The sequence below is a fragment of the Coffea eugenioides genome, chromosome 5 (genome assembly GCF_003713205.1).
Source record: "Coffea eugenioides isolate CCC68of chromosome 5, Ceug_1.0, whole genome shotgun sequence".
NCBI classification, from domain to species: domain Eukaryota; kingdom Viridiplantae; phylum Streptophyta; class Magnoliopsida; order Gentianales; family Rubiaceae; genus Coffea; species Coffea eugenioides.
In genome coordinates this window covers 51,372,359-51,441,830 of record NC_040039.1, presented here as the reverse complement: position 1 = coordinate 51,441,830, position 69,472 = coordinate 51,372,359, and the positions used below count along the sequence as shown (strand labels likewise).

Below are 69,472 nucleotides of genomic sequence, written 5' to 3'. Positions count from 1 at the left end.
GAGAAGAAAAAAAATGTTGAATGAGAGAAACAAGAAAAGGAATTTTTATATAAGCCTTCAATAAAGATTTTAATATGAATATTTTTTTTGTAGAAAATATATTAATATTCCCTCTCTTCATTATGTAGAAAGCTAATTAAATACTATAAAAAAGTGTTGGGTGTGTTTGGATCCTTGTTTTTGGGGCTGTTTTTGAAAAACTGTTTTTCACATTACAAATGCTACAGTAAATGTGTATTTCTAAAACAACTCCAAAAACACCATATCCAAACATTATATCAAAAACAACAACATATGTATATTTCAATTATGTATATTATATATATATTATATTAATATAAATTGAAATATACAAATTGAAAATTATATATATTATATAAATATTTATATACATTAATATTATACATAATATATTATAATATACATAATATAATATACATAATATGTAATATTGTATACATAAATGTGTAAATATTTATACATAATATATTATGTACATTATATTATAATATATACATTATTAATGTATAATATTATTATGTACATTATTGTGTATAATAATGTCTAATAATGTTAGGTATAATATATAATATACATAATATGTAATAATGTAATAATGTATATTATGTATAATATATTATATTATATATATACAATATTATGTATATTATACAAATTGAAAATTATATATTATATATTTATATATTATATATTATATGAATATTTATATAATGAAATATACAATAAATATTACAAATTGAAATATTATATAAACACCATATTTATAATATTATAATATTTATAATTAATATTAATGTATATTATATATATTAAATATTTATATATTTATTTTTACATATTATAAATATTTTATTTTACTTAAAAAATATTTTTACATATTTCTAATATATTTATATGAATATTATATATTATATAAATTATATATAATATAATATATATTTTACATGTATATAAATGTACATTTATACATAATATATATATTAATGTATATTTATAATATACATTAATATTATGTATTATACATAATATAATACATTTATATTAATATACATAATATTAATTTTCCATTTATACATAATATTAATACATTTGTACATTTATATTAATTATATTAATACATTTATACATAATATTAATATATATTAATAAAACTATAATTTATACATTTATATAATATTCATTTGTAATTTATACATTTATAATAATATACACTTATGCATTTATAAATATATTTATATTTTGTATTATATATAATATAATACATTTATATATTTTTTAGCGAATATATAAATATATTTATTTATAAATATTTATAAATGTATTATAAATTCATAAATGTATGTAAAAATAAAATTATAAAAATACCCAAAAATATGTTTGAAAAATACCTCTAAAAATAATCCAAAAAAATCTACAGTAAAAGTTTTTCATATAGTTTTTGAAAAACAACCTAAAAAATAACTAATCCAAACGGACTTGTATTTCAAAAACGAAATGCTACAGTGCTGTTTTTGAAAAATAACCCCAAAAATAGCTAATCCAAACGGAGCCGTTGATTTAATGTATAAAAGCCAAGGACATAAATGTTTAATAAGTGTATAGAGTGTGAATTTAGTATGTATGAGTATGAATATAACCCCTCCCATTCTATAGTCTTATCTCTAAACTCTTAAACAAGATTAGAGAAAATAATTAATTACGTACTTTTTCATGTAGGTTTGAGCTACCTTTTTTACTTTACTTCTAAATGCAAAATAAGTCATTCTAAATTAATGATGAAGATGAAATATTGTAACACTAGAGAAAGTGAAATATTACTCATCTCAAACCAATATAAATGTTTTATAGCTATGTTAAATGTATATTGTGACAGCCCCACTTTCCCCTAAGGTGAACCAAAGAGGTTAGCGGACTGCCTGCCCAACTCTCGCCAGGACTACGGATCAGATTAGAGCTATCCGCTTCAATCCGGAACTTATAACGCGCGCAAATAAGGCAAAAGGGCAAAATAACCCAAAATAAAAGAAAATGAAACCCGGAGTCGGCCATGAATAGTAACCGACTCGTCCGAACCCAACCAAACATCGAATTACATATACCCCATAACATTTAGCCTTTACAAACCAAAATGACATTTAAAAGTGATACAAAAGTCACTACATATATGGTTTGCCAAAACAAAAGTGAAAACGGCCCTAATGATACATTTAGGGTCCCATTTTATATACAATACAAAAGAGTCATTCATCTAGTTCATTTGGCAACCATTTATCAAAATTCATTCCAAAAGAGTCATATTCCTGTAAGGAAAACAAAAGGAACGGGGTGAGCTAATTGCCCAGTGAGAATACAACTCAAGCAACCAAGTTCATGGATACATCAAGCTTAACAGTCCAATTTACCAAAATAAATAAAGCCACACATTAATAATGAGGATAAAAGGATACGGGTGGCTCTCAAGAGCCCTTTTCCTCGTTTGAATTCTTGATCGGTCTCATTGACTCTCCGTCAATGTTTGAAAAGTAACCAACTGTAGACCCCTCTTCTCTCCCATTCCTTCCACCAAACATCCCCCTACCGGGCCCGCACTCCAAACACTTGCACTGTGGTATTACTCGAGTATACCGGAATCAAGAGTCTCTCATACTACAAGATTCCTTATAACTTTACCCAAGGCTCATTAATTGTCACGACCAAACCCTTGTCGGCTCGATTCAATCAACTACCAATGGGGTTGAGCTCAATGATAACATTTGTAGTCGTTGGATACTTGTCCAATCGATATCAAGTCATGTATTTCATTTCATATATCAGTTCATATAACTTTCCAATAACTTTCCAATAACTTTTCAATAACATGTGAAACAATAAGTGAGAGTGATAAAGTACACTCTCACATCAATCCATTAACATACAACATCTCAAGTTCAAATATCAAAGCCATATAATAGCACACAAGTGAGTAGTACACTCACCAATCAATTAAGTGCTATTTCATGCACTTCCGTCAGGAGAATGTCGTGAGCTATCGTCACGCCCTAGAACATGTAAACAAATACCATAAGACTCATAACGAGTCATAAAGTCAAACCAATTATCGCCCAATAGGGTTTCATGCATGGAAATTCAAGGGTTAAATACTTAACCTTTACTCAAGTCGAGAATATAGTTTTCTAAATCTCGAGTAAAAATTCGGGCAGCATGCCCTTTGTGTTTACCAAATTTTCCAGCCATAAGGCTTCATTATTTTTCTTCAATCACAACCCAACAACACACATATAAGCATTTCATGTCAAGAGTCGTTCCATAGCTCACAATATCATAAAACAAGAAACCATACCGAGCCATAAACAACACCAATTCACAACCCCAATAGGGTTTTATAAACATATACAAGCATGAAAGCAAACCAGAAATTAAGAAAGGCTTTAATGTTGGCCTTGATAAGAAAACCGGTTTTGACGTCATAATGCGGTAATGGCACAACTCTCACTACAATTATCGGTTAGGGGTGTAAGACCCACCGTTTCGAATCTATGAAACAGGGCTACAACAATGTAGAAGGCCTCTCAGTCCAAATCCTAGCACAACTAGGTCAAAAGTGCCAAATACCAAACCAGAATTACCAAAACAGATTTGCAAAACGCAGAAAACTGTAATCGGTATATCTCAGTCCATACAAGTCCAAATGCCGAAATTCCAAAGGCATATGTTAGCTAAGACATTCAGCTACATTTCCGCAGAAGACACCAACTTCAAAATCCAAACCAATTCCAGTCAAAATAGGCAATTACTATCGCAGTTCGGACATTCTGTGCACCAAAAACAGCAACAGTAAAAACGGCATAACTCACTCTACACTTGTCCAATTTCCCTGAAATTTTGCAGGCACACTAAACTCATCAATACCTACAACTTTCATGTTTTGAGCAAAGTCCAATTCAGCCTCTAGCTATGACCTAAAATTTCGGACAGAATAGGGGTTCATGAACCCTAACTTCTCACATTTCATTCCAAATCCAAAATTGATTGCATTTAACAACAGTTCATACCTACTAGAGTCAAAGCCCCTTATTACCAACCATCATACTAGTCCACAACATCAAAATCATATGAAACCAGAAAATTCCTCATAAAATGGAAAACTTCACTAAATCAAGCCAAACCAAGAAATAAATCATATAATCCATCACTTTAGCCACTTCTAAGCCAAACATAAGCATCATTAGATGTAGTAGGGTGTTCAAGCATCACTTACCAAGCAATCAAGAGAGATAGGGAGTGTGGACACCTTAGCTCTTCAAATCAACTTCAATAATACACTCAAGAGCACCAAAGGAAGGAATTTCATGGAGTAGATTCTAGTTTAAGGACTTGAGTTGGGTGATTTGAGCTTGTTGGAAGCTTAAACTTGGAAGAGTTTTTCTTTCTTCTTTGATAAGAGGTTCGGCCAACACAAGGGAAGAAAATGGTGAATTTTGTGAATTTTTGGAGATATTTAACCAATTTTGGTCAAAGGTCAAAATAGTGAATAGTAACTCTTAAAGTCAAACCAATGGAAAATTGACACTTGGCACTCTAATTCCTATCCTTTCTTTTCTCTCTCACATCAATCAAATCTCACTCTCTACTTATCTCGTAACATCCGATAAATTTTCCACAGTATCCGAAACATAACCGTATTGGCCGAATTTTCCCGAACTTTTCGCACTCGTGGGTCCCACGTCCAATATATATTCTTAATTTTCTAAAAACTATCCAATACGAGAAAACTCATCTTAAAACTATAATTACTCATAAAATTCACCAGAAAAATATTCCTAAGCCAGAAAATGCAGAAAACATGCAATTAAGGGGAAATAAACCCTAGGAAAAATATTAGGGTTTTACGGGTTCTCACATATATAGGGAAAATGGTCAATTTAGTCCCTAAACTTTTTTTTACGTCAATTTAGTCCCTATATATTATTTGTAGCCAATTTAATCCTTAAACTTATATTTCGATTCCAATCAAGGAACTCAGCGGCGGCGCCGCTACATAATTTTCATTATGCTCCTAATCGAGAAACCCAAAAGGGGTATTTTAGGAACTTCAATGCAGGGCCGTAACCAGTCAATGCTGGGACCGTTGAAAGAGGAGTAATTTTTTTTTCCAATCCAAATTCACACTAATTATTGCCGGATATTCCTTGTTTTGCCGGATATTCCTATCGGCTGAGCCTGATTTCGGAGTCATTGGAAAGCCAATCGGTGAAGCTTTACTTTTCTGATTCACAAAGCATCCCACTGATGGATGGCTCAAGATAGCTGGTAGTTGCACCCAACCTCCATAAACAATGCCCCTGCTTCTTATCCTCTTTTTAAATCCTTCAGGAAGCGTCTCTTCGACAGATGTGGTCCTAAATGGTGGCTTCCCTCCCCGATCAGCAATCAATTAGTAGTCCAAATCTTCAAGAAAACCACCCGATTCTTCATTTCACATCCCTTCACCTTTATCTTCCTCATCTCTCTTGTTTTCGCCTTCTGTTTCAACGTCGAGAAGGGGGCCCACTACCTCATCTCTTCCGTCGACGGCGACCCTTCTCTCAAGTCCCTCATCTCCCGTCTCAACCTATTTGGCAACCAACAATACCACCACCACCTCCACCCTTACAATATCCGCTGCCGCCGTCGTCACGCCTTTCTTCATCTCTCTAGTATCGAAACCTTTGACGAAAACTTCTTCTTGGGTGATTTCGATTAAGCCCGTTCCCTCTTCAACCCCACCACTAAATTCCAACCCAATGGGACCTTTGTGATTCTCTCCAATTTCAACCCTAGTCTGGGGTTTTTCGCCCGACCCTATTGTGGACAATGACGCCTCTTTCACAGTACGGTCTAGTGTGGTTGCCTTTATAACCCCTTCAGAGCCATTAGAAATCCCTCAAGAAAGCACCTCGTTACATCCTGATGCTAATGATTCCACCAAGGATTCAAATGCTGTTGTTGATTTACACTTCTTGCTAAGGGGTCTTGAATTAGGCTAACGTGACAGCATGGCATTGATGTACTTTGTTTGGATTTTATCAGCTGCATATGGGTACGTGATCTTGACATTCTTGGTTACTTACATCTGGGTTGGAATTGTATTTTATCAGGTTTCCAATGATTTGTTAGGGAAATCCAAGAACTTTTTCAAGGCTATTTGGGATGGATAAAATTTGGGGATAAGAAGGCTGTCTGAATTTGTTTTAATAAGGTGCCTGTAAGGGATGCATTGGCTCAACTGATGGGGATATATTTTTTTGGACAAATGGATGATCAGTATGAGTTTTTCAAGTTTTTTATGAGGATGAAATTGATGCATTTCTCTGACGTCGTACCGTGGGTTTTGGGGCATAAGAGAAAAAGAAAACTTGTGGTCTATGACGTTTTTACAATAGATATGTGGGTTGCCATTCTTGACTCAAGGAAGAGCGGGAGGGAGGTGGTGCCCAGTAGTGAAGTCCCTAAAATGCCCTTTTTAGGTTTCTCGATTAAGAGCATAATGAAAATCATGTGGCGCCGCCGCCGCTGAGTTCCTTGATTGGAACCGAAATATAAGTTTAAGGATTAAATTGGCTACAAATAATATATAAGGACTAAATTGACGTAAAAAAAAAGTTTAGGGACTAAATTGGCCATTTTTCCATGTATATATTTTGAAGCTATCTTAGAAACTAAAATAATTAATGGTACATTTACCAAACATAAGAGTCTATTTATATTTTGTAAATATTTTTTTTGTGTAAGTGAGAGGTTTCAATCTTACAAGAATCTTTTAATAACTAAAGATATAATAATAATTTCCTTGATCTTACATATTAATATATTATTATCAGGCCGTTTAGATTGTTATTTTATAGAGTTTTTATTGAAAAATGTATTATAATGATTTGCTGTACGTAAAATAAAAAAAATGATTGAAAAATATGTTCGTGAAAAACGTAAAATTTTGCTAAAGAGAAATTGCAATCCAAACAAGGCCTTAGTTATTAAAATTTACTACTTGTTATTTTTAGGCTTAAAGTACAGGGAAAATTGTTCACAATTTTGTTTACATTTTGTCAAATAAGTTTTTTTGTCATTCACATCTAAAGTGTTCTTACAAAATCAAGTTAGCTAAATTTTGATTCCAACCATAATTTTCGATCACCTCTCTGCTCGAGTCCACTATACGATACAAAAATGTTTTTTTAGGTGTAAATAGGCCAAATTTTGATTTTTTTAGTGGCAAAAAGAAACATGAGTTGAGTTATTTGTTTAACTAGATGAACAAAAAAGAATGTGGGTTGGGTAATTTATTTAACTGCAAATGGAATCTGACTTTTGTTGTACTCAAAATAGTGTCTGTAGCAGGTTATACGATGGATTCAAGTTAAAAAGTGATTGAAAATCTAAATTAGACTGCACCTGATAAATTTGAAGTTTAAAAACTAAAATTTGAAATATGAATTTATTAAGTTAAATACTACTAATCTGATACATTTAAATTTGTATCATATTAAGTGATAAGTAAATAGCTTATTATTTATTTTTAAGAGCAAGATTTACCTAAAAAATTTAGTGCCATTTAATTAATTCAGATACTGCATTTTTAGTTGTCAAATGTGTCTAAACGTAACATATTAAGAATTGAATCCATTAAATTTAAGTGTTGAATTGAATTATCAAATAGAATTAAGTGCTAAATTAAATTATCAAATAGAGTTATATACGGAATTGGAGGGACTATTGCCGACTTATTATTATTTAGTGGGTTAAATGCAAAAAACCCCCACAAATTATATACCCAATTGCAGTTTACCCCATAAACTATAATAATAGGCATTTTGCCCCCTTGAATGACATGTTTGGACAAATCTACCCCTTTTTATTTTAAGCATTGTTATTTTTCTTTTTTCCCTATCATTTCTTTTTAAATTCTTCATTTTTTTCTTTAAACATTGTTTAAATAAGTAGACTAGATTAGTCAAAATTTGTTTATTTCTTAATTTCGTATGTCAATATTTTATTAAAAAAAATCTATGGAATACAAGATTTTTTTTCCAAATGTTGAAGTCAATGTCATTTAAGAAATTGAACTTTTCAAATATATAATAACAAAATAGAGAAATCGATTAATCAATTATTAGTAGTCTCAATAACAAAAAAAATGAACTACTATCGTTGTTTATTCTTATTTTTTATTTCACTACAAATAACAATTGCTAACTTTTCTTTTTTATTTGATATATAATATGTTACTTTTATTATAAGTAGTTGAATAATTGTGAACTCGTAATTAGTTTATAGGTACTTAAATTGTTGAATTACTAGATTAATACACTTTACAATATAGGCTACATATATTTTGTAATAACAAAGAGTTTATGACAAATTATTAAGAATGAATTTAACAAATAAACAAATTAAAAGTAGTTTAAAAAATATTAAAATTTTTTATGTAAGTCTTTTCACATCGGAGAGAGACGTTGGCTAGTTCCACGAGAGAAGGAGAAAAAAAGAAAATAAAAGGAAAAAATGAAAAAAGCTAATAGAGGAAAAAAAAGGATTTAAGATAGTAGGGGTAGTGTTGTCAAAACATATTATTTAAGGGAGCAAAATGCCTATTATTATAATTTAGGAGGTAAACTGCAACTAGGTATATAGTTTGTGGGGGGTTTTTTGCATTTAACCCTTATTTAATAAAAGTGAGGGACAAAAAAACATATAGTAAAACCTCGACTAAAGGCTTACGCATTCGTAGCCGCATCTATTAGTTTGCTACTCAACCCTCCTCGTCCATCGAAAAAACTAACTAGCACAAGTCAACAAATAGTAATAAAAGCTGGAAATTCACCGCCGCTGCCGGTTTCCAGTCAACTCTGAGGCCCCAAAATTTGTCTTCCCATTATTTCTTGTCAAGAAAGAAAAACCCGACCAAACGGCTCACTATATATACGCATGTTCCGATGAATTCCTTCTGCTAAGCTGAATTTCAGGTATAATATTCGAGAATTTGGAGACTAAAGATTAGTTCTTTTTGCTAATTTAAACTTGTTGTAAGGGGGGGAGACAGTAAGAATGCATTTGTACAATGCTTGGTTGCCGCCGGCGGTGGCGGAGGAGACGAAGAAGGAGAAAGAATCATTCCACAAAGTGTTGAAGTCCGTGAAGGAATCGTATAAAGTGGATGATCCTGAATCTGTTTACGCCACTCTTAAATGGGTCTCCGTTATTGACCTGTGAGTTTTCATTTCTTACTTCTACTACTTTTATCCGTGTAGCTGTAAGAATTCGACATTTTGAAATTGTTCCGTGAATTGTTACTGAAATTGAGACCCTTTTGCTGCTTATGAAATAGGGTTCTATGATTGCTTTAGTTATAAAAGGAATTTTGCGAGTGCTTTGGTATGTCAGAGGTCTCTTCTACATTTATGGGGTCCTTTTTATCTTTTTTTTTTTCTGATTAATTTGTCAAATTTCATATTTTTTTAGTCTTTTCTATGAATATGAAAAGTTAGAATGTAAGTTAGTATGTCCTTGAAGGGTACAATTTGATGTGAGTTAATTACAAGTTGATTTCTAGCATTTATTGGGGCTTCTTTTCATGTCTGGTACTGGTATGGCATGCTTACCGTAAAGGAACCTACAATTTGGAATGAATGGAGTGAAGAAGTGAGAAATGAATTGTTGGCAATGGGATAAGTAGTAAGTGTACTTGGCGCTGAAGTGAAGCTATTTTTTTCATTTCCTTGTGCAGGTTTATAAAGGCAAAAAGTGAACTTTTAATGGAAGATGTGACAGCTGTTGTGAAAACTGGGTTGGAACTGTTCCAAATATCAGAGAACAAACTTCACGTGCAGGTAGTGCTTTTGACGTAGACTGCATAATCCTTATTCTTTTGCTTGTTGATATATTTCCAGTAACGGTGCTGGTTTGACTTATTTTTACTAGGTTAGATGGGGAAATCTCTTGGTAAAAATATTGAACAAATATCGAAAGAAGTTGTCCTTGAAAGTTCAGTGGCGCCCTCTGTATGATACCCTGATCCATACGCATTTCAAGAGGTCAGTTTCTTTACATATGGACCTACACTTTTTCTTCCCTTCTGCAGTCCACGCAGTAATGTAATTAATTTGTCATTTGGCAAAATAAGAGACAAAAGATGCATGGCAAGGTGCTAAGTGTTTTGTGCTGATTACTAAACGTGGTTTATCTTGAAATGGATATGAGTGTAGGAAATTACCAGTGAATAGCATTACTAGATAAGGTAGTGCTCTAAGGGTTGGGAGACATGCAATTAGAATAGCTTGTGAATGTTCAATGCAGATGAATAACAAATGAACGTTTGGGTGGAGAAAAGATAAGAAAAAATGATGTAAACAGAGTACCCAATAAACAAGGTAACTTCTGGTATAACCAATAAATTAACTCAGACTCAAGCTGAATAAAATTTGGTTTTGTGTAGTCAATCCAAATTATTGAAAGATTCTTTGAGTCAAGTCGTATGGAATTATGGGACATACATTTCCTTGGCTAATTTTCAAATTTTTTGTGCAACTCTGGACCTTCAATTGCTACTGTCATTTTCATGTGATTTTAGTTTGTTAATTACTATAAGCATTTGTTGAACTTCTAAAGCATCACATTGACAAGTAAATCTGGTCATGGCTGCAGGAACACTGGCCCAGAAGGGTGGAGAGTGAGACAACGACATTTTTCGACAGTTACTTCTCTTGTTCGATCCTCTAGGAGATTCTTCCCTCCAGGCTCTGCCTTTGAGATATGGTCTGAATTTAGGTGATATTCTTGGCTCTTTTCTCTTTGCACATTACCATCAAGTGTTTAAAATTGTGGATGAAAAAGAGCAAGTGTTTCAGACTTAATTTTCTACTTGAAACATCTAGTGTGGAAATCAAAAATTTTTTTAACAAACTTGTATGCTGCTGCTATGATGCCATCCCTATTATTGGTTTCAATTGATGCATCTTGTAAATTCTCAGTGCTAAGATCACAAACTTCTTGTTAAGTGGTGTTTTATGTGATGTCCTCTTTCAATTTTGTGTTCTTTTTGCTACTTTTTAGAGCTTGCTTTATGCTTACCTTTCCACAGTATACAGCTCTTGTTTTAATGTGGTTTCACTGTTATGTTCAACCTGTCAATTGATGTTATAAATTTGCTGGTACTGTCAAACATGCTTTTAATCATCTACCTATTGTATGATACCCATTTACAGATCTTTATTGGAAAACCCATGGCATAACTCTTCTTTTGAAGGTTCTGGGTTTGTTCGGCTGTTCCTTCCAACAAACTTGGACAATCAGGACTTCTTTTCACAGTAAGGAAAACTAGTAATTGTTGGAAGACTCTTCTGTAACGGTTATTCTAATTGTATGGTAAACTGAATTTATTTCATCTCTTATTGCAGAGAATGGATGAATTTATGTTTAGACCACTGGGATTGTGTACCAAATAGTCAGTTCTGGAACAGCCAATGGGCATCCGTTACAGCTCGCGTAATAAAGAATTATAAGTTTATTGACTGGGAGAAGTTTTTACCTACTCTTTTCAATAGATACTTGAATATGTTTGAGGTGAGTATACCTTTGCCTGATTTGCTTATTTAGACTAATAGCTCACATGTGGAATCAAAGTAAACCTCATCTGTGGTAATTCATGCTTTGTGAAAGACTTGCTTCTTTTCCTCTCCAAAGGGATCTATCAATTTTTAGTTTAAAGTTAGAGAATAAGTCTTTACCTGCTTGATTTTATTTCCTCATGAATCGTGGATCTCTAATAAAGTTGGCTCAGGATAAATTTTTGTCATTGCTGGACTATTTATGCTTGCTATCTCTGCCTCGAAAGCTACAGGCTTCTTCGAAGTGAATGATAGTGTCAAATCAAATAAGTAAGGGTTCAGCTGTAACCGTGAATGTAAATATAAAGCATGAAACTTATGAAGTCATTGATGTTTTAGCATCAAAATGCTATTTTACCATCCAAGAGATTAATTTTTGGGGATACATGATAAAAAGGAAGTTGAGATGGTCAGATTGGGATATGGTTTTGATATGTGCTTAAGCACTGGTTTTAGTGAGTGAAAGGGATTTTTTGGAGTTTACTTGAGAATTATGTGGAGCTTAATCCACAGAAGAAGGCAGGTTGATTACACTTAAGGTAGATCTTAAAATATGGGATTATCTGATTGAGATAAAGCAGTTATTGATTCCAGCACTATGTGGAAACTGTGGAAAGATTGGTGGAACATTGGGTGGTCAGGGGGCTTCTACGACTTGGCTATGTAATGCATTAATCAAGAAGCAAATCTTGTGTGGAATGATTGATTTATCTCAAAAAAGTCTTATTTGATTTATTTAGGATAGGGTTTTGCACTCCACACCAATCATGGTTTTGTGTTTTCTATTTGTTTTATCTTTCTTGTTTCCATGGATGATGTTTGATGGTCACACTCAAGGGAGATGCACACACTCTACGTGTTTGTGCAATTGTGGAATAAGTAACTTAGAAAAATGAAATAAAAAAAAATAACTGAATTGAAAGGAAGAGACTTAAAGTTGTAGAAAGATATAGGCATTAGATAGTTACTAGCCTGAGGATATTAATGGAGATTAGAAAAGTTGTTACGCCCAGAGGGTGCTCAATCTTTAACATTGTAATGATGGCTAGTGTAGCTTTAAAATGCTTCACCGCAGGAAATGTGGCTCTGGATTTGAGTTTTGTGTCAGCCATTTCTGCAAAAAAGTTGAAAGTCATCGTACTGGTTTAAACTTTTTGCAGTTACCAAAAGTAAATAAATAAATACTTGGTACATCTTATAATCTATGAGCAATAACAGGTTCCTGTAGCTAATGGGAGTGGCTCAAATCCGTTTTCTGTGGATGTTTCAAGAAATACCAGATTCTTGTTTTCAAATAGAACAGTTACTCCATCAAAGGCTATTGCTAAATCAATTGTAAGTTGATATTTTGAAGCATGAGAAGTTAAGAATGTGTTATGTAGTTCCATGAAATATTTACTTATTATCTCACTTCTGATGCAGGTTTATCTATTGAAACCTGGTGGTGCAGCACAAAAATACTTTGAGAAATTGGTCAACCTCTTGGAACAGTTTGTTTTCTGAAATTTTGTTGTTTTACATCCAACAAAAATTGATTTTGCTGGATAAGATATTGTCATTTACCCATTTTTTAAATACAGATATTATCATCCTTCTAATGGCGGTCGTTGGACTTATTCACTGGAGCGCTTTTTGGCTTACTTGGTTCACATATTTCACAAACGTTTGCTACATGAGCAAATGTCAGATAATCTATCCTTGTGAGTTTAGTTTACATTTATCAGTGATATGTGGATTGCTTTCTTGATTGGGAATTGTTGATCTTCAGGAGCAGCAGGGATGATGGCAAGAAAAGTGAACTCTTCCTCCAGCAGTCTGACCGACTTTCTTTTATAAATGCATTGCTGAAGCTGATTGATCGTGGTCAATATAGCAAGAATGAGAATCTATCTGATACAGTTGCTGCAGCAACCTCTGTTTTGTCATACCTGGAACCTTCACTTGTTCTACCATTTTTAGCATCTCGCTTCCACATGGCTTTGGAGACTGTTAGTATACTACAAAAACTACTTTTTAGCTGGATTTGAAATGGAAAAATTATTGTTCTTTCAATTCCCTAAAAAGCTTTCCATCTTGCCAAACTTTTTTAATTCCATCAATTTTGATTTTTGTATCAGATGACAGCTACACACCAGTTGAAGAGTGCTGTGACATCTGTGGCTTATGCAGGGCGATCGCTGTTTCTCACTACCCTGTCATGTTCACCTTTCAAACAAGATGATTTTGGTGGCACCGATTCTTTCAGTGATCTTCTGATGATTGCTTTGTCCAATGCCTTACTTGGTTTAGATGCCAATGATCCACCAAAAACCTTGGCAACCATGCAACTGATTGGTTCTTTGTTCTCCAATGTAAATGTTGATATTTATAATACCTGTGGAAAAATGTATGCATTCTTTAAATGTTACTCAGCTGTCTTTCACTTGCAGATGGCTTTGCTGGAAGATAGTACAAATGAATTATCACCCTTACCAGAATTTCAGTTTTCCGAGTGGCTTGATGAGTTCTTGATTCGTCTTTTTTCTTTGCTTCGGCACTTGGAACCAAGCGGTGTTCTGTAAGTAGGAATTTCGATGTCTCATCCTTCTATCTGTCTGCAGTCTCTAACGAAAATTACCGCTGCTCTTGTTCTTTATACTGGTTTTTACTAGCTGCATTGGTGCAGGAATGAAGGAGTTCATTCATCAACAACTTCAGGAACAATTCTTGTTGAGGATGGTCCTTACTACTTCTGCATGTTAGAAATTGTCCTAGGGAGGCTTTCAAGAGCACTTTATAAACAGGTGCTTGTTGTTCTGTAGTTGAATAATTGTTTCAAATTCTGAATATCTATTTCTTGAAGATATTGTGATTTTAATCATCTTCAACAGGCTTTAAACAAAATTTCCAAGTTTGTTAAATCAAATATTCTTCCTGGGGCAATTGCTGAAGTAGGACTACTATGTTGTGCCTGTGTCAATTCAAATCCAGAAGAGGCAGTTCTTCATATCGTTGAGCCAATTCTACTGTCTGTTATATCTTCCTTGAGAGAGACACCTGTTACGGGTTATGGAGGGAGAAGAACTTCTGAAGCCATTGGACGAAGCAAGGTTTGTTCAACTGTAATTGGATCTTTTATTGGCTTTAAAATTGTCTTGAGTTCTCCTCCTGATAATTAGCAGTGTTTCTTCCAGGAAAAAGCCTCACTTTCTCCAGCTCTTGAAACAAATATTGAGTATCAATTGAAAGTATTATCAGTTGCGATCAGCTATGGAGGTCCTGCACTTCTTCGCTACAAGGATGAGTTTAAGGAAGTGATTTTTTCTGCATTTGATTCAACATCTTGGAAGGTGGTCATCCTGCTAGACTTTTCATGATTTTTAAGTGATATCAATTCAATCTATACAAATGTTTGTTCTCTCTGTTAAGCAAAAACAGGATACTTAACGTATTTAATAGCAGTGTGACCTGATGCTCTCTCTGGTCCTATTCGATTTGGCAATTATTTTCAAATGTTTTAACAAAGAGACATAAAGCATATATTCTGCTTCTCGGTGTAAAAATCATAATTTCCATTTAACTGAAGATATAGAGTATCTTATGGTCAACTTTAACTTTATATTTTGAACTTAAGATACATGGGCCTTAACAACCTAGTAGGTTAATGTTGTTATCAAAACTAACATAATATTAGCATGTTGCTATATGCTTGCATTTTTAGGACCTTGAATAGTTTAAAATATTTCCAAGTCTTCAAGTTTTGGAGGTTATTTTGTAATGCAATCAAATCCATCATGTTTCCTTTTTCTTCATGGAGACTTTATATCTTGACAGGTAAATGGTGCTGGTGATCATGTTCTCAGATCTCTTCTTGGAAGCTTGATTCATTACTATCCTATTGACCAATACAAGTCTGTACACTTCGTGTTCCTATTTTACCACAATGAAACTATTTAGATTACACACATATGATATACGTGCACCATTCTAGATGCACAATTATAGATATGAATGAACTTCCTTGTTCTCAGGTGTCTTTTGCGTCATTCTGCTGCTGCATCATTAGAGGAATGGATTAGCACAAAAGATTTTTCAAATGCTGTACCACCTGTCGGTCCAAAGTGGCATATCCCTTGTGATGATGAAGTTGAATTTGCGAATGAACTCTTGAAGTTGCACTTTGACTGTGCTTTAGATGACCTTCAGAAGATATGCCAATCTAAGATCCACTGTGATCCAGGTGCTACTTGGATATTTCAACTCAAATGCTTTTAAACTTTAATTGCAATTCCTACCCTTTTTCAGAACATATAGAAGGTTGATGCTTAAGAATAACTACCAAAATATAGTGCACTATGTTCGTTGGAATATTTGAGACGCTTAAGTTTTTGTTAAGCACACATGAAATTTTTTTTTGGTTACTCTAATCACATCAGAAAGTTAAAGAAATACTAGAACGCTGATCAGTGATCCTGTTAAAATTCAGTCTATGCCATCTTGTCCTGTTGCAATGCATTGCCTGACTAGTGTATACACATCGATGGACAGGAAATGAGAAAGAGCATTTGAAAGTGACTCTTTTGCGTATTGATTCATCATTACAAGGCATTTTGTCATGCTTGCCCGATTTCAGACCGTCTGTTGGGAATGGGATGGTAGAAGATTCTGGTCTTTTTTCTTTCTTAATTGCTGGAGCAACAGGTTCACTTGTTGGCAGCACAGAATTGCGAGAAAAGGCTGCTGAGATTATCCATGCTGCTTGCAAGTGAGTATCTACATGTGTCTTTATTTATCTATCTTATCATCTATCTATCTTTCCACCCATCTTTTACCTATTGACTTTCAGCAAACCATAGGTTTACATTTTTTGCATTCTGTTGTACTTCTTGCAGATACCTGTTGGAGGAAAAATCTGATGATAGCATTCTCTTGCTGCTTGTCATTCGTATAATGGATGCTTTAGGAAATTATGGTAATCAATGGAGAGGAAGTTACTTACATATGGTAATAGATGAAAAGTTATCAGAATAAGCGTATATTCTATGTTTTTCATTTTTTGATCCAATTAACAGGAAGTTCTGAATATGAGGAGTGGTCGAGTCACCGGCAGGCTTGGAAACTGGAATCTGCTGCCATAATAGAACCTCCGATCAATTTCATTGTGTCATCTCATTCTAAAGGAAAAAGAAGGTCTACTCTCTTTTCTCCTTGAATTTCCACTGTAGTGCATGCAATGGTGCTGTTAACTTTTCCTTGTTACATCTTTAATTAATTACAGGCCTAGATGGGCTCTTATCGACAAAGCATATATGCACAGCACTTGGAGATCATCGCAGTCATCATACCATCTGTTTCGGACGAGTGGCAACATATCTCCATCTGATCATGTGCTTATCTTGCTGGATGATCTTCTTAATCTGTGTTTACACAGCTATGAAACAGTCCGGACGTAAGTTCAGAGCCAGGAGATTGAAGTGCTTAAAAAATAAATATACTCTGATACCATAAAATTTGTCACATAAGCAGATATTTGTTATACAAGTTGTTAAGTTGTACTTTCTTGCCATGGTTCTCTAGGGGTTCCTGTATTTTTAGTGTAAGTTGCAAATTTGAAAGCAATTGAGTTATAATTTGTTTCCAATTTTAAGACAGGCTTCCATGCTTTTTGTGAGGTGGTTGTGCATTTGATGTATCATGAGTTTTATACATGCTGTGGGGTTTTCTGGTCTTAATCTGGAAGTGAGGGAAGTTTTAAGATTGATTTTAGTTCGATGTTCATGATTCTGCTAACTATGTTATTCCATATGATCTTTGAAATGCTTCAGCCCTTTTATCCTATCAAAAGGAATTAATCTGCTGTGATCTTTTAATCTACTGTTGCATAAGTCATGCCTAATGGATGGTGATGACTGAATAAATAATGCATTAAGAAAAGAGATCATTGCAAAAGTGAAATGACACTTTTCTTTATTATATTGCCTTCTGTAACTTAGCATTTGCATTCTCTCTCTCTCTCTCTTCCTCCCTCTGCTGTAGGATTTTTTTTTTTAAATTTCTGATTAATTTTTCTCTGGCATTTTCAGACTTGCTGGGAAATCTCTTCTGAAAATGCTGAAAAGATGGCCTTCTACAATCTCGAGCTGTGTGTATGCTCTGAGTGAAAATTTAAAGGCTCCGAGTTCACCAGAATATGCTGTCTTGGGCTCTTGTGCAGTCCTTTCAACCCAAACTGTTCTCAAGCGTTTGACATCGGTAATTATTAACATGAAAAACTTTTAAGTTTCTGAAGTGATTTTTACTGAGAACTGTCATATTCTTTTTTGTATCCAGGATGCAAAGGCCCTCTGTTGTTTTCTTCGTGGAATTCTTTCAAGGTTACATTATTTTATTATGTTAATTTCTATCAAGATTTTTATTTGGCTCCTCTGTAAAGTATTTTTAACACACTTCTTTGTTGGTAATAGCTCTCGTCATGAATCACTAAAATCTCAGAAAGCAATTACTGAGGTGAGATATTCTATCAAATACTTGGAAGTCAAATTATCATTGAAACTTTTTATACTTGATTCTACACTTTATATTTTCTTGACAACCAATTCATTGATGACATCTACAGCTCTTTGTCAAGTACAATATCTATTTTGAAGGTATACCTAGAAGCATTTTAAGGGCATCAGGGATTCATTCGGATGCAACTGATTTCTCAGATTTGGTTTCTGAGATTGGTTCCATGAGTTTTGAAAGTACAAATTTGCATTGGAGGTAAGTATCTACTGTCATGGTCAGAGTCCTTGGTTCTTCAGACGTCTGTCTTGATTTTTGCCCTGTGGTATTATGTGACCTGTTGGTTTTGTACTTAGAATCCTTATTAGCTTTGTTTGTACCCATGTTTCAGGTATAATCTGATGGCTAACAGAGTGCTGCTACTTTTGTCTATGGCATCTGCAAATGATCCACATTCATCTACAAATATTCTTAAGGAAACTTCTGGTATTAGTTTATCCTTTTCTCTGATCAATTGCACTTGCATATTCTGTTACTAAAAGTTTGTGTGATTGTCCATATAGTTTTACTATTTGAGACTAAATCTTTTCAGGTCATTTCTTAAAGAATTTGAAGAGTCAACTTCCACAGACGAGAATTCTAGCTATCTCTGCCTTAAATACTCTGTTAAAAGAATCACCTTACAAAGTCTCTGCTGGAAACCCTGTTTTCATTCGGGATGTACAGGGAACCACCAAATCTTCGCTTGAAGGAGCTTTGAGTATTATATTTCAAGAAGAGGGGTTCTTCAATGAGACTCTGAGTAGTCTTTCTCATGTGCATATAATTGCTGATGCAGATAGTGCATCCTCCCGAGGACATCAAGGAAACTCTTCCTTCCAGAGCTTGGCAGACAAATCAATCACACACTTCTATTTTGACTTCTCTGCTTCATGGCCTCGTACTCCTAACTGGATATCTTTGCTAGGAAGTGATACTTTTTATTCAAATTTTGCTAGAATCTTCAAACGTCTAACCCAAGAATGTGGCATGCCTGTTTTGCTGGCACTTAGAGATGCATTGATAGAGTTCGTTAATTCCCAGGAGAGGTCTAAGCAATGTGTTGCAGCTGAGGCATTTGCTGGAGTCTTGCATTCTGATGTCGCTGGTGTTTCAGAAGCATGGGACAGCTGGATGATGACCCAATTACAAAATGTTATTTATTCCCAATCGGTGGAATCTGTTCCAGAGTGGGCTGCTTGTATTCGTTATGCAGTTACTGGTAAGGGAAAATATGGTACTAGGGTACCTCTTCTGAGACAAAGAGTCATGGATTGTCTAATGACTCCATTGAGCCAGACAGTTACTTCTTCAGTAGTTGCCAAGCGCTACACTTTTCTTTCAGCTGCATTTATAGAAATATCCCCACAAAGGATGCTAAGAGGTGAAACAGAGCTTCATTTTACGCTATTGAAGGAGTTGGTGTGTAATATGAGTCATTCATCAGCTCAAGTAAGGATACTACTTTTAACTAATAACTTGTTTGATCACAACCCCTTCCCTCGTGTCAATTGTGTCTTATTGTTTTGCTGCATCATGTGCCACCTCATAGAGCTTTCTTGAAATGTATCTAGAATGTGAGCCACAAATAATTTATGCTATTCTGTCGAGCACATGGTTTTTTGGTTTGCCTGTTCCTGGAGCATCTCGTGTCCCCCTTTCCCCCACCACCATCCCTCCCCCCCCTCTCCCCCCCCCAAAAAAAAAAAAAGAAACACAATCTTTTTCTCCTGATGTGTATAGTTTCTTCAATCTCTCCTCTTAAGGAATTATGTCTTGCGCACTTATCCCCTTTTTAGTTAACAGTTGTACCCTCGGCCGCTTTGGAAATCACAAAACCTGTCCGAGCATTTATCGATATTAAAGAACCCATCCACAATTGGATGTTTTGTAAAATTTGTTGGATGTGGCAATAATTGACTGTAATGAAATACACAAGTCTAATTGTTTCACATAAATGTCTCCTGACAGGTGAGAGAATCAATTGGAGTTACCCTATGTGTGTTATGCTCAAATATTCGGCTTCATGAATCCTGTTCTCCTAGTAACTCTCTTGAAGGGGTAAGGGGTGATGTATATGGAAATTTTGAAGGTGGAAGTTGGGATGAATATATTGTGCAACGAGCTTCAGAACTTGCAGTGAATATCCACAACATTAGTGCTTGTGACATATTGGAAACCTCCTTGGACAAAACCTTAGACAATGGAATATCAAAAGACCATTCTAGAGATGATGTTAATTGGATGGAAACGGTAGTCACTTGTGAAAATACCACATGATTAAATTTCTTCACACTTTGATTTTGATTATTCACTCTCTCTTCTGTTTTGGACAGGTATTCCATTTCGTCATCTCTTCTCTGAAGTCTGGAAGATCTTCAGTTTTGCTGGATGTTATTGCGGGCCTACTGTACCCCATCATCTCCTTGCAGGTGTGATAAATTTTCTGCTCTCTCCATTGATATATTTGCGGTTCTTTTTCTCCCATATTCTGGAATGATTTTTTATTAGCCATTATATGTAGCCACCCTTTTAAAAGATAGTGACACTAATGAAAGCAGTAAAAGCTTTAATGAGTGCTCATGTATGGCATGGCAGAGAAATGAGCAGAGAGAGTGGTAGGTTAGCATGATTTCAAAAAGAAAAAAAAAATCAAATATCAGTCAGCTTGTATCATAAACACAATTTTCAACCATCTTTTTATTTCACATACATCACATCATTAAGAGTGCTATAGTGTTTTTCCAAATAATCTCCTATCCAAACACACCCCGTCTTTTTCATAGAATGCCACTGATTTCATGAAACATATTGGATAAGATGTCAACTTTCACATCCTATTATACTGTCTGGTGTCCTATCTAATGGAAAGAGAATGATCTATGTACACACAGCATAGTAAGGTAAACGATTTCAATCATATGAAGTGAGATGTTAATCAGTTCACTTTATGTTTGTGTATCATAGTCAGAATGTTGATATTTTTGTTGAATTTTGGTTTACATCCATATACTTATATGCTTAAGAAAAATTATTGTTGCTTAACTTGTCTCTTTGAGTTGGACACAAGTTTATTGGAATAGTTGCTCTTTGAGTTATTTGAATATAACTAGGGCTTTAATTGGTGACTGAATGGCTAATCAGCTGTCTGGGATCAATGATGCAACATCTGTAAAATAAGCTGGAAATCGTATTTGTCTGATAAATCAAGCAAAGATCTTGTAACAGTTTGATGTGGGGGGCAGACACAAAAAATAGAAAAGAGATCGTTTAACTTTGCCAGAGAAATTCAACTATCTGAAATAATGGTGTTGGTGCTCGGGGTGCTGGTTGCTTTTTATAATGTTGTGTTGCTCCTTTTATGAAGGAAACATCAAATAAAGATTTGTCAACTCTAGCCAAAGCAGCTTTTGAATTGCTAAAATGGAGGGTTTTCCATGGAACAAGAACCCAGAAAGCCATCTCTCTTATTCTTTCTTTAGGAAGTGACTCCAACTGGCGAACTAGATCTGCAACTTTGACGTTTTTGAGGACTTTTATGTACAGGTATGGTTTGCTTTTTCGAGTCATTGTGTTGTTAGAATGCAGCTTTTACTGTGTATAGTTGTCTTTGTACTTGATGAACATATCTAATGAATAGATGCAACCAAATCAAGTGAAGTGAATGGCCTGGATGTCCATCAGGAACCCATACTCAATATACTGAACTTAAGCTTGGTTTGGCTCAACTGAGTTCTCTAAAGAGCTACCTTATTTGTATTAAGGACATTACCACCCCTAGTGATATTACTCTATCATTTACAGAGTTAAACATGTTAAGCAAGTAAATATGATTTCTTTTTATTCTATACATTCTTAAAACAATGGCTGCTTGGACTGGCTTGCCTGCACAATTAACTATCTTGTAGCTGGACTTGGCTCAAACTACTATTTGAGCTGTTTGAGATCAAACTTCACAGATGGCACAATTGAGACTGAGCTACTTGCAGCTTAGATTATTTGGGGCCCTAGTCAGGTGCCATGCTATGTGAGAACATTCCTTCTAGGAAAAGCTAAATGTCCACAATTTAATTATAAGAACATTTCTATCCTTGCTTCAAATTATCCATTTGAAAAGCTATGTTATGGTAAACCTCATTTTTGCGATAAACTTTGGTATCTTATCCTGATTTTTGAGTCATCTTTGCTGCTGAGATTTAATCATATGCTCACGTTGTACTAATAGTTTGTGTGCTCTAACAGGCACACTTTCATCCTCTCAAATGTGGATGAGAGGCAAATATGGCATACTGTTGAAAAGCTACTTGCAGACAATCAAATTGAGGTGAATATCAGCTTGCTTAGCATATATTATGAATGTCCATAAAAATTTGGGAATTACTTAACATGTTTCTGCATTTTGTTCCTTTTTCAGCTTTTTTTCCCTTTGTCGTGTGAATTGAAAGTCATAGGATCTATGTAATGACAAAGTTGCCTTAAAAAAATGTAATGACAAAGTCAAATTGTAGGAAATTTTATCTTTTAGGCCTTTCTTCTTTTTGAAACTCAAACTGCATGATATCTCCAGAGAATGTCAAACTGTGAGGTTGGATGAGTGTCTTGGGAAATAAAAAGTAATCAGAATGGTTAACCGCATAAGTTTTAAACACCATTCTTTTGGTGCTCTGTTTTGGAATGAAAAAACTTAGTGGTTTAACATCCCTAGGAACATAACCCAAAAAAAAAAAACTGAAATTCTATTCCTGAGCATTTTTAGTTCTGATTCCTGATTTTCTGCTTGAAGAAGATTGCTTGTACTGTTTTTGTTTCCAAATGGTGGAGAATTGCACTGAATCCTAGATACCCAACTAAAACTAGGCATTATCGTGTGTTGCTCAGTTCTGGAATTTACAATAAATGATTCAGGTAAGGGAGCATGCAGCTGCAGTATTAGCTGGCCTCATGAAGGGTGGAGATGCTGATCTAGCTGAAGACTTCCGTAACAGAGCTTTTAGGGAAGCAAACATCATCCTGAAGAAAAGAAGGCAAAGGTTAAATATTTGGTTGATTTTCTACTTAACCTGTTGATTAAAGCCAAATTTCAAATTATATGCTTAGATGCTATCCACAATTCGGTTTGGCTTCATAATGCACAGAATATACATGATATATGCATTAACTGTATTAGTTGGTACATGCCTTGATATTTAGTCTCATGTACATGGCTCTCTTGTTTGAGCTTTTGTTTATGGCTAAATGAAATTGATGCAATCCATATTCTTTTTTGTCATATAGCCACTGTGAAAGCCGGTTCCTTGTGCATGTCTTATTAGTTTTATCTGATTACAACTTGTTAAAAATGGCTTATTTACTATTCCATTGAAGTTTCAACTTTTGTTTTTGTAATTTCAGAAATTTGAGATCCGGGCTTTCTGTAGCGTCAATTCATGGTCCTGTACTTGCTTTAGCAGCTTGCGTATTATCCATTCCGTACGATATGCCCAGGTTTGTGCCAGACTCCATTATGTTTATAGGCATTGGCATCAGTGGACATGGCATTTGCTGGGATAGTGTAATGTGCAAAAGTTAATCATGAGTCTTGGTTAATTTATATCAATAATCATGTGAGCTTTTTAGTATGGTCACCATTTACGCCATTTACTGTTAGAAGGGCAAGAAATATATTCATTCTAGAAAGTGTAAAGGCCAATCTAGAAGGTTTAAAGACCTAGTAACGCAGAGGATTTTTTATCATGTGGCTGAAGTATAATTGCCTTGTTGGGTGAAAGTGTGGCATGAACTGATGTGACGTTTCTTTCCTGAACTTTAACTGTAGCAATTACGTATTGAGCATTTAAACTAGTTTCATTTTGTTGATTTCCATCTTTTCATGTTACTTGTCCTACTCTCATCAGTTTTTCTTAGTAAAGAACTTAATGTTTTTAAGCACATGGTATCTATATATCTGTATATATTATCTTGTTGTAGAAGTGACTGTTGAGCTCATGAAAGGTATTATTGCATTAAACTGAAAATCGTCTGACAAGGTATGGTCTTCTAATGATATTTCACACCTTTTCATCAGTGTGTGCTGAAGACATTTGAGAAAAGCATGGATTTAAATAAATTCCACCCTCGACTGTTAGTATAACTGGAAAATTTTATTTATATGCTACATAAGGGCATTATATCTAGCAAAGAATGTCAACTTCGAACTGAAGCTGCGCAAAAGAGAGAGGAGACAAAAATTATTTCTGAGTCCAGTTGCAGCATTTGAAAAAGAGTATTCTCAAGGGCTGAAGTCTCAATTTCAGCATATTTAGTTTTAGGCACCCTAAGCAGCACGTTTTATATTATCAGTGATCCACTCAGTGACAAGTACAATATATTGTTTCAGCTGGCTGCCTGAGCATGTTACATTACTTGCTCATTTTGTTTCGGAGCCATCACCTGTTAAATCCACGGTCACAAAAGCAGTTGCAGAATTCCGACGGACGCATGCTGACACCTGGAATATCCAAAAAGATGCTTTTAGTGAAGACCAGCTGGAGGTATATTCATCTCAGTAATATTTGCTCGTACAAATTTGCTCTTTTTAGTACCTTAATAATTTTTTTGCACGTATCAACTCTAATGCTTTGTTTGTATATGCAGGTTCTTGCAGATACATCCTCCTCATCATCATATTTCGCTTAATATAATTCTTCCTGCCAGAGAGATAGCGGAGACATGTACAGGGAAAATTATTGGAACATAGGGCAGTGTTCTCTACTGCCTCGACAAATTTATTATGAATTTATTTACATATCTTTGTCAGTTCGAGAACATTATTATTTTTACATGAATAAGATGTTCTTGCCCGTTGGTGGTCATTCTGTGCTCTTCCTTAGACCATTGGACTCATTAGTTCTTCAGATGGTAAATCCCACAAAACGCAGTCTGAATTGAAAAGGGTGGCCCCATCTCTCATTTCTTTTCCACCCTTCCAGTCTTGACCATTTTCATCTTCGAGTTTCTCATCCAGCTGGCATTGTCGGTCTCCTGTTGCACTGCTTCCAGGGCACATGCTCTGGTTCCATGCAGATCCATTTCCTTCATTGACAAGGGATGAAAGGCCATAATGAAACCCGGAATCTGGGGCAGCAAATGCATTGCAGCTTCCAGCAAAATTTGCGGGTCCTGCTACAACAGGGTCCCAAGGCTTGTTTGTAGGTGAAGTTTCAGGGTCCTTTATGGCTCTTGATATTCCGTACTTAATCTTCTCAATGGTTTCGTCCCTATCCTCATGCTTAACTTGTGTAGCTGCTGTGTTAACTGGTGTTAAACCTATTTGCTGCATTTGGTAGCTGCCAATACGTTTCTTGGTGAGGAGGTGGAGCATCTCATCCTTGAAACACCCTAAGGCTGCTTCTGCCAAGTGGGGAACTTGCGGTGGAGCCAGAGTGGTGGCAATCTCAGTAATGAGGTGAGAGAAAGGCTTGTGAGTGACGGGATCGATACCCATGCCTGATAGCTTCTTTTTGAGCTTGGTATTCCAATGGTTTTTGACATCGTTATCGGTGCGACCAGGCAGCTGAGCTGCAATCACAGACCATCTGTTGTACCAAAATGATAAAAGCTAATCTTTTAGAGAAAAATCGTACTTCAAAACAAAGTAGAAATTCTAGGTTGTTTTGTTACATAATTATAGATATATGAAATGAGATACCTATTCCCCAGAACTGAATGCAGAGTGACGATGGTCTGCTCTTCTGCATCCGAGAATTGGCCGTGCTTAAGGTCAGGACGGAGGTAGTTGGTCCACCGTAATCTGCAGCTCTTTCCACATCTCTGTAAACCTGACAAAGAGTGGCAATGCGTTACCGCCATGAAAGTCACACACTGCCCGCATTACTCTCATTTAAACTTGTAGTAATATTCTACTCTTTGTAGCTGATATAGCATTAAAGGATTCAGCACAAACCAGCATGTTTGGGTATAAGACGCCAGTTGCGGGTGCCATGTTGAGCAATGTAGGAAGAGAGCTTGTGGTCTTCCTCCGGGGTCCACTGACCCCTTTTGACGTTGTCTTTCTCGCAGCATGGAATTCGTCCCATCTCAGAAAGCTCCACTCTGTTAGTTACCAGTCGTAGCAGACCGGAGAAAAAGCTTCCGGGGCAGTTGCTGTAGTGCAAGTGAGAGAGATGGGGAGATGGATTGGAAGGATAGGCTAGTTGTTGCAACAATTTTCTTCAACCTAACCTTAAATAACAAATCCGAAAACGTGAAAAAACAAAAGGGGTAGTCTTGCTCGTTGGAGTTTATTAATCTGGGATGTATTTTACTGGTATAGCACGGAGTGTAAATAAATAGAACATGGTTTTATAGCATAGGAATGAAAGGGATGACATCAAATGCGCATGATTTCATTAAAGAATTCAACGCTGCTGAGCGTGTGAGACATTGGCCGGTAGCTCACCCTCAAGACGCCCGGTCAACTCCCTCCCTCTCTCTCTCTCTCTCTCTCGTTCTGCTGAGGTTTGACTCCTGGAGTTGGGTGGGCTTTCTGATATGGTCATGCAAAATCACTAGAATCTGGACTTTGGCTTGGATTTAAGGTTCTCAGCACGAGTGGGTTTGTCTTCTTCTTTCACAATTTTCGCAAAACAATCTTCGTTTTGAAGGAGTTAAACAAATCATAATTCGTTGGCATTGCAAAGCTTTCCTGATGCCAAGACTGGCTGGTGGGTGTTTATTCTCCTCTTCATTCATGGTGGTGCTATTGCATTGCATGTTCGTTGGTTCCGTACAAGTAGGTACGACTAAACTAAACTGCGTTGGCTCGCTTACCACCAAAACAAGCCACTAGCAAACTCTTCTCTCTTCTTCGAACTTGCCCTCTTTGAACAGTTTCTGGGCATCATAGTAATTCTTTTGTCACGCAGCTGAACCATCAAACTACAGGCGAATGAGCAAAATAATAGGAATGAAAAGAATTTTATATGCTGGAGAGGAAATAATTTTATAACTCAAACATCACAAGTCTCTCAATAACAAAAGTTGGACAAGAGATTATTTGCCCAAATATATTTGCTCACATCACCATTACAATTTCCAATACCAAACACAACTTTGAGACAAATTCTAATCTAGTTACCAAATAACAAATCAACTTCTAAAACTATTAAAATTCTAATTAGCTTGGTTTAATTTTTTTTTTTTTTTGGGTCAACAATATTACTACCTGAACCTTGCACTTATGAGGGCTTTGACAGAGCCAATAAATGCAAACACTATCACCACAAGGCACATAATACTATAGGTTCGCAGAATAACAGCTTTGGGTGTCCATGATTCTATATTTTTTTGCATTATGTACATCTCAACCGGGAAATACACGACAATGGGCCAAAAGTTAATGGCTCCAGCCACTCCCACAACTTCGTTAAAGTAAGGGAAGATCATTGCAATTGCTGTAATGCATATGACGTATGTAGTACGGAAACAGATCCTGAGGACATTCAGTCGCAGTGCTGGCATTGCAGGGAGTTTGAAGCTATAGTTATCATGCACAATTCCACTCCCGGGAAATTGCCTGGCTAATCTTCTTTCAACAGTACCGAATAGTGTCTGACTGAATATCTGAAGAAGCAAAAGCTCTTGAGAAGTTGTAGTATAAGAATTTATGATGATGATTAGGAGCAAAGAGACAAACAAACAAAAAAGGGGAAGGCACATCTCGTTTGCAGCAACTTGCTGAATGTTTTTTTATTAAGAAGTTTCATGAGTTAATTTTATCATGTATTGAGGTCACATGCATGCTAGGGAAAAAGCGAATGAAGCATGTGAAGCAACTGTTAATATGAGTTGATATTCAACGTGAAGTGACTCCAAACATATACCAGTTGTACAAGAAATCCTAGAGTGGCAAACAGAATTGTTAACAGAGAGTGGTGCTGGTACCTGATATCCTCCAACGAGATGAAGAACAATGCAAGCATTAGCGAAATCTATGAGCCAATACGGCTCATAGAAACCAAATCCTGTCAAAAGATTTCCTGGAGTGGAATTCCCAAAAGCTGCATACCCAAACCCTCCACAGCAAAGGTAAAAAAAGGTTGTAATGCAGACGGCACTAATAGATGCCTTCTTCATTGTGGCCTTCTCTGATGGAGGTGATTTTAAAGTGTCCTGAAAGAAGTTTCATATATGTACCCGTATTACCATAATAATTCTTTCAAGCAAATTAGCTCCACATGGTAGTTAGGTGTCTGCACCTGTATCTCCAGAAAATAAAGAGAGAAGGGAAAGGCAAAAGCAATGTCCCCAAGTGCTTGAGAAACCAACCATATTTTTTCAGCAGCAGTAGAAGTAGGAACGCCTCCTATGCTGCCTTTTACTTCTCCATTCTCTGCAATTCTAAGTTAAGAAAGTCAATTTTCTTTGGGGGCTTCATCTCCTGTAGCCGTTCGGTTAAGATGCTAGAAAGAAACTTTATAATTTATTATTTCCTCGTTTCCTCACACAATAATATTATGGCGATGAAAGAAGTAGGACATTCAGGATGTACCTATTATTTTGGCTAAGCCAAGTCCAGAACCAATCAAAGAGTATGTGAAGGACATGATGGCTGCAACAGCAGAAAGCCACTTCATATTCCGGAATTCAGGTATCTGTGATACTAAAATTTGGATCACCCCAAATAAAAGCATGTAAGTAGAAGTCTTGTAATCACAGGAAGCTTCATGTCCTTGGTTATGGTAACAGTTTGATTTCAGAATTGCCCTGCATCAATTGAAAGAATGCTCATACGACAGTCATCGGTCTTTACAAAACTAAAGGCTCTTGTCTGGGCATGACCGAAGAACAATTTAGAGATCATCCAAATTCTCCTGTACTGCATTGCTTAGGTGCTTTATGGTTTAGCGTAACAAATTGTCCTATTGATCATGATAGGCCAGGAGAATTGTCAAGTAAAACTCATGGTGTGTGACGATTCTAATTTTAAAGACACTGAAAATCTGCTGTGCATTCTCTATTAAAGTGGTTCTAACAAATCAAAAAAAAAAAAAAAAGTGAGAATCATCAAGCCAGATGGATTTTCTATTTAAAGGAATTATTGATGGATGTGATGAAATACCTGATGCTTATAGCAGCTGTTATTGTATAGACAATTCCAACCTTGATGAAATTTATAACAACTACTACTCCACAAATCCTTCCATTCATTTTCCCTGAGATACAAGTGGAGCATGCACTTTTATTACTACTAACTTCACTTTATTTTCAAGTTAAAAAAAAAAAAAAAACAACAAGAGTCAGTTCGTCATGAGACTATGTCGAACCTCATCATGCAAGAAGTCGAAGAATCCTGTTTAATGCAGGAAAGAACGAAACCAATCGCAGAAGAATCCAAAATTTACTATAATCATAAAAACGTGAAAATTGGCAAAACATTAGAAGTACACAACAGACGGTAGTGTTTTTGGGCTCCATGACAACCCAGTGGACTTCTTACCTAAAATCCTTTGAACAGCGTCAAGGAAGGAGGCATTTGTGTTTGGACCAAACTCAGGATCAGGAGAATTATAGCAATTTCGGAGAAGAGATGCCGAAATGAAGGTGACCGATGCAAAACAGAGCATCGTCAGAGGACCTGCGATCCACCCTAGTCTTGACATGCTCCATGCTAGTGACAGTACCCCTGACCCTATTACTCCTGTTATTATATGCGCCAAAGCAGTCCATACATTTCCTGAATTGTTGGAGTTGTTAACACACATTTGTCAGCTGGGCATAGGAATAGCCCGGATGAACAAAATTCGGGGATTTTTAAAATAAAAAAAAAACATATAGTACATATTTATCTTTCAGGAAAATTATATCAAGATGAAGATGAGAATGACCTTGACTTGGGCAAAGTAAATCAATAAAGAAGGGCGACAATAGGATTTCCCACTAAAAAGATTCCTTTTTTTTTTTTTTGGGTTCCACAAGTATATCATGCCAATTATATGTGGATGAAAGGTAAAGTGCTTAAAAGCAGGATGGGCCTGAAAACCACTGCATCGTGATCTAAAGATGGAAATGCTATGGATGGTCCAGATTTTGGTGATGGCAAAAATTGTCACTAGCAAAATAAATGAAAAGGAAGGATGCCACTGTTTTGTTGTCCCAGAAGATCCTTATTACCTGATCATCATTAAAAATAAGGCTTGGATTACATGAAAAGGGAAGAGAAGAGAAAAGACGGAGATCAGAAAGAGATGGGGTTACCGTTTTTCATTGCGGGAACGAGAGAGGTCCCTTTCGATTCAGTACAGGATGCTGCTGATGCCGAAGAGAAGTTTGAGTCTAAGAGGGAAGCTTTTACGTCACCATCTTCTCCTCCTCCTCCCATAATTCTGTAACTGAGGCCTGTAAATGCAAAGATTCTACCGAATATCAGATCCTCAATGAATATATTTCTCCTTATTGTTGGACAATTAACAAGGTGCTGCTTAATTCTACTACCATCATACTACCAAATCCTCTGTATCTGCGATGCTCCATTATTGGAGTTGAGTTTATTTAGAAATGCTCCACAAATTGAGTAATCAAATAAAGCAGTAGCATCTAACACAACACAGGTTTGGTTGTCCTTTATTTAATGCCTTGTCCCACCTCAGACAGCTTAGAGATGGATTCTGCAGCCGGTGACGTCTGACCACACTCCACCACATTGATAATAGCAATAGCAGCATGTATAAATATTTGCAAATGCTGATTGCCCACCAATCACTAGGTGTAATTTTTTCCTCCTCCTTCTTTTAGCCCTTTTTTTTTTTTTTTGGCAGTTTTAGCCCTTTTGAAAGCGCTCAAAATAATCCACTCAAGTTCCAATTTTGGCCCTAATTTTTTCTTGAAGCGTGTCATTTTAGGATATGTTATCGTCAATGTAACTAATTGGGAATCTTTACTTATTCAAATGGTAAGTTGTTAACCATTCCATGGTTAAGCTGGGACCTGTTTTCATTTGTCTTTAATTTGATAGTCTTGCGGAAAAAATGGGTTGGAAAACTATGTTCAGGCTGGAAATTTCCATTCAAACCAAAGACCAAAATAGTCTGTCCAGAGTCGTTATGGGTTATTATCAACGTGGAAGAAAAGAGTTTTTTGGCGTGCAAAAAATGAAAAAGCCAGCCCCACCACAAGCGTGTCAAAAGCGGATTTGGAATCGTAAATTCCACTATTAAGTACTAGTACGACTTTTATGAGTTTTGATATATGTTTGATTTGCAAGTGAGATGGGTTTCATTGTATTAAAAACTAATAAATTCGATACCTAGATTACTAGTGAGAAATAAAAGAGGACAGTGTATCTAATTAACACTTCAAATTTTCTCATAGTCGTTTTCAAAATAATTAATGTTTGTATGGTTAACATTGATAATTATTCATGTCTTCGTACCTAGTTACCAATTAAACTTTAAATTTATTTATGTATTAATTTATTTGAAGCAGAGGAGAGGTGGAGTTTAAGAATCGAAAACGGAGAAAAGAAATTGAAATCCAAAGCCTCTAACATGACAAAATTAATCGCCTCTTGAATATATCGCCACAACGTATGTGCGACAACAATCAATCAAGCTATCAAACTTACAAAAGAAAAGAACAGAAGAAGCGATAATTAATCCACTATTTTCTTGTCTATTATTGGTAGATGACGTCACAGAACAGACAATTTCATCCTAACCTAATGCTGCTCTTTAAATTTACATTCAGAATTTCAAAAAAAAAAAAAAAGAAGAAGAAGAAACATAAATGAACCAAAGGGGAAAAGGTGTGGGCCTTTTTAGTAGGAGCAGTATATTAGTAGTGTGGTATGCTTTCAGCTTAGTTTAGCACTTATGAGTCCTTGCACTGACCCAATCAAGCCCACTATTGAAATGACCAAGCACAAGCAGCTGAAAACCTCAAGAACAATCCATTTTCTGGTCCAAGCGCCAATATTTCTTCGCACGATGTACATTTCCACGGGGAAGTAAATGCCCAGAGACCAAAAGTTCAAGGCTCCCAGCAATCCCAAGACTTGATTGAAGTAAGGAAATAGCATTGCTATTCCAGTGACGGATGCCACATACACCGTTCGGAACCATAGCCTGAAGATATTCAACTGAAAAGCCGGCAAAAATGGGAGCTTCACATCCAAATTGTTTGCACTTGCACTGTCTGGGAATTTTGTGTTGAACCATTTTTCAACTAGTGCAAATATAGGTTGGCTGTATACCTGAAGAAGATAACGTACGGAATAAAATTTCACAGACATGTTTGTGGAGGAGAAAGTTTGCCGAGAAAATTGAAACATTTAATCCGGCCCACAAAATAATGCAACAAGTTGGTAAAAAATACTAACTACTTTATTGCAAGCGTCAGGGAAGTCAACGACGCGATCTGGTAAATGTATACCTGAAACCCTCCAACGAGGTGCAAAATAATGCAAGCGTTCGCGAAGTCAACAAGCCAATACGGCTCGTAGAAGCCAAATCCTGTCAAGAGGTTTCCTGGCGTTTTGTCTCCAAATGCTGCATATCCAAAGCATCCGCAAGAGAGATAGAAGAAAGTGGTAATGATGATCGAAGCCGTTGAGGCCCTTTTCATCGTCTGGCTTTCAGGTGGGGGTGACTTCAAAGTGTCCTGAATGCAAATAATTTGAACCCTTGTCTATATAAAAAAAAAGAAAGGTTTTCTGGGGCAGCTTACAAGTTCTGAAATCCCACCTGTATCTCCAGAACAATCACTGAATAGGGATAGGCAAAAGCTATGTCTCCAAGCGCCTGAAAAACTGACCATAACTTTTCCGCCAGGCTATCAGCTGGAACTCCACTAATGCTGCCCAAGAACTTCCCGTTTTCTGCAATATAAGTTTTAGTTTTCCATAAGACGATGCACGGTAGTAACTGTTTCCACATTCCAGAGGACACTGGAACGAAAAAGAGAATACTCGGTTTCACTGATTATTACCAATAACTTTTGCGAGGCCAAGTGCTAATCCAATGAAAGCATAGCAGGAGGACATAACAGCGGCAATGACAGACAGCCAAGTCATGTTATGGAAATTTGGTATCTGAGACATTACAATTTGAACCGCCCCAAACATTAGCATGAAAGTAGAATTATCATGCCCGCAGTTGGCATGGTGCCCTTCTCTGTGGTAGCAGTTTGACTTCTGTATTGCACTGCAACATTTTTTTTTTTTTTTTTTTTTTTGTGTTCCAAGTAGAAAAATAGCAGCAGCAAACGTTGTATTAGTCCAACCTGGCTCAAAAAATTAAATATGCAGCCCAAGAAGAAAGATTCTAATTTTTAAAGAGCCGAGGAGGCCTTAGTATTAAGGCCAAAGTTACGACTCGAGGATGAGGTCCAAAGATTCTAATTAAATAGTAGGGGAGGATGAGGTCCATCTCTCCCCTACTATTAAAAAAAAAAAAAAAAGATTCTAATTAAAGAGTGAAAATAGTCACACAAAAAAAAAAGTTTGAAGTATGCGAGTTTTTTTTTTTTTGACAAAATCTCCTTTCGGGCAAGGTAAAATCAGTTCTCTTCAATTTGAATTTCATGTATAAACTTAGAGAGCAACAAAACCAAATCATAAACTGAATGAGAAAAGGTCCAAAGATTTACGTTGAATTGTAGTTGTAGACTAGAGCATACAACTGCGTGTGTACACCTACCTTACCTAACACTTTCAGTTGCCGTGATGGTATATGCAATACCAGAGCCACATAAACTCTCTACCGCGAAAAGTACACATATCCGTCGCCTCTTCTCTCCTGAATCACATTTCGATCCACCCACTTAAAACTTGGAGTTAGTAATTAGTCTAATCAATCTTTGATTTAAGGGCCTAGAAACAGATATTTAAACTTCATAGCAAAATATTCCACGTCAAATAAATAGTACGAGGAAGCCATAACTATAAGTCGCAATCCTCAAAAAATTGAATGAAAGTACAACAAATTAGTTGATTGATTCTCGATAGTACCCATTTCTGGATTTTCTTTTCTTACTTCAATGACATATGTAGTAGTTTTATTGATGGAAAAAACCATAACAAAAATGGACAAATCTTTCAACCATTGACGCGGTCTGCCGCATATGCATATGCTCATGCTCCCCCCCACCTATGGCCTATGGGATGAAACTCGGGTAAACTACCATCATCAGACTACAAAGGAATCAAACTTCATTCATGATGTCATGCTCGTACCTACGCTACGCGCCATATCTATTAGCAACTCTTAATTTGCTCTTCAACTCTTTTGACTTCTTTTTTTTTTTTTTTTCCCATACATAAAACACATTTTTCTAGTAATACACTCATTCTGCAGCGGGTTGTTTTGTACTCGCGTCAAATAAATGTTAGGTCACTGGTTTTTGGTATATGGAAGTTGGAAGTTGGAACAACTGACTAGCATACATTGCCTTTAACAGTCGGCAGGCTACACAGTACTACTACACACCCTCCCAATATTTTTGGGAATGCCGAGAACAAAATACACAGCAAAGATTCATGGTGGCTTCTCAGGTGTACAACGTGTAACGTAGAAGCAATTCCAAGATTAATACATACAAGCGTCATATTCTTATACATAATGCAATCTACATGGCAAAGAAATTAGTTGTCAACAAGATCAGAATCCCACCAGTTAAAATAAAAATCAAGAAAGCGACCCCTTTAATGTATAATTCGTATTATTATTATTATAACTTTTCTGTCTCCATATTTTTAGGAGGCAAATGGGGAAATCATGCTGCCATCTCGATCAGAAGGAGAAAGCATGTACGAAAGAGCTAGTATTATGACGATTAATGCTGCTGAAATATTAGTAGTTTTACCCAAGTAGAATTTGACGGCTTCAGTGAGGGAAGGAATTCTGATAGGACGACCAAATTCAGCATCAGCATCGGGGGAGGTGGGGGTGTAGCAGTCGCAGAGGAAGAGGGTGGAAAGAAGGGTTATGAGAGCAAAGATGATGATGGAGAGCGGACCTGCAATCCATCCCAGCTGGGCTGTGCTCCATGCAAGAGACAGCACTCCTGCCCCTATTACTCCCGTTATTATGTGCGCCGTTGCAGTCCACAGCGTCCCTTCAGTTCATTCCACACCCACAAATATTTAGTATTACATTTTCATCATCCAAAGATTGATTTACCAACCAGTCAACTTTCTTTTTCACTCTCTTATCATCATCAACCACAAATATTACCTGTTCTTTTAGAGAGTTCCCGAGAGCTATCGACATCGGATGAATCAGAATTTGTAAGGAGACATGCTGTCTCTTGATGCTCTCCTTGTGCTTCACTTGCAGTAGTAATACCCATATGGCTAGCCTAGAGCCTAGAGGATGGTAGACGTACACTTGGATTAATTTTCTTTCCTTGGCCACGCGGAATGAAAAAGCCATGTGCAATCTGCAGCTTTTCAAAAGCTCATTTTTATAGGTGCCCCAACATATTCATAAAAATAAAATAAAATAACATAACAAGTAGGAGAGAAGTGTTGTAAATTGTGGAGTGAGACGTAAGCTAAGGTCCTTTTCTTGTTTACGTTCGTTTAATTTTCGTCCAGTCTCTAATAATGGAGCAATTGTTTATTGGGACTGGGGAGAGGCTTCGCACGAACACGGTATATCACCTTGTTTGGATTGCATTTTTCTGGATTTTTTTAGCAAAATTATGTAACGATTTGATATATATGAAATAAAATGGTGATTGAAAAATGTGTTTACGAAAAACGTAACAAGTCCAAACAAGGCCAACCCTGTTGCGCTAATGAATTTGACTCCTAACTCCTGTAAAGAGTGAATGGTGGAAATTAACGTTAAGTTTTTTTTTTTAAAAAAAAAAAGAGTTAAAAAGAATAATAATAAAATAAAGGTGTCATTTAAGTTGCAACTTGTGCAAGAAGGGAAAAAATTGTGAATTGATTAAGTAAAAGGATTTGATTGAAGACTTATTTGCATAAAATTTGATAATCTAACGGCCTATTTGATTACTATATTTAATGCTAGAAATAAGTTTATTAAGATTTTTTTTAATTCTCCGTGTTTGATAACATAAATGATACACATTGCTGGGTAATTTGTGTTTAACATCTAAATGAAAATTTTCCCTAAACTTCAATGACTTGATGTTTTCAACACCAAAATTTTAAGTTCCAGAATTCGGAGTTCAAACTTCAATTGTAATAAACAAACGGTACGAATATATTGGATTTGCTCAGGCACACCATGCGGAGACGCAACACAACAACTAGCGTGCGAAATTAAGCTATTTCTTACGCCTTCTGTTTTTTTGTTTTTGTTGTAACGAAAAGATTCTTTTTATAATCTAATATAGTATAATCTAGAAGGATCGGGGAAGAGGACTCGATGTGAATACAGACTCTATCGAAAGAGGTCCAATTAAGACCACCACATATAGTGATAAATTGGTGGGAGGCATGGGTTGAATTCTTTGGTGGCATTTCTTACGCCATCCGTGAAATTAGGATATTTGATTTTGTTAATTCATAGAGTACGAAATTCACATTGAACCAGTGGTTTGATTTGATTTCATAGAGTGTGATTATTCAATGCGTACCTACCCTTTTACGTTTGACGATTTGAATTTTGATTTGATTTGTCAGTTGCAATTATGAATGGATATCACCACAACTGTCTCCCCCCTCCCTGCAATCCCAAGCTAATCAAGGTTCAAGTACGATAGTAAATAAGTCTAATTAAAACGAACACCGTAATTTTAAAACTTGTTTGATTATTTTAATAAATTTTTAAATTTTGTTCAAGTTTGATTTATTTTTTTTGTTGAATTGAATTCAAAAGAGTTTTTATCAAGTCAAACTCAAGTAATTTGTAATTTTTACATATAAAATTCAACTTTATACTAATCGAACCAAGCTTGAGCCGAACTTGAAAATTTATCAAACATAAAATAAAATGCTATTCAATATTGATTTGATTAGTTGATGAATCAAATTCTAATAAATTATTATCAAATCGAATTCAATTCGCATGTCAAATAGTTTTGATTTATCATTTAAATTTGGGTCAGACAAAATAAATAGATAAATAGATCCAGGCTGGGCTTGGAGCTGTCTCGCCTTTGGAATTAGGGTCAAATATCGTCATCAAATGGCAAATGCTACGTCTTGGGCCGGTGGTGGGGGAAGGGATGATGTCAACCAGAGAAGCGCTAGACTTGGGCTTCAACCGTTGTCAATCCCTCGTGGAATAGAATCCACTACTTAGTGTACACAAAGCCCAAACCTAAAGATGTTGACAGGCAGTGTGATGAAGCTCGGAACTTAACTTGATGCGATAGATGTAGCGTACATGAACATGATTGAATCGGTGTTCCCAATTCAAATATTAGGCTTTTTTTTTATTTTTTGTGTCCTACCATTAACTCTCTCTTATTGTCCATGATATTTAAGGTTTTTAATTTTAAAAAAATATATATATATTTATCAGATATAATATACAGTGCTCAAACTACCACTATAGTACGGATGTATTATTTTACCTCTTACAGTCGAGTCACTGTACTCAATTTTACATTTTTGGTTATAAACACTCTCGATGTCACTTTTTTTTTTTTTTTAATTTCAAATCTACCCTCATAATTCACTCAATACACATATTCAACTAATACTCAAATCAATTATAGTAGTCAGTATTATTGATAGCAAAAAATTATCTCAAATGCTCTCCTCTACAAATCCTACTCAACTTGACTAGGCATTTCTTCCTTTATCCTTCTACACACATCACTTAAATCTAATATTGCCCAACTTAGTTATATAGACTATAAAGTTTATTACTTGGACTTTAATTGCTATTAGGATAAAATTACTGAAATGTAAACTACAAAGTCCACAAGGAACCCACTCCATCTCCTTCATTCCAATCTTTTGCACCAGAGATTGTCCCTTGCCGTGACTTCTTCACCTTTCCGTCGTTGGATGCAACAACCCCCCTGCTGGCTGATTGTGGATTTCCATCACCCATGTCAAGGTTTTTTCCTTGTTTGCTTGATTCGCTATGTCTTCTCAACTTAGTCAATAAATTTTATTGATCGGACACACATCAGACATCGAGTGTGCATTTGATCACTCGTTGTAATAATGAATGACACAGCTAACTAATAATAATATTATCATTGTTGATTTTCTTTGTCAGATAATCTACCCTTCTCTGTGCCTGCTACTTAAGATTAATATGAATAAAGAATATTTAAAGATTGGGAAAATCTTTAAAAAAAAAGAAAAAGAAAAAAAGAAACAGATAAAAATGGCATGTTTTCTGCAACTATGCACCAGTACTTCGGTGTAAACTTTTCTCATCTAAACTTCGCCCTTATCAGTCCTTCAACTGAGCCGATTAAGCCCATTACTGAAATAACCAAGCAAACGAGGCTAAAAGCCTCAAGAAGAACCCATTTTCTTGTCCAAGCGCCAATGCTTTTCTGCACCATGTATATTTCCACGGGGAAGTATATGCCCAGAGACCAAAAGTTCAAGGCCCCCAACACCCCCAGTACTTGGTTGAAGTAAGGGAATAGCATTGCAATTCCAGTTACAGAAACCACATATGCTGTTCTGAAAACAAGCCTAAATATATTAAACTCCAATCTGGAACATAGAGGGAGCTTCAGCTCTAAATTCCTTCCTAGTGTGCTATCTGGGTACTTCGCAGCAAACCATCTTTCCACCATTGCAAAGATTACTTGGCTGTATATCTGGATTGGGATATACGGACGGAGAGAATCAAAACCATCGCGTTAGCAGGCCCTGAAACAGTAGTGACGGAACAAGATTCTTGCTACCTATATATTTGACTCTAAAGACCAAAACATTTACCTGATATCCCCCGACGAGGTGCAGTATAATGCAAGCATTGGCGAAGTCGACAAGCCAATAAGGTTCATAGAAGCCAAATCCAGTCAAGAGGTTTCCTGGGGTTTTGTCTCCAAAGGCTGCATATCCAAAGCATCCACAGCACAGGTAAAAGATGGTGGTGGTGACGATTGAAATCCTGGAGGCCTTTTTCATTGTCTGGTCTTCAGATGGAGGTGACTTCAAGGTGTCCTGAATGCAAACAAAAGTTCATAAATCCCTCCAATCAATCTTTAGGGGGCCTCAAAGTTTTTTGGTACCGGAAAAAAAACTATGGAAATCATGAACCAAGTTTGGAATTCTCACCTGTATCTCCAGAAGAATAACTGAATAGGGATAGGCAAAAGCTATGTCCGCAATTCCCTGAAACACTAACCATGACTTTTCTGCTCCGCTGTTTGCTGAAACTCCAGAAATGCTGCCCTTGACCATTCCATTTCCTGCAGTAATTTTTGTTGAGAGTATATACCAATATAGTCTGAAGTTTTACTCGCGAAAGGTGCAAGTGAAAAGAGAGCGTATTACCAATGACTTTTGCCAGGCCAAGTGCCATTCCAATGAAAGCATAGGTGAAGGACATAACAGCAGCAACAACAGACAGCCATGCCATGTTATGGAAATCTGGTATCTGAGACACCACAATCTGAACAGCCCCAAAGATTAGCATGAGCATATTCCTATGGATACGTCCACAACTACTATCGTGCCCTTCTCTGTGATAACAGTTGGATTTCTCTATTGCACTGCAGAAATTGTCGAAAGAGAACAAGAACATCAGGAAAGATTCTGTATTAGGGAGGTATGACCAGAACTCGTATACAAAGTCTCCAGTTTAGAATAAGAATGAAGAAGGAAATAGTAGAGTATTAAACATGAAGTATCGCATAGTAGGATCACCGACTGGTTTAATTAGCTTGCTTCATTTTTCCAATGGCTATTTATGAAGCAGAAAGTGCCATTTGTGTGTAAAAGTTTTTAAAAGAAGAAGTTCTTATGCAAAAACTTCTTCAGAGTTACTCAAATTTAGAACTTTTTCATCTTATAGTAAAGTACCTCTTAAGATTAATAAGAAAAATCCCCAATAGATTTTAACTCAAATATAGCAGCTGTTTGCAGAATCAAAAAAGTGGGAGAGCTTGTAAGTGCACCTAACACTTTGGGTTACCGTAATGGTATATGCAACAGCAGTGCCATATAGGCTCTCCAGCACAAAAAGTGCACATATCTTCTGTCTCTTCTCTCCTGAAATTGATTTCAATCTGTCAAATATTTACCAGGTAATTCTTCTGAACTTGTGAACTTTAAGGACAGTTTACCATAAGTAAATGATACGAGCAAGCTATTAGACAATTAGTATTTTTTTAACCAAAAGATTGAACAGTACACATTTATTAAATCTTAATACGTCTTTGTGCAGCCTAACTGCGTCTATATTCCCTAAATTGATGTGTCACGGGACTCTTAACGGACAGTAACAAATACAGGATTCCTTTAGTATCTTCAGCAATAAAAGGCCACTAAAAAGGGATCCGAAAATCATTCCACTAATCCTCATCATCCAATGAAAGTTTGTTCCTTCAATGTACAGGAAAATTAAGAGAAACATTACTAAATTCCTACTTAAAAGAATGATAAATCAACAAGTAAACGGCCCCTCCTTTCTCATTCTGAATATTATATATCGTTTCTGGAAACATCATCAAGGGACCAAGGCCAATGTTAAACTTAGTGACTACTTACCCAAGAAGAATTTGACCGCTCCGGTGAGGGAAGGGTGCCTAATTGGACCCTTCTCGGGATCAGGAGTCAAGTAGCACTCGCAGAGGATGAGAGTGGAAAAAAGGGTGATGAGTGCAAAGAATATCATGGACAATGGACCTGCAATCCAGCCTAGCTGGGCAGTGCTCCATGCAAGTGACAAGACACCTGCCCCTATCACACCTGTTATTACATGTGCTGTTGCAGTCCATACTGTCCCTGCAATTGCAAATGCGTTGCGAAACAACAAAGTCAGTAGACAGGGGGGTGGGAAGTGGGAGCAGTGAGATTCAGAACTCTCATTCTAGACGAGGAAGAAACAGCTTCAAACATCAGGCTACATGACTGAGTCAAAAAAGAACTCAAGAACTTAGACAGGAGATCATCATTTACCTGTTCTTTTGGAGGGTTCCTGATCAGGAACTGCAGATTGTTCAACCTCGAAAGGTTCTGAGTTGGTCATGAGAAACGCTGCTGTTTCTTCGTAGTAGCCCTCTGTGTCATCCCTATTAATAATACCAGTGGCTCCTACTCTCTTTAGGGGAATGTCATTTTTCAACTCTCTGTCCTGCGGCACCAAATCGCCATCAGATTTCAATCCAGAGATCTCCAAATATCGCATCTTTGGAAGAACGCGTTGACCAAACTAGCAAGAGTCCTTTTCTCTATTTTTCCTGCGTTTAGTATCCTATTCTATATATTATTGTGTCTGGAACGGGACGGCCGCTGCCTGTTGTTGAACCTCGCTTTCTTTCTTTCTTTCTTTCTTTCAAACTCTGAGAGCTAAGGGTTATTCACCAACTTGTTCTAAGATCTAGCACTTTCTGCTTTGCAGTAATTGCACTACTATGTACGGGTTAATAGGGGGTTTAAAGCATTTTTTTTTTTTTTAAAGCATTTATTTTCCCCCCCAAAACTCTCCACGCAAAAGGATACACACAGACAGCTAGTGCAGTGACCTGACATCCATCGTCACTCATCAGCCTGCTGCCCTTCGTCCATGTTCGACAATAGTACTACTTACTAGGTAAAACTGTTCATTTCTTTTGTCATAGCAGTAGTTTCTACTGGCCGTTGTCATTATTCTTCAATTATTTTTTGCATTTTTACTCTTTCAGTCAGTGGTACTGCTCATTTGGATCGTGGGTCCTTTTCTTGCCTCTCTTTTTTTTTTTGGGTCGAAAAGTTCCTATAGGCATTTACATCTACCTTTTCATCATGATTTAAGTAGTTCTGGAAATTTGTTGGTTTTAATTTTTCTTGCTAACATATTATTTATATTCGTTTCCTTTAAAGTTGAAACTTTCATCTTTTTTTTATTGTCCGGATTCTTCTTGTCTTGGACATACATAGCTATGAAATACTACTACCAAAAGACACGACGGTTCCTTCATTTTTTAATAATAATAGTTGGCTACGCCATATTCAGACAAGGAAAGGAGCAGTCAGCAGAGAACAGAACACTTGGCACGCATACGCATACATCAAGTCAAGTGGTGAGGATTCGTTTCGTTTTTCGTTTTTCGTTTTTATCCTCTCTCCATTTCTTCTTCCATAAATTGTTGGTCAATGAAACAAACCCCCCGCCAGCCACTGGTCCCCCAATCGCATCCGTTTGGCGTCCAGACGACACGACACTTGAAAAAAGAGTCCAAAACAAAGGGAGCCATGCCAGTTTCTGAGTCGTCCGGACGACTGAAAAGTCGCAAATGCAGCAGCGAATATAGGAATTAGACAGACAGACTAATGCAATAAAAATATGTCAGATTCAACGACTGTGAGAGAATTGATTTGCACAAAACTAACACTAGTCAATTACGTGCCCCGCCCCAGTTGTGGGTTCTTGGTCTCCGAGTGCTCAAAGATCTTTTTAGCTGCAATTTAGGACCGCCAATTACCATGGATGGACTCGGACGAGACGAGTGTTTACTTATGCAGCAACGCTCGAGTCAAAAAGATCAATAATTTAGACGACAATAATGAGACGAGAAACTCTGGCTGGTTACAAGCTAATTTTGGAGAATCAAACAAATTAAATTTAGTTCACTCGTTTGGCAATCTATTTCAGTTTAGTCATCGTCAGCAAGCAAGTATATTATGGTACATATGAATTCGCAATTCTCCAACAACTTGGTTTCGAAAATCTGGCATGGCTACTGCTGCTTAAACCTCAGTTCTGCAATTTGTTCTAAGCAAGATTATTGTTAATGAATCAATTCAGCTGTATTTGTTTCGAAAATTAATAATAATAATAAATGTTGTTGGCTTCTTTTTCCCTGTAGCATTGAGCCTTCCTTTCACGACTTGTATTCTTAAAAGTCAAACTCGTAGATGGTTGGTTAAATCTAGATCTTAAATCAAAGTTAGGCAAACATAGTTGCCCAACAGTGAAATCTGAAGTTAAAAATGCAGAGAACGAAAATGAATATGAATAATGTAGTGCGAAATGGTCATCCGGATGGGCCAAGCTAGGGGAGCCCAAAGGATCTTGGAGTAAACTGAAGGACCTGGGACTGAAGGTTTTGGGTAGACAATTTAAGAAATGCAATCGACCAAGACAAAATGGACTGATGGGCCACAATGATTGGACTAAGAGTAGGTTAAATTTCTCATTTTTAAATAGGGATGCAAAATAGGAAATCTTTGAGAAATTTCTCATTTTTATTAAAAGGAAAAAAAAAAGAATTCAAAGTGGACCCCCAGTTCATCTGTTCCGAATTTCGGGAACAATTTCTTTCCCATACACTTCTAAACTTCTTCTTCACAAGTTCGGACGACTTTGTCACAATTTCATCAAGCCAAGGAACTCGGCAAGGTAATATTGGGACGCCTGCATTCACAAGTACACAGACTTCTAGAATCTTTCACCACACGCTGGGATCTCCGGATATGAAGCTTGATATTCACCAACTTGCCCGCGATCTGTTTCACCCAATCATCTTAGGAACAGCATAATTATAGTAGAGTATCAACTTAGGAACAGCAAAGCACCTCAAGCATAAAAATACGAGGAGACTCTACCATCCCCTTTGCGCATCATCATACCCTCGATTATAATTTACTGCTAGATTGTAAAATAAAGTATTTTTGACCCTTTGATTGTAACAATTTCAATGATTTGAAATATAAATCACTATCTTCATCGAGAGGTTTCTGACAATTTCAGATAGCTCCCCCAAGTTTAAAAAAATTACACCTAACTCCTTACTTTTAGACTTTATGTAACAACGTAGGCCCAACGTAGGAACTCATGATATAACTCAAAGATTTCCTATTTTGCATCCCTATTTAAAAATGAGAAATTTAACCTACTCTTAGTCCAATCATTGTGGCCCATCAGTCCATTTTTGGGAACGCCGGTTCCGTTAGTCTTGGTCGATTGCATTTCTTAAATTGTCTACCCAAAACCTTCAGTCCCAGGTCCTTCAGTTTACTCCAAGATCCTTTGGGCTCCCCTAGCTTGGCCCATCCGGATGACCATTTCGCACTACATTATTCATATTCATTTTCGTTCTCTGCATTTTTAACTTCAGATTTCACTGTTGGGCAACTATGTTTGCCTAACTTTGATTTAAGATCTAGATTTAACCAACCATCTACGAGTTTGACTTTTAAGAATACAAGTCGTGAAAGGAAGGCTCAATGCTACAGGGAAAAAGAAGCCAACAACATTTATTATTATTATTAATTTTCGAAACAAATACAGCTGAATTGATTCATTAACAATAATCTTGCTTAGAACAAATTGCAGAACTGAGGTTTAAGCAGCAGTAGCCATGCCAGATTTTCGAAACCAAGTTGTTGGAGAATTGCGAATTCATATGTACCATAATATACTTGCTTGCTGACGATGACTAAACTGAAATAGATTGCCAAACGAGTGAACTAAATTTAATTTGTTTGATTCTCCAAAATTAGCTTGTAACCAGCCAGAGTTTCTCGTCTCATTATTGTCGTCTAAATTATTGATCTTTTTGACTCGAGCGTTGCTGCATAAGTAAACACTCGTCTCGTCCGAGTCCATCCATGGTAATTGGCGGTCCTAAATTGCAGCTAAAAAGATCTTTGAGCACTCGGAGACCAAGAACCCACAACTGGGGCGGGGCACGTAATTGACTAGTGTTAGTTTTGTGCAAATCAATTCTCTCACAGTCGTTGAATCTGACATATTTTTATTGCATTAGTCTGTCTGTCTAATTCCTATATTCGCTGCTGCATTTGCGACTTTTCAGTCGTCCGGACGACTCAGAAACTGGCATGGCTCCCTTTGTTTTGGACTCTTTTTTCAAGTGTCGTGTCGTCTGGACGCCAAACGGATGCGATTGGGGGACCAGTGGCTGGCGGGGGGTTTGTTTCATTGACCAACAATTTATGGAAGAAGAAATGGAGAGAGGATAAAAACGAAAAACGAAAAACGAAACGAATCCTCACCACTTGACTTGATGTATGCGTATGCGTGCCAAGTGTTCTGTTCTCTGCTGACTGCTCCTTTCCTTGTCTGAATATGGCGTAGCCAACTATTATTATTAAAAAATGAAGGAACCGTCGTGTCTTTTGGTAGTAGTATTTCATAGCTATGTATGTCCAAGACAAGAAGAATCCGGACAATAAAAAAAAGATGAAAGTTTCAACTTTAAAGGAAACGAATATAAATAATATGTTAGCAAGAAAAATTAAAACCAACAAATTTCCAGAACTACTTAAATCATGATGAAAAGGTAGATGTAAATGCCTATAGGAACTTTTCGACCCAAAAAAAAAAAGAGAGGCAAGAAAAGGACCCACGATCCAAATGAGCAGTACCACTGACTGAAAGAGTAAAAATGCAAAAAATAATTGAAGAATAATGACAACGGCCAGTAGAAACTACTGCTATGACAAAAGAAATGAACAGTTTTACCTAGTAAGTAGTACTATTGTCGAACATGGACGAAGGGCAGCAGGCTGATGAGTGACGATGGATGTCAGGTCACTGCACTAGCTGTCTGTGTGTATCCTTTTGCGTATCAGTCCGCGACTAATTAATTTTGTTGTCGTCTGTTGTATTTCTGCAATTTTGTGATGATAACCCACAAAAAAGCATATTCAATTCAAAAAAGATCTCTTTGCATGCATAATAAACTAGTCATGAATGAGGATAGCTTTATAGGATAGTACCGTAGTCATGAGTATCACTTTCAGATGCTCATTTGAATCATCCCTAAAAAGATTCCCGACATATTAGTATGTACATGTAATAAACATGTTGAGGTTAGCAAAGTTGAAGTTGGCGATGTTGAATAGCATGATTCAACTTGCGTATTTCAGTGGATCAAGAAAAGTACTGCTCATTCAACCGTCACCGCAAACAATTGCTTGTTAATTTGTTCCTTCAGATTTTAGCATCAAGAGCAAGAATTCAACTAGAAAATATTTGGGCCTGCAAGTGAAGTTGGATCAACAATATGTATTGCACAAACCCAATGGAGAAGCTACAAGAAGCAAAGTCAAAAGTTGCTACGAAGCTAAATCCCATCATGCCCAAAAGCGCTCCGCCCACTATGATCCCTGCTCCTGCTTCTCCTAAGATCAGGGTCGAGCCCCATAACTTAAGTTTTGCTGTAGATGATAAGATGATCGAGTCCAAGGAATTACTCTATCATTTATTTGTTGGGTTTTAGGGACACTACGCAGCGGAAAAATAAAAATTTTTCCCTAAAACTATCCAGGAATCACCCTAGATTTTACGTATGATGTACAAGAAGTAGGGTTTTAGGATTACCTTAATCCAAGCGGCGTCTCCCTGCAGCGTTGTTTGAGGATGGTCAGCCCTTGAGCAGTCCAATCGTCCTGCCTCTACTGATATCCACGCTAGAGCAACCCTGGATCGTCTCACGAACTATGTATTGAAGAGAAAAATGTGCTAGCCTTTTTTACTCTTTTCAAACGTATATTTTTCTCTCTTTTGTGTGTGACAATCACAAAACCTTTTTTCTTTAGTATCTGTATCTCAGTCCCCAAAACCACAATTGGAAAAACCAGAGAGATCTATGATGAGAGAGATATATGATGATATAGAATGATAAGTCTTCTTGTCTGATTCAAAATCAAAACCATAAGACTTCTCATCACACAAGACTCTATCTATCATTATCTGATAGATAAGAGATAACCATTTACTCTTATCTGCTCAAAAAGGCCTGGGATTAATTTTCTTTTAAAATTAAACCCCTATAATACACATAGTTTCAATCCAGGATTAAATCTCTATTGCGTGTGACCCAATAGGTCCCGAATACATTGGTAATAATTATGGTTTAATAATTAGATAAAATAAACGACTTTATTTTATCATAACTTATAATAAATAATTAATCCATAATTATAAATCACGAGCGGTGTCTAGCAACACATCGTGATTGCCCAATTATTCGGAATTAGTCAAGGGAATTTGACCTAACCTTTCCGTGAAAAATTACCGTGTAATTATTATCCTTTCACCAAAGATATCCAATTAGTCAGGAATAAGGAATAAGTGCCAATTCCCTGATGACTAATTAAATTTTCTAGTTCCCGAAATTTACCCTTAATTAGGTTAAATTGAAGACATTCTTCAATTTACCTAATAGTCGACTTTAGGGTTAATTTCTCACTAGTGGCCATCCGGATATCAACTCCTTCTATCAGAGTGGTAAATCCTATCTTGATCACCCATTTTCTTTACGTGCTTCACACTACATCCAACTTCTACACTTTAAGGTACTCACGAAGAGTAACAAGTAAATAGAGTCAAAATGTAGTGATTCACACTCAAGATACTATGGTGATCTCAAGTCGTAGGATCACTTACACAATTTTTCACTAGAGATACACCATTGGCACTAGATAGATATCCTGACGGGATCTCTAAACGGATCACTCCAATGCATTTGTACTTTTCAAATCATTTACACATTAGCCTAAGTATCTTCATACCATAGTTGATGAGAACAACCACTAATTACATTAATTAGAGGCTAACTGTGTACTAGTTTTACCGTACTAAAGACGTCCTATTTCATTAGTACAAAAACTAGGGAATTTTAATAATATTACTATAAATGTGATTGATATCTCATAGTCACCAACTCTTGTGACTATCATCACATTAGTAATATTATAAGGACTTTATCGGTTGTATCTAATAGAGTATTTAACAGATAAATAAGAAGTTATTAAAATACAAAACATATAATAAGGAATGTATAATATAAAAACAAATACATTGTTTTAGGGCATACATTCCAACATTATTTTCGTTATGGAATATCTTTGTCTCGTTCATAAGATGAAATGGTAAAAAATCTAGGAGTATGAAGCAAAAGGTTCTTCGAGATGATGGGTTTGCGAAACATATAGAGCCTATCCAATCCAAAACCATCCGCTGATTTTTGGGCATGCCATCTTTTACCGTTGCAACGAAATAGTAGTGTTAAAGGAGGTTTACAGAGTTCTAAATTAATGGGGCCCGGCCTTCAATGCTGTAACTAATTGTTTAGAGTTCAATGTTGATGGTCCAGAGGTACAACTCTCTCTCTGGGACTGAGAGATCGAGGGTTACCAATCCAGAGGCTTCTTCAAAATGAAACTGGACTTCCTCTGTGTCAACTGTGATTCTTTTGGGTCTGACTGATGAATAGGCTCCAAAAGTACCACATCCCCGTGTTTTGATGCGTATGTTCCCCGCATCAACCTTTTCATAACCTACTTCTTTGACCGCTCCACCTGAATTGAACATCCTGATGAGGCCTATAGGAGCGAATCGAGAACCATTTGATGTTTCCTTGACAGGAACAACCGTGAAAACCTCGTACTCCCGTGCCATCAGTGTAATTGGCAGAGCAGCATTGCTTGGAAGGTAGACTAGATTTCCTGCAGTAGATAACAAAGCAAATTAAAGAAAAATTCAACTAAGCCTTTGATGAAAAAGGGCGGGCGCGTGTTTCAGTTCCACCATGAATATGAGAATAGACAACAGCATCGCCTCTCCATCCATCAGGAGCAATTCTTGGTAAGTAGTCCACATCATTAGCCCGAACGGTTCCAGTTATTGTATCCGGTCGTTCGTCGTGAATGAGGTTTCTCTTTCCAATTCTACACCATCCAGCCCCTTGACAGTTGAACACTCCAATCACTCCATTCAAATCATTGAGATTCCAAATCTTTAGTAAACTGCAAATATGTCACAAGGCGTTATTAGCGATTACAACAACTTCAAAAATGAAGGGAAGCACCAAACAAAGCAAAACTCAACCTTTTTCCGTCTCTAGCAGGATCTGAAAACAGGCAATCCCTCGTCGGCCTTCCTGGAAGTTTAGCCCTCAGGATGGAACCATCAGGAAGCACGAGCTTCCTCAAGAGATTGAAGTCATGCTGCCCGGGCTTGTCACTGAATATTATAAAGAATCGTTCGACATCAGAGCGTGTCACCACATTAATAATTTTGTAGCGTAGCATCAATCATATATTAGATTAGAGGAGTAGCACGCCACCTGACATAAATAGCACAACCTCCAACTGCCCGTGCTGCTCCATGGTATTCAGCCATTGGGTGCAAGCTCTAAATTGTAGTAGTAGTAGTAGTATGACAAATGAAGTTCAGCAATCGAAGTTACAGAAATCTGAGAAAAATTCAAGCTATCCTAACCGAAATGGGACTTCTGTAATCAAAGGCTTACGTGAAACATATCCCAATCTGGCTGCATGAACTCGCCCAGGAAGACGGTGTTATAAGCAACTGATGCTATGTGAATTGTGTGGGAGGCAGGATCTCTTGGCCAAAAATCATCTGATGCTCTAACTACTGCACTTCTCTTGGCACTACAAGCATCCAAAATAATCTCATATCAGATCATTGTCTCCCGTGTGTACCCTTTGCGTCGCGTCAGACTCAGTGAAGTACTGCAAGTACCCAAAGTCAAAAATGGGAAATGGAAGATTACTTTTACCTGTACAAACCGTCTGTGTTGTGACTCATACAAGAAATAATTCCATTATCGGGAAAATTCCGAGAAATTGAAGCCTCTAATGCTTGATGGTACTTCCTTGCTAGTCTGATTCTTCCACCATGGCCTGCTCCAAGGGTTTCGAGGATGTTCTGAACATCAACTTTAACCCCATCGATGCCAGCAGAGGCGAGATATGAGTGCAGCTCATTATAAAAGTTGAACACTTTCTCAGGGTTCACAAGGCCTAGCCCATTTTTGGCAATGCAATCCAGAGCATCACAGGCTTCATTTGATTGAACCCCTGGAGAGGAAATCGGATAAGCCATCTGAGATTCATAGTGATCCATCTCAGTGACACCAGGCCTCACACCACCCCAATACCCAGTGATTGCATGCCAGACATAAGCATACCTACAAGGGCATCATGGTACCTGAGTTAACAAGTGCCTATGAAGTAAAGTACAGAGGGGACAGAACGAAAGACTTCATACTTCAGAGCATATGCATCTTTAATTTCTGTGACGAGATGGCGAAGTCCCATGGCAGGATCTTCCAATCTGTGACCCTCCTTGCCATTCTTTTGGAATTTGTGGTTCTCTTTGATATGAGTTAGCCTATTTGCAAAACTGAAGAGAGAAACAGGAATTGCAAATATTCAGCTTGGTTGATTGAATCTCGCAAATTTACTAATAAAATACGGTTTTCACTTTGAGCACTCACTTAGCCGCATTGTTAGCTTTGAATTCAAAACTAGTAGGATCCATCCCAACAGATTGCCATCCATCGTCAATGATGATAAACTTTGGGGGAATCCCACCTTTCTCCAAACTGCAAGAAAATGCTGTTGATCATCAACATGTCATACTAAGTCCATTTGCAGCAGATTAGATGTCTAGATTGGTTTTTGTTAAGATACCTCTCTAAACCTTGCTTAACTCCCTCTGAAGTAACATCAGTGTAGAAAGCATCCCACGTACACCACCCAAACCAATTTAACATGTCCGGCATCTGATGACGAAAGGAACATATTAAGGAGATGCATCAAATAGCAAACAGCATCATAATACTCCTTGACAACAGATGTTATGTTAATACCTTCTTCCTATCACGATGAGAAAAAGTCTGTAGGTGTCTCTCCACACTCCTATACACGTATATTCACCAAGAAGTCGGTTAGAATTTCTGGACAGACATGCAGCTATGGCTTAGAAGTTAGATCTACATATATGTTCCCAAACTTCAGTTTTTAGCAGAAACAAGCAGAACAAGATTTATGCCAAGATTCTAGACCATAACTTGAGAACAGAAAAAACTAGCCTGCCAAAACGAAACTTTAGAGCAAGACATCGAGTGATATCTCCGTGGAAGAATCAGCAAACGCAATAATAGAACAACACAAAGATGGTAGAGCATACTTGACTGCATTAGTGATAACATCAAATGGGTCTGATCCAGCAGCCACGAAAACTAAATGGCTTCCCTCAAATTCTTGGACAGCAGGATCACCTGAATTTAGTGCAAAGTAAGAACCCGAATATAAAAAAAATTTGAAAAAAAGGGGGAGAAAAGTTAGCTTTACATTATTTGCTTTCAAGATACAAACGACTACAAAACAGTAGGAAACAAAATGGGAGGTAATCCAGTGCAAAGTCCATACCGCTTTCTAAGCAGATCTCCAACTCATCGTTGGCATTCCCCTGAAGAACAGCCCTGAAATCACCTTCTAGAATAGGCAAGAAAACAACGTATGTTGCGGACTGGCCACCGCCATCTTCACCAAAATGGGAGCCCTCTTGACCCTCAACAATCAAGAATTGTGTCTCAAATGGTATTTCTTGGCCAGCTGTCCCCATTCTCTGAGTCATCCACCACATCTTAAACCGGAAAACACACATGAAACGCAACCCCCTGTAAGACAAACCACCCAAACATCACTACACATGCAAATAAAATTTTTATACGAGATCCACACCTCCCCTTTCACCCAAAAACCTAAATAAAGCAAGGTTCACCTCTGTGAGCTAAGAATCCCACGAAAAAAATGAAGGAAAGCGAGCAAGAAACATGATAGGAAAAAAGTTCAATTTGTGGTGAGACTGGCGCCTTATCCGGTTGAGAACACACCAATCATTCTGTGTATTGTGAGTGATGTGTGATATTACGATAAAAAGTGATTTTTCCAAGAATTTGCTCATTAATGATTAGTAAAAAATTAGAGAACATACTGGAGTTTGCCAACAGGGAAGACGCTACGGCTGGCTTTGTGATCGGATTGAATGCCAATAAAAGCGCCATTGATGAAGCTCTCGCCAGTTGCCGGTGTCACAATGACATTGTCATGAATATCGCTGAGAATGCAGCTCCCCAGCACATTCAACTTCCCATCAGCCACGCTTATTCCAGCACCTACGGTCATTTTCTAAGCTTCCTCTTAAGCTAAAATGAACAAATACTATTTCAAAAAAAAAAATTTCAGACACAAAAAAAAAAATGCTGAAGCAAAATCAAAGTCCCACCACTCTACAAAAACCAAATATATGAAAAAAAGAAGCAAATCTAGAGCGAAAACGTAGTATCAGAGTAGCAGTATCAACTAAGAATGTAGATTTGATTGTCCCAGTCAAATACTGGGATTGCCTATTCATGTCATGATTGCTGGAGGGTATTTATAGTAACAAAGCATTAGATTCTGTGGGAATAATCCATATGGGTGCTGACAGGAGATCTGTGCACTCTTCCGTAGGTAGCCCCGTGATCCTGTGCAAACCCCACTGGTCTCATTTGGCGTCATCTCACACTTTTATCTAGTTTTTGTTATTAGCCTTGTATCTTGGTCAATCAACAAATATCTTTACTTTTCAAGCAGTAAACCATTGCAGATTTCAACATGTTCATACAATAAATATACAATGTGATTTATATGTGCAATAGCGAGTCTTTTTTTCTTTTTTCTTTTTAAACCAGTATCAGGTCGTATGTGCATAATCATAGTACGTACTAATCAAATAGTGAGAGACGTTCCAATAATCAGTTAGGTGAGAAATTAAACGGGATTGCCAGAAAAAAGTCATCAAATTCATGAAGGAGTGTAGCCTTGTTGTGGGGTGGTCCTTTTTTTCTTGGGCCGCATTGATGATGGCTGTGATGAATTAATGAGGTTTGTTGATGTTGTTGACGCAATCCAAAGGTGGCTGCATCAGCATGAACTGGAACTCGATTGGAATGCGGAAAAAATTCTTGAGATTCATTCACGGGGGCCAAGATTAAAAGCTAGTCCGGTGGGTAGGTAGGTGGAAAACTTTCGACAAGCTCGTATGGTACCGGACACCTGTCCATAATCCACAGGGATTGATCGTCATTTCGTTGGATGCACCGGTCAGAAATCAGACGGTATACTCCGTCCATTCTATCTGTCCACTTTTTCTGTCAAATACAAAATTAAATAGTTCTACTTATTAATACTGTTGATATGACACGTAACATTGAATGCATATTTAGAAGATGTTTGATAAATGGGTTTCAAATTCAATTTTAACATGGACGGCCTACTTTTTTAATCAACATGATTGCACGTAACTACAACTCTGACAAATTCAAGGCTCTCGTCTTCAAATGCTTGCCTAATCTCATCTGAATCATGCGGTATAAAATTCCAAAATAGAAAACTGTAGATACAATTAGAATATTATTGAATTTAAAATCCATTTACCAAATACCCGCTAAATATGCATTCAATATTATATGCCACATCAACAGTATTAGTAAATAGAATTACTTAATTTTATATTGAACAGAAAAAATAGATAAATATAATGAACAGAGGATCTGGTCTGATTTGTGCTATACTACTACTCTCTAATAGTAGTATTAAGGAAATTAAAGTCGATAATATTAATGTTGGAACAGAAGATTTTACGGTGGAACCGAAATTGCAGCTGAAATTAGTGAGATGTGACACGACATGAGGTGTAAACAGGGAAGCCAAGTCAAGGTGACGTGGAAATTCCTTTTGAAAATATTTCAATTACGACGTTCATGATGCATTTCTTGCTCCCATCCAATATAGCTTGGCGGCGGCTGCCAAGAACCAGCAATGCGTGTCGCCACGTCAGATCGTGCACGCTACGTAATTACAGCTTCCATACTAATAGGATTTCGCAATTTCTATGATTAATTGATACCGATGATGATAAGCAATTCATTCTATATGTTAATATATTTGGATTGCTATTTTTATTAGAAAAAATGTACTGTAACAATTTGATATATATGAGATATAAAATATGTTTAAAAAATATATTTAAAGAAAATATTAAATTTTTTTCCTTAAAAAATAGCAATTCAAATACAGTAGATCCCTAGTCCACCATCTCTCTTTTAATTTTTTTTTTGGGTCCCTAGCTGGTGCTTCCTATCTAATATACGCAAAATTTTTCGCATATTGAAACACTTCTTTCAAATTAATAGTAACATTTTTGTCAAAAACATAACACCTGAGTTTGCTTGAGTGTTCGTGTTCACAAGACACTCAACAGTTCTACTGAAGAAGAGGTTCTGCTGAATCTTTAAGTCCCTATGCCTCGCATCGCGTAAATGTCTGATTACCAATTGATGCGATGCCTCAATGACGCTTGACTCTCTATCTTGCAAGAATTTTTATTTTTGAGGCGTTGATGCTCACGTTATTGCTAATTGGCTGCCACGGTGTTGATCAAGAGGTACTTTCAAAAAAAATGAGCTTGTAATGAAACGTGAGATTGTACATCTATTTCGAGCAGTCTTAAGGCTTATTGAAACCCATTCCACTGTTCCTGAATTGCGGGCATAAGATAAACTTGGACTTGTATTTGCCGCATTCCACGATCTTTGCTGCATTCTTTGTGAAAAGGAAAAAAAAAATCTACTTACTCCAATGCTTTGTATTTGCCGCCCTATTTCAAGAGAAGGAAGGATGCTGCACCTTTACCAATATCACGTTGCACATACTAAATGCTATACGCCCCAAATCTTATTTTGTTGATGCAGGTGTAGATGCATCATCCTTCCAAGTTTTAATGCTTCCAGCAGCAAGTTTGGACAGACTTTAATTGGTCTCTTGAATATGAAAGAAAATTAGAATATAATTTGGATAATGAAAAATATTAAATTAGAATTCGGATGTTACAATTATACAAGAATTGGACATGTTTACCTTGTGTAACATAACATGTTTGTTTGGCTTTGGAGAATGTTAAGTGATGAGTTTAGAATAGATAAATTGAGAAGCTGTGGAGAGCAGGTGAAAAAGGTGATAAGTTAGTTAGATAGATAGTTAGATTAAGAAGAGCTCAACAATTAACATAATATTTAAAGTAATAAAAATATTTTGATAGAATTCAACTGCTTTGTTGAATTTGAGAGCATATTAGATGTTATTAAATTTGCAAATAGATTAGATTTGATAGTAGTATTTGAAATATGTAAAAATAATTGTTAACAAATAAGTGTGTCGATCGTATAATTTAAACAAAAACGCAACATAATAATGTAATAAAGTTTGGATAGATTTGAATTGATTGGTTGAATATGAAAATAAATCAGATTAGAATTCGGATAATAAAAATTATTACATTAGACTTATCAAACTCAGGAAACCTTCAAGACTCCCTCAAACGCCGGGGGTTTAGGTTACAGTACTATACCCAGGATTAATCGCGGGGGGAAAGGGGGGGCTTGAAATTGTACAAATATTGGACACGAGTTAGCCTTCTAACCTTGTATAACATAAACATGTTTGGTGTGGGAGAATGCTAAAGGTCTATTTGATAACATAAAAAAGTGCTAAATCTGAATTTTTTCAAACATTCAGATGTTTTGAGTGTTTGATAAATGAAAATCCATTTGCTGAACTTGTTAAGTAATGCTGAACTTGTTAAGTAATGCTGAACTTATGTGTATTTTTTTCAGCACAAAAATCCTAACTGAATGCTTAATTCTGATAAGAATCAATAGAATTTCTTCAACTACCTTATTTTATCTACCAAATCTACCCTTATTTATTAATTATGTTCAAAAATTCCTATATAATTAAACAACCTAATATTCTCTATCTAATGATTTTCTATTTCTCTTTTCTCCCTTTTGAATGACTTTCACTTCTTCTCCATACTCCTCATATAATATAATTCATCTTTTATATTAATTTGATTTAAAAATAAATATTGTCATTTTCATACCTAACATTTTTAACTAATTAAATCATAGGTTCTATTTCTTTTTTTGATGAAAAGATATAAGGGCAAAATTGTCAAATTTAACTTATTAAACATTCAGTTGTAAATGTTTATCAAACAGTATAAATAGGTTTAGCATTAAAATTCAGACATCTATATATTTCTTTTCAGTACTTAAAATTCAGCAAATTAATTGTTTCAGTATTCAGATTTCAGAATTCAGACTTCAGAATTCAGATTCAGTTTTATCAAACGGAACCTAAGTTTAAAATGTTTGAAGCATTCAAACAAAACTATAAAACACATAGCAAACCAGGTTATTGGTATTATAAAAATAACTGACTCATAAAATAGGTAGATTAGGAAGATTATTGATAAGTTAGTTTAACTATGATTTTTATCAACTATACAAAAGAAAATGTCAAAATAAAAAATGTTACTTAAGTTTTTTTAATAAGTTAGTTTGACCCTGCAGATTTAAACTCGATCAAAAGGTTTTTGATAAGTTAGTTTAACTCAACGTTTTCCTATCGAATTTAAACATTAGATAACATAAATCCACTTGTTAAAGAATACATAATCTAAAAAATTTAGAAAGTGAAGCATGCCGGATTATTGGAAATCTTGTTGAACACATTAATTGGTGAACAGTGTATAGTATAGATATTATTCCTGTTGGACGGATTCTTATGGCTTTGTTTGGATTCAGACTTTTTTGAAAAATAATTTTTTCGTCTATAATGTTATAGTAATACACAAACAAAAAATAATTTCAAAAATACCATATACATACAATATATAAAAAATAACTTTAAATATTAAAAAAAAAAACACAACTACCTATTACTCTCCACCATCACGGCCACCACCTTACCGCCACCACCCCCACACTCACGACCCTCTCTCCTCTCTCTCTCTCCTCCTCTTTCTCTTTCTCCTTTTTCCTTTTTCTTTACCTTTCCCCGCCCCCCAACTTCATTCCCTTAGACTGACTGCAACCTTCCTAGTCACAATCAAATCTGATCATGACTAGAAGCCGCGACCAAGACGGTTGTGATTAGAGTTGTGGCTAAAGTCGCAGCCATCACCCGCGAACGGGAGAGGAGTTTGGGGTTTGGGGTTGGGGGAAATGAGGGGAGAGGGGAGAAGGGAGAGGAAATAGGGAGGAGGAGGAGGAGGAGGAGGAGGAGTAGGAGGGGGAGGAAATAGAGGGGAGGAGGAGAGGAAGAGAGGAAGAGGAAAATGGAGAGGATAGTAGTGGGTTAGGTAAAATTTTTTAAAAAACTAGTATTTCAAATCAAAATAATATTGTATATATATATATAGACTAAAAATTTTAAAGAATTGTATGCTTAACATGTTGAAAAAATTTTAATTTATAATGATTTACATGATAGAGGAATTGTTAAGGCATTTAAAGAAAATGTTAGGTTGGGTGGCAAGGTGATAAGAGTTTTCTAAAAAAAAAAAAATCAATTTATCAGTATCCGACAAAAGATATTATGTTATACCCATATATCAAAACTTATAATATAAAAAAAAATTATAACCAATTTATTTTCTTCCATTTTTACAAAAAAAAACTTTCTCATATCTTGTACCGCTAAAATTGTTGACTGCAATTAGATTAGCATTTTTCATAAACTTTAACGTACATTTTAAAAAAATCTCTGCAATATATGTTTTTAGAGTTCTCAAAATTATTAAAAATCACTGAGTTTGTTTGGACAAGCCAAATTTGGTTTGCAAAATTTGTTTTCACAAATCCCAATCACCTTTTTATCTTCCCAATCACCTTTTTATCTCACATACATCACATCACAAAAAGTGCTACAGTAAATATCTCAAATAAATCATCCAAATAAACTCTTATCCAAACAAACTCACTATCATTTCCCTCTTCTCTTATCTGCCAGTTAGTCATGAAATGCCTCCTACGACTTTTGTATCTTCTATCATGGTATCATTCTTTCTATTAATTTTTTATCATCTCTATCATATCTCTACAATCTCCTTTCTTCTTCTCTCCCTTCTCTGCCCATCTTTGTAATCCACAATTTTTTTTTTCAATCTTTTTCTCGCAACTTTTCAACTCCTCACCATTTTCTTCCCTTTGTCCTCCCCCATACCCAACCTCTAAATTCATATCCATGTGATCCAATATATTTAACTTTATCTATCATAATGAAAATATAAAATTGAAAATTGATTATAATAGTTGCAATTATTAGTATCTAAAAATGGAAATGAAAAACTAATAATATCTATAATATCCTCAAGTACTACAATCAATATATATATATATATATATATATATATTTGACATAGCAAATACATATTTACATATGAAGACAGCAATAAGAATACATAAAATAGTTAATAATACCAAAAGTTATCCTTAGTGTTTCTGTTTTGCACTCATTCAAATCTAATCAGGGTCAAACTTAGGCCAGATATATACAAATTAAGTAGTATTTTAGGGTCGAATGTTCTATATTTTTCTCTTAAACTATAATATAACTTTTTAAAAAAATTTTGGTAGAATTGGTGTTGTTGTTATCATTATTTTTATCAAAAATGAATATTTTTAAAAAAAATTCCACGTTAAAAGGCCAGTAGTACTTAATTTTTTATTTAATGATTTCATAATTTAGATTTCATGAATGGTACCATTCTTTATTTTTTAAATCCACAACATTATTTCCTTTTTGTTTTCTATTTAATTTTGCTCGTTTACTTAGGATTATTAAGTTAAAAGATAAAATATTATCATTTACTTTTTTTACTTTTACTAAGTTTGGCAAATTAACCTTAAAAAACACAAAAAAAATGTGTATTTGACTGGATAAAAGGTTTGTACTTGATTGGAGCCACAATTAATCTCACCTATCCAAATTTGCATAAATCTTGTCCACACAGTTAATTTCCTCTCAGGTCAAGATTAGAACCTTTTTTTCCCCATTTCCTTATTTTATATCATTATCATTACTATTACTATATAACAAAAAGTGTGATGAATCTTGGCAATAGAGAGTGTAAACATATATTGATCTTAGTTTTTGTTATATCTAAATAAATTACCGTCCTATTTTTTAATTAGAGTTATCGTATCTCAATCATGACATTAATAGGAAAAATAAATTGTTTTAATAAATTATATTTCAAAAATATTGGTAATTAAAATTAAAATTACCCATTTATAATTATATTCACCAATCATTTCCCTCATAATTGGAACTAATTTCTTAGATTATGGCCAAATAAAAAAAAAATCGATCAATTGTTGCTTTGACAAATTCCTTGTACTAAATTATGCCTGTCGTGCTAATGAAACACGGTAGGCCATTTTTTTTTTTTTTAATGACTCACGCTAACGTGCTGAGTCAGCAAGATAGCATCAGCCAAGTCAAATAAAAAAATGGCTACCGGAATCTTATCATGGAATTGGAAGAGTTTTAATGTAAGTGAAATTCTTGATTGGAAGAGTTTTAATTGTAGTGGGAAGGTGTGTAAAGAGTGTTCGTTGGAGTAAAGTGTGTAAGGAGTGTTAACTTCTTATTTGAGGGAAGCGTGGGAGGGTTAGTTGGAGTTAACTTCTTGTTTGAGGGAAACGTGGGGGTGTAATGTGCTCATGATGTTTTTTACGAAATAAATTAAATGTAAAATGCTAGAAAAATAGAGTTGAGAGTGGGAAGGTTTGTTGCTAAAAATTCATTCTCAAATTTATATAGATACAGATATCGCAAAAAATTTGTAAATTATAAAAATACTCAAAAATATATTTTAAAAATACCTCTAAAAATAATCCAAAAAAAATCTACAGTAAAAGTTTTTCATATACACAGTTACAGTAAAGTTTTTGAAAAATACCTCCAAACACAGCTAATCCAAACAGAACCTTATGTTACGTAAAAGTCCGTTGACGGTAGAGTTCCATTTCAAAACTGATTCTTTTGGCGGAAGTTTAGTAAAACACAAACCCTCAAGCAAAACATATAGATACGGGAAATTAGGAATAGCCCACCGAAAAAAAAATCTAAATTGGGTATTAAGGTAATACGGTCATTAGAACTTTACGATAACAGCCTATGTTGTAGAAATGCAAAAAAAAAAAAAATCTAAATCCCCAAATCATATTGACACACTTCTTTCACTATACTAATAACTTGTAGTAATTACTAATTGATTTTTTTTTTTTGGGAAAATGTCAGCCTCTCTTTGATATATTTTGGTACATTGGTTCATTCATGTCTATAACTAATAATTTTAGTATTAATTTATTGTACACTGATAGTGTATGCACTTTCACCATTAGATGCATAATCCATAATTCGAATTTGAATTTAAAATTTAAATTTTATACGTGTATCATATATCCAATCGTGATAGTATATACACTGTCATAATGACGGAGCATATAATGACGGTGTATGCACTATCTTATAAGATTTATTCATAATTTTATGTATAGATTTGAGAATAAACCATTTTTGTTACTTTCACTGTCCCAATTATTAGGGGTGTACATCGAATTCGAAAGCGGTAATTCGAAAGTTTGAAATCGAAAATTTTTGAAATTTTGGCCTTAATTTTCCCAACCGAATTCGATTTCGAAATGGCTAATGCCGATTTCGAATTCGCTACCGAATTGAATTCGAAATTCGGTGAATACCGAATTCACCGAATTCATTTTTTTTTCGCACAAAAGTCACAGCAGGAATACTAGGCAAGAAAAACACTCACGAAATGCACATTTTCCGCAAAATTAACAAAACCACTAAATGCAAACAGAGTCATTCAAGAATATGATCGCGAAAAGAACCCAGAAAACCCAAACTCGATCAAAAATAAAAAATCTTTCCTGCAGAAGTTCATACTACAGCTTGCAACAAGAATCAGTTACCGGCTTGAATTACATTAGGTGCACCACAGTGTACCCAGTTTTCAATGTACTATTTAACACCATAAGCCAACAAATTGCACCAAATATGGAACGTTCATCTCTAATAAGAACCGCTGAAACAAAAATCATAACCAAAGATCCAACCAAAAATCATAACCAGAACCTATACCGCGTGCTTGGAAGCTGCTTGATGAAATGCCTAAGAAAAATAAACTAGAAACATAGATGAAAAAGGTGAGTAAAATCACTGGCGTACCTCAGAATGTCCTCTTCAAGTGAAGGCTGATGATGGCTTGAAGATGAAGAGTGAAGATGGCGTGAAGATGTCCGACGATCTTGAATATGAAGGCTGATGGTGTCTGTCTCTGTCAGGGACAGTGGAAATCTCTGAGGTAGTGAGGTGAAAGAGCGATGGATGCGGTGAGTGAAAGAGGCGGTGAAACTGTGAAAGAGAGGGAGAGAGAGCAAGCTGAGTTGGTGAGTCAAGCGGTGGAGGCGGAGGAAGGAAGGTGAGACTCTGAGGAATGAGGCGGCGGAAGCTCAAGGTGAGTTAAGAGATTAGGACTTTGGGCATCTGATAGGGAAGCAGATGGAAGCTACTTGTTATGTTAAAAACTATTATATTATAATTATATTTAAATATTATTATTAGAAATTGAAATCGAATTTCCTAATTCGAATTTTAGTTCCGAATTACCGAAATTCCGAATTTAATTTGAAATCGGTTCCAAAATCGAAATTTTTCGAGTTTGCACACCCCTGCCAATTATTCAGTCATGCTTCGTAAATTCAATTTTTTAAAAATAGTAGTTTGACTGTGATGTTTGTGTTCTATTTCCAATTTTACTCTTATGAATTCAAAATTTAAATTTGAATGATAATATGAAAATGATTAAAAGGAAGGATTATATTAAAAAGAAAGACTAAAAAGTAATTTGACTTTTTTAATATGAAAAATATTTTAGAACGAAATATTTGCTTCTAGACGGGCCTCATTGGGCCAGGGCTGACTGTCAATGAGTTTATATGAAAAAACCTTAACTCATTGACTTTAAATGGAGTTGAATTCTCGTCGTTTCTTTGAGAATAGATTTGAGAATAAACCATTTTTGTTACTTTCACTGTCCCAATTATTCAGTCATGTTTTGTAAATTTAAATTTTTAAAAATAGTAATTTGACTGTGATGTTTGTGTTCTATTTTCAATTTTACTCTTATGAATTCAAAATTTAAATTTGAATGATAATATGAAAATGATTAAAAGAAGGATTATATTAAAAAGAAAGACTAAAAAGTAATTTGATTTTTTTAATATGATAAATGTTTTAGAACGAAATATTTGCTTCTAGACGGGCCTCATTGGGCCAGGGCTGACTGTCAATGAGTTTATATGAAAAAACCTTAACTCAGTGACTTTAAACTCAGTGACTTTGAATTCTCGTCGTTTCTATCGATCGCTAGGGCTGTATAGGACTACTATTATATTGTTGCTGGGAGAATATGTCGAATCTTTGCAGGGTTCCCCAAGTTTGCAGCATCTATTCCAGACCGCAGGCAAGACCAAGATCTTCTCCATCATCTCAGGCATCCCGGCCGTGGATTTTGCACTCGAAATCTAACAACTATTCCTTGATCGGCCGAAGTGGCTTCAAGTCCCAAAGTTTGATCAGGTCCAATCCTTGCTTGGCAATGGCAGCCAAAGCCAAATTAGTGGATGATGATCGTGATCATGAGGAGGGATCCGAAGGGGGGATCCTCTCTCCAAAACCCTTTTTGGGCCCCCACTTGTTTATCCCTTCAAAGTTTGATATCATCGTCCATGACGATGACGACGACAACACCGGACTTCGTTCGGAATCTCAAGTCCCGGGTTCTCTAAATAGTAAGTGCGAGGATGACAGTTGTTTTCATATGCTGAGTGTCGAAGAAGAGAAACTAGTCAAAACTCCAAAGCATTTGGGAAATGCTCGTTGGGAAAGAGATCTCTTATTTCCCCCGGACGCCATCTGCATAGGCGCCTCGCATGGCTGGGTCGCATTCTTTAACTTGTTCAGAGACGGCGGAGGAGGATCTCTGTTTCTCGTCAATCCCTTCACCAGCGAAAAAACCGAGTATCCACCGTTTATTTCCCTTCCCCCGGTTGAGACCCTTCCTTTCATGGAGGCCTTGCGCACTTGCGCTGTGCCACCGAATCCGAATCACAGTTATTGCTCCTCTGTCAGCTCCCGGCATCCACCTCTTTCCTCCGAGTATATTGGGTTGAGCCGGAATCCCAGAACCTGTTTTGTGAAGTTCATTTTGTCTTCCGCTCCATCCCTTCCGACTTACCCTTTTGAAAAAAAGTCGCGTGATCACCAGAACGAAGACTGCATTGCCGTGGTGATTGGAGGGGATAAATATGAGCTGGCTTTTTGCAGGGTCGGGGAAACAAGTTGGCATGGCTTTGGGGGGGAACATCCTGAACGCGGTCCTTATTCTGACGTCATCTATTCCAGTAAAGACCGGCTCTTTTATGCTTTAAGAGGTGGCGAATTCTATTTCCCAAAAGATGGTCGCTTTCATCCCTTCAGAGGCCCAGACAGGGTGGTAGCAGATGGAGAAATTGGAGACCCAGACACTCCAATATCATTTATTGATTATGAATTCTTCATACACGAGAGTGGGGTATCAGTTGAATACTGGGACCTGAGTAGTAGTAAGACTCCAAGAGGGAAGATTTGGACTCAGGCTCCTTTACCGCTTACTAGTTTGTACGAAGCGGACCCAACTTTACGGATACAATTCTGCCACAGGAGAAGGTATTTAATAAAATCTTGTGGAGCGGAATACCTCCTGTTGGTTGAGAGACAAGTTACTAGCTATATTGATGAGAAGACAAACCAACCTCATCCTCCGTGTGGATATAGGGGGTCTCGCCATTTGGGTCCGTACACCGGCGAAGATGAAGTTACAAGCGGCAGAGCTCGAGACGACAAATACACGTACCGGACATGTTCCTTTAATGTTTACAAGTTGATCTGGGTAGGGGATGCCTACGCCTGGAAACCTATTAAATGTTTAGGGGATCAGGCCTTAATTGTTGGGCTGAATCAGTCCATGTCTCTGTCAACCATCGAGTACCCATTCCTCAAGAAGAACTCCATCTACTTCAGTGATGATGACATTGAAGAAATGGTCAAATTTGACAAATTTGGAGGCCACGATTTTGGTATTTACAGTCTTGGAGACGGCGAGGTTGGATCATTCATTTGTACAGATGTCAAGAAATTTGAACAGCCCCCCGTCTGGATTCTGCCTAATCCAGCCTAATTTCTTTTGCCACCGTGAATGCCTTAATATATATAGTGGTATAAAGTATTCATTTTGTTTTGCAACTTTCTCATATCTGTTCTTTTCCAGTACAAGCTTTAGAAATGGAATGAGCACGCCTTTGCTTTTTCAATTTTTTCATTGATTTACCTACCTTTGTCAAGAAATTTGGCTGCAAAATAGTTTATTGCTAGTATTTTGGAGATGGCAAGCTCTAACCTTTCTTTTAATCTTTATTTAAAATCTAGTGAAGCATAATATGATTGGTTATTGTTGGGGTGTTAGTAAATTCCCATATTTTCTTATACTCAACGGGCTCAAAAAGGACAGCATTAGGGCCAAACTTGTTTGATTTAGTAACAAGAAAGGGACAAAAAAAAATTAGATTCATGTTGTGAGTAAATTCTTAAGTTATTATGAAAAAAAAAAATTGTTCTACAAGAGGGGTTATTTTTGAAGCTAATTCTAAGACTAGAATCTTCGCATTTGTGAAATGCGAGTTCAAGGACTTCGCATTTGACAAATGCGAGGTTAGTGCTTTCAGAAATGTCTTTGGCAAAAAACAAAACCACAAAGCTCGCATTTGTAAAATGCGAGCTTTGTGAGCTATCTTCCCAAATAGCCGGTGAATGTTCAAAACAGAGCAGCTCTAACATTCTAAATCCCTAACGCGATTTCGATTTGGGAACACCAAAACGAAGACGAAATTGAGGCCAATACCAAGAGTCAAACCGCTACAAACATAGCATTTTAGCATCAGCTTTCAAACATTTGAAGGAGTTCCAGATTTTTTCCCAATAGCTGCAAAAACTCACTCCATCTCCGGAAAAGTAGTCGCTGGAAAGCTTGAAAACGTCGACGTGCTTGAGATAGGTGTTGTTCATGATTTGCTGTCATAACTGTGTGTTTCTCTAATTTGTTATTGTTCCTTCCGTTGTCTACTGGAAATGCATCAGCCCTGCTGCATCACTAGGAATTGCATCTGCTGTTTCAACAGCAGAAAGCTAGAAAAAGGAAAATGACCATCTCGGACCAGTGAAAGTTAGTGTAGCTAGCTAAGTAGTAGCTTTTTAAAATATTGCTTCAGACACCGGGAAAAACTAGTTCAAAAAATGACCTAGTAGCGCAGAAAAGATAACAATAGCATAACCGGTAGTGCAGAAAAGTAAGCATAACTAGTAGTGCAGAAACTGAGAAATGTGACCTCGCATTTGACAAATGCGAGGTCGGGCTCTTCTCTCTCTTTTTTTTTTTGGATTTTGTGGGTCAAAAATTTTAAGTGACTTCGCATTCAACAAATGCGAGCTCAGGAGTTCGCATTTGTTGAATGCGAAGACCCCTTGAACAGAATTCTATACTCAAAATGCCTCCTTTGCAGAAATTTTTTAAATTTCATAATCATTTTGGAAATTTCTCTTCATGTTGTCACCTGTCAAGCTACACGTAACAAGAAAGGAGGCAAAAAATTACTGCATTTTTCTGGATTTTTTGTAAAAAAAAATTGCTGTAGTGATTTGATATATGTGAGGTAAAAAGGTGATAGAGAAATATGTTAACGGAAAACATAGTAATTTTTCTTCTTATTTGGCCATAGCCTTCTCTGCCTGATTTTTAACACATCTAAGTTTTTCTCTCGCTCTCTCTCTTTTTTTTTTCTTTTTTAAATAGATGTATATGTGTATTTCTACTGCAAGTATTTTGCACATTTATTCTTTTTATTTTTTTAAATAGTTTTATGTGCATTTCTACTACAAGTAATTTGCACATGTTGTTTCTTGAGTACAAATTATTATGACAAGAGGCGTTTTCTTTTGCCACTTTGAATGTCTAAATATGGTATGTAACTCATACTACAACAAATGAATATTTCAAAAGATTTTGTTCCATATTGGAAAACCAATCACATAATCAATCCCCCCCCAAATTATATGTTCCGGTAACTAACCAGCAGGAATACACCAAAACTTCTTATTAAGAAAAAAATCAAAAGGTTGAAGATGATGCATTTGATGATGAAGATCCAATTTTCAGGAGGAGACGGTGAAGATGTTTTCGACCAATGGAATCTAAAAAGTTGTTATGGACCAAAAAGAAAGCACGTGTATTTTTTTCATGCAATTTGTTATATATTCTATTTTGGTGCATGTCAATTAAATACATAAATATATCACTAACTACTATTCTATTACCAGTCTAAAATGGGTTTTGAATTTGATACACATATTAAAATAGCCATAGAACAACGATAACAAGAGAATGCGGGAAAGTACGTACTACTAGCGTTTGTACATTCAGAAAATTAAGTACTAGTAGTAATATTTTTATGTTCCTGTGAAAACACTAAAAATGACGAAAGAAAAGAAAATGGATGGCAGTTTGTCCACAACAAGTTGCGTTGCTTGAACTAACTCTCAATAGAGGAGTTAGTTGTCACTTAATGCTCCGTATTCAGAAATAAACAGTGATGGTAATATTCGAAGATACCAATTAGTCAAGAAGATAACACTCCATTCGACAAAACAGGATAGAGGTACTGAGACGGGATGAGAGGTACCTCCTACTAGGATGGAGTGTGGTACATGCGACCGCTCAACCCTAGTATTGATGAGATAACTCACTAATCGACTTAATCGGGATAAAAATACTGAGACGGGATGAGAGGTACCTCCTACTCAGATGGAGTGTGGTACATGCTACCGCTCAACCCTAGTGTCGATGAGATAACTTTCCAATCGATTTAATCAAGATAAAAGTACTGAGACGGGATGAGAGGTACCTTCCACTCGGATCGAGTGTGGTACATGTGGCCGCTCAGCACTTGCAAGTCAAATACAAGCACAAATATAAGTACAGGTCAATCAAGTTCAAGTGAGTACAAGATCATTCAAGAAAGGGAGGCCAAGTGTGATAATGACACACTCGCCTAGCCAGAATAAAGTCGCAAGTAATGTCCAGTAATTCATATTCTCAGTATTCCAGTACTGTCCAGTAATTCACACTCTCAAGTAATGTCCAGTAATTCATATTCTCAAGTATTCTAAATATTTCAAATCAATATACAAATCAAATTACTTGTTCAATCGTGAAGGAGATATCAAGTTTTTAGTCAAATTGGGTCAATTGAGTGTACATAAAAGCATACTCGCCTAAATAGGTTCAAGTCAGAAATAAGTTCAACATATCATGTTTCAAGCATTTCAAGTATCTCAGGACCAAACAGTTGAAAATCGGATGGTTGCGAAAACTTGATCAAATAAGAAAACTGGAAAAAAGCCGCAGAAATCAGAAACTTTATCAGCAAGTCCCGCCACAAATTCGATCAAATGTTGGCCGGATTAAGGGCCATATTGACAGAAAAAAGAAAACTTAAAAATTTTGAAAACTCACTGCCGAAAATTCAGTCGAAAATCCGATCAAAAAGTAGCCGGATTCTGCCCACTTTTCAGTTGTAACAAAACGATTAATACATATTTTAACAAAATATCACAAGTTTTGTCGAGTTAGGTCAAGTGCGAGAAAGTACACACTTGCCTATGAGACGAGAAAACAAGTACTTATAAGCATTGTCTAACAACGATGAGCGAGTAACACGTAAGTCGGTGGAATAACCACTCGAGGGACCAAGAAGTCAAGTCCAACAAGTCAAAAGACCAACAAGTCAAGTATAAGCAAAGCACTTATTTCATATTACTATCACGAAATAAACTACAAAGGATGGAGTATGATAAAATACATTCTCGTCCTAAAGGTTATCAATTCAAGAACAATTACTTTAACCAAGTAAGCATGTTATTCAAGCAAGGAGACATTCCACGTAAATATTTTCATGTACTTGGAACACTCACCTGTCAAGCAATGTAGAGTTCAAACGTCAAGTTTCTTGGTTACGTTCACCACCGTTTCCCAATCCTAGGGCAACGAGTGAAATCATTAACAAACTAGGTTCAATTCTAACCCAAAAGTGAGCTCATTAGGTGATCAAGTGAGTGGTTAAATCTACTCAATTCACCATGCAAGTTAGGCCCAAAATGCAGTAAAAGTTCATGAAAAAAAAGTTTGACAAGTGCAAGAAAGTTGGGCAAAAGAAAAGCTTCATCCAAGCTCAAGTTGTTCTTCGCGGGTAAAACAGTCGCGCCCGCGCAGTCTTGGAAAAACGGCTATATCTCACTGTAGAAAGATCGGAATCAAATGTCGTCAGTGGCGTCGGAAACTAGACTCAAAGGGCTTTCCAAAGGTAGAAATACACACTCTAGTTCGTCTCCTATCAGTACCAGTAGCTTGGACAAGATGGCTGATTTTTCAATTCTGATCAGCTTCAATGCCTTAACAAAGTTACACTAATTCTTGTTGCTAACTTCATTTGTTTTGGTTCAAACTCACCCAATTCAATCTTCTAGGGTTCATAAATAGGGGAGTCAGTTAACTAGTACTATTTGAGCTCAAAATGCAATACACAACATAATTAAGAGGATCAAAACAGTCTAGCCAACCAAAGGAGCCAAATCAGTCCACTATTAGCTCATAACAACTACTTTTCTTGCTTTATTTCCACTTCAACTCACACACAAGCTTAACCAATGTCTAGCCAAGTTTTTGAGGCTTGATTAAGGTGTAAATGAACCACAAAATCAAGGCAAAACCTCTCCTTCCAAAACCGGTCAGCCAAGAAGAAAGAAAACGGTCCACAAGTTCACTTATTTAACCAACCTTCATCCTTTCATGGTTTTCACTTAAACAATATGTCAAGTGTTAAATCTAACTCAAAAAGTTCTAAAATATGTTAATACTTCAAAAACCACCATGAACAAAGTTCAAACATTTTATCAAACACATGGTAGGCAAACTAACTAACCCTACTACCACTTGTTTAGTTCAAGAAGATTAATCACAAATCTCATCCAAATAACTTGTAGTTTGCCATTAAAACTTAAAGTACATGATATAACATCATAAAACCAAGATTTAAAGATTATTTACCTCTCTTGTAAGAAACTTGAATTACCCAAAACAACCACCAAACCAAAAGCTTCAACCTTGGTAATCACACACTCGGGTTGGAAGTAGTTCACTCACCAACTCAAGTCCTTCACTTTTGATTTTTCTCTCAAAATCAAATTAGGTTTAGAAAGCATAAAAATGGAGTTTTCTTCCTTCCTTTAGAAGCTTCACGGTGGCTGAAAATATGGTGGAGGAAATGAAGCAAAATTGGTTTAAAATTCCTCTAATCCTTTGATCAAACAAGAT

General features: G+C 36.2%; 6 protein-coding genes across 10 annotated transcripts; 1 reads left to right on the top strand and 5 right to left on the bottom strand.

Moving 5' to 3' along the window:
* The first annotated feature begins 8,952 nt into the window (after window positions 1-8,952).
* On the top strand, window positions 8,953-25,036 carry LOC113770326 (proteasome activator subunit 4). 2 transcript variants are annotated; one of them, XM_027314744.1, is made up of 36 exons: window positions 8,961-9,023; window positions 9,089-9,266; window positions 9,785-9,887; window positions 9,979-10,091; window positions 10,702-10,824; window positions 11,262-11,363; window positions 11,454-11,619; window positions 12,882-12,998; window positions 13,086-13,153; window positions 13,244-13,345; window positions 13,432-13,651; window positions 13,781-14,014; window positions 14,093-14,220; window positions 14,329-14,446; window positions 14,534-14,752; window positions 14,837-14,992; window positions 15,477-15,553; window positions 15,674-15,882; window positions 16,191-16,407; window positions 16,535-16,614; window positions 16,715-16,832; window positions 16,921-17,091; window positions 17,726-17,894; window positions 17,973-18,016; window positions 18,107-18,149; window positions 18,259-18,404; window positions 18,538-18,632; window positions 18,739-19,637; window positions 20,157-20,438; window positions 20,522-20,617; window positions 21,553-21,731; window positions 22,428-22,509; window positions 23,091-23,215; window positions 23,577-23,669; window positions 24,562-24,715; window positions 24,819-25,036. In XM_027314744.1, exons 2-36 carry the CDS (start codon window positions 9,106-9,108, stop codon window positions 24,858-24,860), a joined length of 5,451 nt encoding a protein of 1,816 aa, XP_027170545.1. In that variant the 5' UTR covers window positions 8,961-9,023; window positions 9,089-9,105; the 3' UTR covers window positions 24,861-25,036. The 2 variants fall into 2 exon arrangements, with proteins under 2 accessions (XP_027170543.1, XP_027170545.1); XM_027314742.1 differs by having other exon boundaries at window positions 8,953-9,266.
* On the bottom strand, window positions 25,036-26,632 carry LOC113770328 (transcription factor MYB80). The gene is made up of 3 exons (XM_027314749.1): window positions 26,128-26,632; window positions 25,873-26,002; window positions 25,036-25,759 (listed from the first exon to the last, which is right to left on the bottom strand). The coding sequence occupies exons 1-3, from the start codon at window positions 26,258-26,260 to the stop codon at window positions 25,051-25,053; spliced, it is 972 nt and encodes a 323-aa protein (XP_027170550.1). The 5' UTR covers window positions 26,261-26,632; the 3' UTR covers window positions 25,036-25,050.
* A 562-nt stretch (window positions 26,633-27,194) lies between these two features.
* Window positions 27,195-30,850, bottom strand: LOC113770327 (probable amino acid permease 7). Of its 4 annotated transcripts, none has more exons than XM_027314747.1 (8): window positions 30,807-30,850; window positions 30,420-30,560; window positions 29,662-29,898; window positions 29,284-29,377; window positions 28,714-28,928; window positions 28,421-28,554; window positions 28,107-28,334; window positions 27,195-27,785 (listed from the first exon to the last, which is right to left on the bottom strand). In XM_027314747.1, the coding sequence occupies exons 2-8, from the start codon at window positions 30,541-30,543 to the stop codon at window positions 27,384-27,386; spliced, it is 1,434 nt and encodes a 477-aa protein (XP_027170548.1). In that variant the 5' UTR covers window positions 30,544-30,560; window positions 30,807-30,850; the 3' UTR covers window positions 27,195-27,383. The 4 variants fall into 4 exon arrangements, with proteins under 4 accessions (XP_027170548.1, XP_027170546.1, XP_027170547.1 ...); XM_027314745.1 differs by lacking the exon at window positions 30,807-30,850 and adding an exon at window positions 30,668-30,776; XM_027314746.1 differs by lacking the exon at window positions 30,807-30,850 and adding an exon at window positions 30,657-30,766.
* A 968-nt stretch (window positions 30,851-31,818) lies between these two features.
* On the bottom strand, window positions 31,819-35,561 carry LOC113770000 (probable amino acid permease 7). Its single transcript, XM_027314346.1, has 7 exons — window positions 35,393-35,561; window positions 35,022-35,273; window positions 33,862-33,955; window positions 33,147-33,361; window positions 32,903-33,036; window positions 32,592-32,819; window positions 31,819-32,412 (listed from the first exon to the last, which is right to left on the bottom strand). The coding sequence occupies exons 1-7, from the start codon at window positions 35,505-35,507 to the stop codon at window positions 32,014-32,016; spliced, it is 1,437 nt and encodes a 478-aa protein (XP_027170147.1). The 5' UTR covers window positions 35,508-35,561; the 3' UTR covers window positions 31,819-32,013.
* A 2,669-nt stretch (window positions 35,562-38,230) lies between these two features.
* Window positions 38,231-41,476, bottom strand: LOC113772428 (probable amino acid permease 7). Its single transcript, XM_027317020.1, has 7 exons — window positions 41,233-41,476; window positions 40,822-41,058; window positions 40,230-40,323; window positions 39,607-39,824; window positions 39,388-39,521; window positions 39,046-39,273; window positions 38,231-38,924 (listed from the first exon to the last, which is right to left on the bottom strand). The coding sequence occupies exons 1-7, from the start codon at window positions 41,459-41,461 to the stop codon at window positions 38,526-38,528; spliced, it is 1,539 nt and encodes a 512-aa protein (XP_027172821.1). The 5' UTR covers window positions 41,462-41,476; the 3' UTR covers window positions 38,231-38,525.
* A 6,573-nt stretch (window positions 41,477-48,049) lies between these two features.
* Window positions 48,050-52,677, bottom strand: LOC113772112 (probable galactinol--sucrose galactosyltransferase 1). The gene is made up of 13 exons (XM_027316663.1): window positions 52,031-52,677; window positions 51,463-51,713; window positions 51,221-51,311; window positions 50,901-50,949; window positions 50,722-50,813; window positions 50,526-50,633; window positions 50,297-50,431; window positions 49,806-50,216; window positions 49,536-49,677; window positions 49,350-49,417; window positions 49,112-49,246; window positions 48,812-49,029; window positions 48,050-48,729 (listed from the first exon to the last, which is right to left on the bottom strand). The coding sequence occupies exons 1-13, from the start codon at window positions 52,219-52,221 to the stop codon at window positions 48,353-48,355; spliced, it is 2,268 nt and encodes a 755-aa protein (XP_027172464.1). The 5' UTR covers window positions 52,222-52,677; the 3' UTR covers window positions 48,050-48,352.
* Between the last annotated feature and the right edge of the window lie 16,795 nt (window positions 52,678-69,472).

Coding starts and splice junctions, on each gene's coding strand:
- LOC113770326 (XM_027314742.1), top strand. CDS start 9,106: ATGCATTTGTACAATGCTTGGTTGCCGCCGGCGGTGGCGGAGGAGACG. Junction 13,154..13,243: donor TTGGTCAACCTCTTGGAACA/GTTTGTTTTCTG, acceptor TTTTAAATACAG/ATATTATCATCCTTCTAATG. Junction 22,510..23,090: donor TTGCAGACAATCAAATTGAG/GTGAATATCAGC, acceptor TAAATGATTCAG/GTAAGGGAGCATGCAGCTGC.
- LOC113770328 (XM_027314749.1), bottom strand. CDS start 26,260: ATGGGACGAATTCCATGCTGCGAGAAAGACAACGTCAAAAGGGGTCAG. Junction 26,003..26,127: donor TCTTATACCCAAACATGCTG/GTTTGTGCTGAA, acceptor ACTCTTTGTCAG/GTTTACAGAGATGTGGAAAG. Junction 25,760..25,872: donor CATTCAGTTCTGGGGAATAG/GTATCTCATTTC, acceptor TTGGTACAACAG/ATGGTCTGTGATTGCAGCTC.
- LOC113770327 (XM_027314745.1), bottom strand. CDS start 30,695: ATGGAGCATCGCAGATACAGAGGATTTG. Junction 29,378..29,661: donor CGCTGTTCAAAGGATTTTAG/GTAAGAAGTCCA, acceptor CTTGTATCTCAG/GGAAAATGAATGGAAGGATT. Junction 27,786..28,106: donor ATCTCGTTGGAGGATATCAG/GTACCAGCACCA, acceptor TTGCTTCTTCAG/ATATTCAGTCAGACACTATT.
- LOC113770000 (XM_027314346.1), bottom strand. CDS start 35,507: ATGGGTATTACTACTGCAAGTGAAGCACAAGGAGAGCATCAAGAGACA. Junction 33,362..33,861: donor ACGGCAACTGAAAGTGTTAG/GTAAGGTAGGTG, acceptor AAAATGTTGCAG/TGCAATACAGAAGTCAAACT. Junction 33,037..33,146: donor TGGCCTCGCAAAAGTTATTG/GTAATAATCAGT, acceptor CTTATATTGCAG/AAAACGGGAAGTTCTTGGGC.
- LOC113772428 (XM_027317020.1), bottom strand. CDS start 41,461: ATGCGATATTTGGAGATCTCTGGATTGAAATCTGATGGCGATTTGGTG. Junction 40,324..40,821: donor AGCGGTCAAATTCTTCTTGG/GTAAGTAGTCAC, acceptor AATCAATTTCAG/GAGAGAAGAGACAGAAGATA. Junction 38,925..39,045: donor ACCTCGTCGGGGGATATCAG/GTAAATGTTTTG, acceptor ATCCCAATCCAG/ATATACAGCCAAGTAATCTT.
- LOC113772112 (XM_027316663.1), bottom strand. CDS start 52,221: ATGACCGTAGGTGCTGGAATAAGCGTGGCTGATGGGAAGTTGAATGTG. Junction 50,217..50,296: donor AAAGATGCATATGCTCTGAA/GTATGAAGTCTT, acceptor ATGCCCTTGTAG/GTATGCTTATGTCTGGCATG. Junction 49,418..49,535: donor CAGATTGGGATATGTTTCAC/GTAAGCCTTTGA, acceptor ACTACAATTTAG/AGCTTGCACCCAATGGCTGA.